The 60982-nt window shown below is 40.1% G+C and overlaps 3 protein-coding genes across 8 annotated transcripts in view; 2 read left to right on the forward strand and 1 right to left on the reverse strand.

The window, feature by feature from the left end:
• The window catches only part of Lamtor5 (late endosomal/lysosomal adaptor, MAPK and MTOR activator 5), a 5225-nt gene extending 2042 nt beyond the window's left edge, over positions 1-3183 (forward strand). Inside the window, exons 3-4 of the mRNA NM_026774.2 lie at positions 1010-1127; positions 2736-3183. Of these exons, the coding sequence (NP_081050.2) occupies positions 1010-1127; positions 2736-2796 (179 nt within the window). The 3' untranslated portion in view covers positions 2797-3183. The remainder of the gene's footprint in view (positions 1-1009; positions 1128-2735) is intronic.
• A 7147-nt stretch (positions 3184-10330) lies between these two features.
• Slc16a4 (solute carrier family 16 (monocarboxylic acid transporters), member 4) lies at positions 10331-31216 on the forward strand. 2 transcript variants are annotated; one of them, NM_001310705.1, is made up of 10 exons: positions 10331-10516; positions 11509-11626; positions 17046-17178; positions 17937-18080; positions 18221-18382; positions 19803-20321; positions 22162-22373; positions 23512-23605; positions 25143-25209; positions 26588-26818. In NM_001310705.1, exons 2-9 carry the CDS (start codon positions 11540-11542, stop codon positions 25196-25198), a joined length of 1407 nt encoding a protein of 468 aa, NP_001297634.1. In that variant the 5' UTR covers positions 10331-10516; positions 11509-11539; the 3' UTR covers positions 25199-25209; positions 26588-26818. The 2 variants fall into 2 exon arrangements, with proteins under 2 accessions (NP_001297634.1, NP_666248.1); NM_146136.2 differs by lacking the exons at positions 25143-25209; positions 26588-26818 and adding an exon at positions 30537-31216.
• Positions 24612-53561, reverse strand: Rbm15 (RNA binding motif protein 15). 5 transcript variants are annotated; one of them, XR_003954319.1, is made up of 4 exons: positions 49316-53561; positions 43853-45405; positions 38186-38316; positions 24612-36404 (listed from the first exon to the last, which is right to left on the reverse strand). XR_003954319.1 is itself a non-coding variant. In NM_001045807.1 (2 exons), the coding sequence occupies exons 1-2, from the start codon at positions 52179-52181 to the stop codon at positions 45383-45385; spliced, it is 2889 nt and encodes a 962-aa protein (NP_001039272.1). In that variant the 5' UTR covers positions 52182-52390; the 3' UTR covers positions 45211-45382. The 5 variants fall into 5 exon arrangements, 1 of the variants encoding a protein (NP_001039272.1); XR_003954318.1 differs by lacking the exon at positions 38186-38316; XR_001783686.2 differs by having other exon boundaries at positions 24612-38316.
• Between the last annotated feature and the right edge of the window lie 7421 nt (positions 53562-60982).

Genomic DNA, 60982 nt, shown 5'->3' on the forward strand with positions numbered 1-60982 from the left:
CAGAAACTAGTAAACCCAAGAATCCTTATAACTGATGCAGGTTTTTTAGAGCTCTGATCTTTTGCTGGTATGATACCTGACAAAAGTAATATAGTTATGTCTTATACAAAAAGCAGCCATTTGGAACAAAGGTAAATTTTTTTGAAGCATTTGCCAAGTTACTAATGAAAACTCTTTAAATGCAAATGTGGAGGAAAAAAAAAAACTAAGTAAAACCTTCAAGGTGCGAAGTTGCTATTTCCAATAGATTTCCGGGCTGCACTTTGGCCTACGGATTTTTTATGTAGTAATAGTCAATCCAGAATTTCTGCCAGGTTATATTGTCTACTACCTTAGTTTTAGGTGTAAGTAAACCCCTTTATTTCAGGGATCTATAATAAGCTTGGTGGTTACCTTTTGTGCCTAGAGCCTGATTTAGTTAATACAAGTCAAAGTAATAGTAAAGACTCGGGGGACATTTGAAAGGAGCCCAGCTAGCTTCTGCTAGCAGAAATAGTTGCTCACAGGTCTTCACATATGCTGGCAAGGTGATCTTACAACTGGACTTCTGAGTAATGGCTGCTTCTTTGAGATTGAGCATAGGAAGAGAAACTCAGATTTCCCATAAGGAATTAATTAGCATCAACAAGCCCCTTATCCATACTGAATGCTTTTTGTCACTCTCGCCTTTGAATTTCTTGGTTTCAGCAAGGTTCCTATAAAATAGTTACTACCATCAGATGACTTGAATTACAGCTTCCTTATATGCTTGAGAAGGTGTTTAGAGATAGTGAGGGGAATAACTCTGAAAACTACATGTCGTTTACGACTTTGCTGATTTAAGAACAATTGCCAGGCTTTCTCACTAATGGACTCAGCTGAGTACCAGGTGAGAGAGATCCTTTCTTGTCAGTACTTAACCTAAAGGCAAAAAGGCCGTGAGCGGAGTTTCTTTTTCACAAATAATTCTGGAGGAGATACTAAACTATAGGTTTATATTAATTTTTAGACACTTCTCACTATTCTCTAGGCCGTGGTACCCTGTCGGATGAGCACGCTGGAGTCATATCTGTTCTAGCCCAGCAGGCAGCTAGGCTAACCTCTGACCCCACCGACATCCCTGTGGTATGTTTAGAATCAGATAATGGGTGAGTACATACCAGCACACCCCTTTCTTTTTGTTCTGAAAAACTTGATTGGGCTTTCCCCTGCATTCAGTGGTAGTTCATTAGTCAATGCACCACAGAGCCATTGGACATCCAGGCCTCATGAGAACAGAACTTCATTAAAATAAGAACTATCAGTTTGCCACTCCAATAAAGGAAAAACAGTAAAAACACAAAAAATGATTAGCTGCATAGAATTCCCTAAAGTAAGGTCTTAAAGATATTCCTAGATAAAGATCTTTATTCAGATGCTAAGTGATAAAAGGAAGAAAACAAAACTGTGGGGCTGGAGAAATGCCAGTGCTTAAGAGCCACAGTCCCGAGGATGAGAGCTTATATACTAGTACCCCAGCACCCACACAACAAACACCTGCAACCTCAGCCCTCAGTCAGGGGCGAGGGGGTGGGCAGAGATGGGAGGATTGTTGGAGCTGGCTGTCCTCCAGTGTAGCAGAGAAAATGAGGCTCAGGCTCAGGGATAAGACCACACATCAAAGGATAGTTGCACAGTAATAGAGGACACCCAGCACCTTCTTCTGACCTCCGTGCCTATACATAGGTGTGTGTACATGCACACACCTGTATGTGCACACCTGCACAGAGATAGAGTATGTGAACCTTTAAAAATGCATACTTTGGTCAGTTTGGGGCAAGGGAAAAAGAAGATATTAATATCGATATATGTATAAATATATACAAATTAAAATTAGAACCAGGAGCCAGCAAGATGGCTAAGCAAATAGACGTGCTTGCTGCCAAGTCTGATGACTGGAACTCCATACCTGGAACCCACATGACTGAGGAGACAAACACCCTGACGTTGTCATGCAAGCAGTGGCACACATACAGACCCCCAAAATAAGTAACATAAATAAGAATTAAGAGCTGGGGAGGCGGCTCAGTGGTTGAAAGCACATGGCACTCTCCCAGAGGACCTGTGTCAGTTCCCAGCACCCACATTTGGAAGTTCACAACCACTTATAACTCCAACTCCAGAGGAACCAACACCACTCGCTGGCCTTCTCAGGCACCAGTGTGTATAATGACACACACGGACAGACACATACATATATTTTTTAAAAATCTAATCTAAAAATTAGGACCAGGAAGGAGGCTAGGCTAGTGATAGCATGTGCAAGGCTCTAGATTCTAACTCCAACAATACCACCAAAACCTCCAGGAAAAAATAAAAATCAGAATCATGTTGAGTAGTAGGGTTAAGGATTACTTTTTAAAAATTTTTTTTAATTAAAAGGATTAATTTCTTTATGTTATAATTAGATTTGCCCACAATCCTCAACTGTTCATGCCCATCTGTGCTATTTATTTATTCATGTTTCTTAGCGGAAGACTTGGCTCTTGGTTTGAGAATGTAGTCCCCTTTCTGGGTGGGAAGTATGGAGAGGCTATGGCACTAGGGGTTGGTGACGGACACCTGTCAACAGGGACTGTTCATATTTGGTTTTGTATGAGAATATAGATAAATATGCTGTCATCTAAACATAAATATATTTAAACTAAATAAATTTAATCTTACACTGAGACACATGCATTAAGAGTTTGCTGAATATTTTCTTTTTGGCTTTTCAGGAACATTATGATCCAGAAACACGATGGCATCACAGTGGCTGTGCACAAAATGGCCTCTTGACATCTGATGTCAGCTCTCCAGTGGCCTCTCACCGGGATTCAGTCATGCCTGTCTCAGCTCATTTGTAAAACTATTAAAGTTCCAGAAATAGGCCATTCAGTTAATGTCCAATGTGGACTCCCTTATTTATATGACAGCCAGTTACCAAGACATCAGTTAGAGAGGAGCAATTGTTTGGGCTTTTGTCACTCTGCTCTTTGGTGACAGTCACTGTAGTCCAGGATCACAGCCCATCATGGCCTAGAACTATGTAGCCCAGGCTGACTTCAAATGTATGGTCTTCCTGCTTTAAACACATACATCCTGGAATTAAAGCATTTGTCACTAAGGTTTAGGTCACTTTGTATATAGAACTTCATTATGGCCAATAAACCTGTTCTGAGGAAAGTTTGGTTCATTTCTGGTCTTTTAAAATTCCTACTTAATGCTCACTTTTCTTTTTTCAGTTATCAAATTGTGGGTTTTTTGGTTTTTTTTTTTTTTTTTTTTTCTCTAAAAGATCTCTATCCCAAACTACTTGTTTCTCTTTCGGTGTCTTAAAATGTCTGTGTTCTTATGCAAGGGAAGATGGATCAAATATTTCCCTCAACCTAAGTGACAAAGGACATATCATTGAGTCCTTAGTAAGACCAGAAACTTATTTCTCATTATAAAATAGGATAGGTACTCCTGGTTGTTGTGTGTAACCAAAGCCTAGGGGCTAGCATGGTCACCATCAGAACTTAAGAACTTAACTGACAGAAGGCGTGTGTGCTTTGCTTTGTTTGGTTGGTTGGTTGATTTTTCTGAGACAGGGTTTCTCTGTGTAGCCCTGGCTGTCCTGGAATTTGGTAGACCACGTTAGCCTCAAACTCAGAGATCTGCCTATCTCTGCCTCCCAAGTGCTAGGAATAAAGATGTGCGCCACCACTACCCGACATGGACAGACTACATTTTTACCATCATCCAGACCATCGAAGAAATAGGCATGTTGGATAAAAAAAATTTTTATCATTTGAGATTAATAGTGGTCTTCAGCCTTCAGTGATTCTCAAGAGATACTGCACAGCAGATGACAAGGACTGTGTGCATGCTGTGTGTGAATTCACAGTGTGTGTGTTGAGATCAGAAGACAGCTTGTGGGAGTTTATTTTCTCCTACCAGGGGTTCTGGGGACCCAGCTCAGGTTGTTAAGCTTATACAGCAAGCACTTTTACCCACTGAGCCATCTTGCCAGTCCCATTTTGTCTATTTATTTATTCTACTGCTCTTTGGCATTTTAATATTTCCCTATTTTTAAAAAAAGTCTTAGAGAAAGGTGCTATTTACAGAAAAAGGATTTCGAGTAAGACACTTGAAGGCCTTAAGCTGGTACCTAAGAATGGTGTTATATAATGTCCTACTTTAGGCATAATATATATACCACTGTCAAACCTGTTCCGAAAGCATGACTTTGTCTTACATTCCAAGCATATAGTTCCTCATTCACAGAAGGCATTAACTAAGCACTTACTGAATACACAAGGATAAGGGGTTTGTGGTATAAACTGGGCCTCCAAGAATAGAATGGACGCAGTGAGTAAAGGTTTCTAGCAAGAGGAAAGCAAAGACAGGGAAAACCAGAAAGAGTATGTGCATAACAGCAAACGCTTTGGTCTGTGAGGCAGGAGGTGAAATAGCTGGAAATGTGAATCCTAGACCTAGCTGGGTAGTGGTGGTGCACTTACTCAGCCATCAGCTGAGAACAGCCCAATAGTGGTGGCAGGGGGCAGGCCAGTTCTCCAGCCCCCAAGCCACCGTGCCTGGCTTTTACAATTCAAACTTTAGTGAGGTTTTTGTATGCTAGAGATATACTGAGCAATTTATATGGTTTGGTTCACTTAACCATCTGTATATTAAACTGGGATCAGTTTAGAAAAGAATGGGTTCTATAAAATACAAAAAGCAACAGCAAACAGGAGAATAGGAACAAAAATTGCATTTTCTAGTCTGTCATAGAACAGAAAGAGGGTGACTGATTTCGATTTCAGATAAATTGAACTTGACAGGGCATCCTGTTGGTGATCATGCTCAGTAACATGGTGTAGGTGCTCACTGTGCGCCAGGCTTAGTTTCAAACTTTCAGGTACCTCCCCTTGCATTGTGAACAAAATTTAAAGTTCCTTCCGTGACCTGAGAGATCCAGCTCTGGCCCCCTGCTTGTGCCACATGCCATGCTATATCTGCTTATCTCAGAACCTCTCTCTTTAGCAGTGAAGCATTTTCTCATCTACTCACAGTAGCCATTTGAAGTAGGAAAAAATATATCCAATTTATTCATAGAACAAGACTTGTGCTGGGAAGACTGAAAGGCTAGATGTCTTGTGGTCTTTCTATTACTGTGACAAAACACCTATGGCCAGGGGAACTTAGAAAAGGAAGCCTTTAATTGGATTTACAGTTTCAGAGGGTTAGAGTTCATGATGGTGTAGCAAAAGCATGCTGGTCAGGAACAGCTCAGAGATCGTATCTTGATCCAAAAGCAGGAAGCAGAGAAAGGCACACTGGGAATGCCATGAGTCTTTGGAAACCTTAAAGCCTACACCCAGTGCACATCCCTTCAAGCACTGCTACATCTCCTGATCCTTTGCAAACAGCTCGGCCAACTGGGGGCCAAGGAGTCAAGCTTCTGAGTCTGGCAGGACATTCTCTGTCAAACCACACACTGGAGATAGGTAATTTTCTAGTCTGCACAGAACTAAAGCTGAAGTATGGTTGCATGGGGTTTCCCAAACCCCTGCCCTGATTTGATGTATTAACTTGACTGGACTATGAGATGCCAAGATACTTGAGTTGGGCCATTTCAGAATGTGTCTGGCCAAGGCCATTTGAATCAGTATCTTTATGAGCTTCCTGTAACCCACTGAGCCCCTGAGTAAACTAAAAACTCTGTTCATTCACCCCATTTGTTTGATTCTTTGCCCTGGGGTTCTGGCCCTCCATTCTTAGATTGACTGAAACTTACACCTCAGTTTTGGTGACCTCATTTGAATGGAACCCTACCATTGGCTCCCAGTCTGCAGTTTGTTTATTGCAGATGTTGGTCTTCTTAGCTTCTATAATTATACAAATCAGTTATAGTAAACCTTACTGTCGCCACGTCTACTGCCAATTGTTTCTGGCTCTGGGGAACATTTTTTCTTGAGGAAGCCAGGCAAATTCCTCAACGTACTGGATAGTTTTATGTCAACTTGACACAAGCTGAGGCCATCTGAAAGGAGGGAACCCCAACTAAGAAAATGCCTCCACTTGGGAGAGACTGCCTCCTGTGGCCAGGCAGGAACCCAGTGGATCCACGGGGACACCAACCCACCCACAAATCTTTCTAGCCAAAAATTATCCTGTCTACAAGAAGTGCAGGGATCAGGGATGGAGCAGAGACTGAGGGAATGGCCAACCAGTAACCAGCCCAACTTGAGACCCATTCCATGGACAAGCAACAATCCCTGACACTATTAATGATATTCTGTTATGCTTGCAGACAGAAGTCTAGCATGGCTGTCCTCTGAGAGGCTCCACCCATCAGCTGACTCAAACAGATGCAAACACCCACAGCCAAACAGTGGATGGAGCTTGGGAACTCTTATGGAAGAATAAGAGGAAGGATTGCAGCCCCTAAGGGGATAGGAACCCCATAGGAAGACCAACAGAGTCAACTAACATGGACCCTTGGGGCTCTCAGAGACTGAACCACCAAACAAAGAACATCTATGGACTGGTCCCAGGCTTCCCTGCACATATGTATAGCAGATGTGCAGCTTGGTCATCATGTGAGTCCCAAATAACTGGAGCAGGGCTATCACAAAAGCTGTTGCCTGTATGTGGGAGATGGGCTGCCTTGTCTGGCCTCAGTGGGAGAGGAAGCACCTAGCCTCAGAGAGACTTGAAATGTCATGGTGGAGAGATACTGGAAGGGGGGACCCAATCAGAGGAGAAGGGGAGAGGGGATGGGGTTAGGATTGGGGGGGGGTCACTAGGAGGGGGCAGTGAGGGGGATGTAAAGTGAATAAGTTTTTTAAAAGAGAGAGAGAGAAAGAAAGAAAGAAAGAAAGAAAGAAAGAAAGAAAGAAAGAGAGAGAGAGAGAGAGAGAAGGGAGGAAGGAAGGAAGGAAGGAAGGAAGGAAGAAAGGGAGGGAGAGAGAGAGAGAAAAGAAAAGAAAAGAAAAGAAAAAAGAAAAGAAAAGAAAGGAAAAGAAAAGAAAAGAAAGGAAAGAAAAGAAAAGGAAAAGGAAATGCCTCCATAAGATATGACTGTAGGCAGGCCTGTAAGGGCATTTTCTTGTTTAGTGATAGGGAGGGTCCAGCTCACAGTGGGTGGTGTCATCCCTGAGGTGGTCTAGGGTTCTATAAGAAAGCAGGCTAAGCAAGACAGTAAGCAGTATCCCTCCGTGGCTTCCGCATTAGCTCCTTCCTCCAAGTTCCTGCCCTGTTTGAGTTCCTGTCCTGACTTCCTTTGAAGATGAATTGATATGGAAGTGTAAGCCAAATAAACCCTTTCCTCCCCAACTTGCTTTTTTTTTTTTTTTCCTCCAATTTTTTTTTATTAGGTATTTACCCCCAACTTGCTTTTTGGTCATAGTGTTTCCCTAACTAAGATACTCAGTTCTGATGATCCACTGGGACTCGAAAGATGCAACATTTTCCTGTAATCATGTTTATTATAGTAAAAGGAGAACTGACAAAGAGAAATGGTGTTTGGGACAAAACGAGAAAAGAAGCAGGGCAAAAAGTTCCAAGAACTCTCCTTCAGTCAAGTCCCATAGAATGCACTGAATTTCTCCAGCACCGAGTGGTGATAACATTTATGAAATATCTTCAGCTGCAGAAGTCATTATACACCCAGTGCCCAGAGGAGACTGATCACATGAGCATTTTCTACTAGCAAATGTCCAAGTTCCAGGTTCCCAGAAGGGAGTGTTTAGCATAAGTCAGATTGTTTGCTCCCTATAGGAACAGTAATAGTAGAAATTCCCCTGAAGGCTAAGTTCCCAAATGCTAGCCAGAAGTGGGAAGTGGAGGTAGGGGTTGAAACAGGGTTTTCTCTGCATAAACTTGGCTGTCCTGGAACTCACTCTGTAGACCAGGCTGGCCTTGAATGCAGAGATCTGTCTACCTTTGACTCCTGAGTGCTGGAATCAATGGCATGTGCCCCTATGCCCAGCTTTGTGAGCCGACCTTTTGTTTGTTAGTTTCTAGAGACAGTGTTTCTCTGTGTAACCCTGGGTATCCTGGAATTCACTGTGTAGTCCAGGCTGGCCTCAAACTCAAAGATCCACCTGCCTCTGCTTCCTGTGTGCTGCCCAGCTGGGAGCCAACTTTTTACAACTAAGGACTCAACCAGGACAAGGAAAGGTTCAGCTGGGTGACTTTCCTAACCTAGTAGTGTTGTGCTAAACTCTGAGTCCCAAGGGCTGAAGAGTATTCATAAGTTATCAGACAGCAGAACAATGGTAATAAGAAGTTATGGGGGGAGCCGGGCGTGGTGGCGCACGCCTTTGATCCCAGCACTTGGGAGGCAGAGGCAGGCAGATTTCTGAGTTCGAGGCCAGCTTGGTCTACAGAGTGAGTTCCAGGACAGCCAGAGCTACACAGAGAAACCCTGTCTCGAAAAACCAAAAAATAAAAAAGTTATGAGGGGGAGGGGCTGGAGAGATGGCTCAGCAGTTGAGAGCACTGACTGCTCTTCCAGAGGTCCTGAGTTCAATTCCCAGCATCCAAATGGAGCTCACAACCATCTGTAACGGGATCTGATGCCCTCTTCTGGTGTGTCTGAAGACAGTTACAGTGTACTCACATAAATAAAAATAAATATCTTTTTTAAAAAGAGAAATAATAGTAAATTCTTACCAAATAGCTTTAGGGACAGAAGCTAAAAACGGTTATAGGCTGAGATATTCATATGTTTAAAGACCCCGTAAATGCAACATTGAATCAGTAGTTACAGATGCTGAAATATTAACTAGTATCCCAGATAGCTTAACAAGTCTTTCCTCTTATTAACAAGAATGCATCACAGTTTTTTCTTTTTTGGGGGGAGGGAGTGGGAGTGGGGGCAGTGTCTGACTTTTTTTTTTTTTTTTTTTTTTGGTTTTTCAAGACAGGGTTTCTCTGTGTAGCCTTGACTGTCCTGGAACTCACTCTGTAGACCAGGCTGGCCTCGAACTCAGAAATTCACCTGCCTCTGCCTCCTGAGTGCTAGGATTAAAGGCGTGTGCCACTACCCCCGGCCTGGCAGGGTCTGACTTTAACCCCAATTTGCTCAAACTCAGCAATCCTCCTTACTTCTGCATTGTATGCTGAGACTGTAAGTGCGAGCTACCATACACTGCAGTAAGAAATATTCTTGATCCTAAACAATCTTGTAAAATAGTATTAATAACATTTTATAGCTTTCGAAACAAATTCAAAGAGGTTAGCTTGTTCAGGATTTCAAGACTTAAAATGCAACGTTGAGCTTCTATCCAAACCAGCATTACTCACTAGCCCTCAACGTTTCAAGAGTATCAATCCTGCCACCAAAGACCTTGAAAACAGTCCCATGGATGGTCACTAAAAACATTTCTGGAGTATATAATTATCTCTTCCTCTGTGTTTTGCCTTCTGCTGACTGTTTCTTTGATCTTTCCCACCAACACCCATATCTGCATCATGTTTCCATGGTTGCGTTCACGGAGCGTTCTCCCAAACTAAGCCATCCTTCTTTAAGAATTTTAATAAGAAAAATTAGAGATGGGCTTTAAGAGGATGAGAAGCCCATGTTTAAAAAACAGAACAAAGGTGCAGATTTCCAGATCAAACAAAGAAACCATACTTGGGCTTAAAATACACTCTGGATTAAAACCTGGAATGTTGGTGTAGGAGATCAAAGGCACTATTTTGTTGACTTTTTTTTTTTTTAATGTGGAAGGTGGAGCTAAGGAAGGAAATTGGACTGGAATGTTGAATTATTCGGGTAATTTTCTAGGACTCAGCCTTAATTATTCCCAAAATTCAGTAAGAAAAAGTTTCATTAAAATTACTGTAAGTATATATCTTCATGGAAAGTTAAAGTAATCGGGTTCAAAAAAGCGATTAAAATGGGGCCTGAAACCCCAAATTAATCATACTACTGAGTCAGAGGGCACAAAGGGGCACAGAGCAGCCTGGATTTACTAAGGACTGCAGTGGGTTTGCTAAGATGGACTAAACCCAGGTACCCACGTTAAGCAGGCACTCTATCATGGAGCACTATCTAGCATGGAGCACTATCTTCAGCTCCAGCACTGCCATTTGTGGTCCAGAAAGAGCTCCCCCGTCTCTGGAAGACTTTTATGCTTCTTTTATAAACTAGTCTCAGCCTCCCTGAGGAACTTTGGACAACTTTCAAAAATCTGGAGTCCCATCCCCCATCCCAGACTTGAGAAGATTTTCTCCTTGGTTTACCCAATGGCTTTTGGCCGGAGGTGAAAAAAGTGTACCTTGTGGGCTGGCTGGAAGGCTGGCCTGAGTTGTTCTCAAGTTACAGCCTTTCCTCCTCCTCCCTCAGGAAGTAAAGTCCACAGGCAGGAGCTGCTAAACCTCAGCGCTGCCCCCGCTTGACTACAGTGCCTGGTTGTTTCCACCAAGCAGCGGAATGGGAAGCCTTAGAAAGAGAGTAACGTTTTAGGGAAAATAATTTTTCACCTGAAATTTTCTTGTCTCTAGAGGATTCATTTGCTTAAAGGTAAGGTGAAGTGGAATTGAAATTGGGTGATGGGTTGGTCTTCTCAGGGACCTGGAATGACTAGAATCTCTCTGTCTAGAATTATCTAATAGAAATCTCTCCCCCTACACACACACACACACACACACATCTCACAACTGGCATCTTTCTGTCTAATCTAACAGACCTTACTTTTTTAGACACTAAACACACACACATGCGTCGCATACACACCTGGCTGCTTTCACAAGGACAGATGAGGATAACATCCATTCCTCAGAACACGTTCTTTCTCAATATGTGGGTATTTATTTACTCAACTCTGTCTGAAGTTAGCACACTATGACATTCTAATCTTGAATGCTTAGCATCTCTCTCCTAAGGTGGAGACTAGTCTCCTGCAGAATCATAAGTTCACCACCACAACCAAAATATTTAACCTATTTAGTACCCTCTATTTCAAATCACTCATATTTCCTAAGTGGGCTTCCCAATTTGTTTTTCTGATCTAGTATCCTCTAAAGAGATAAGTTACTTTGTTGGGCTATCTAGTTCTTTAAAATACCTAAGCTCCATAAAAAGGGGCTGTCTAAACCCAAGAGCCCCCTCCCATTTAACTTTTCTTTAGATTCAAGGGCTGGTTCACAGGAATGGATGGGTAACACATGGCTTCCTCTAAAACTGGCTTACAGCTGATGGAGATCCTGAGCACAAGTAGAGTGGCCATTCCCATCAGGGACTCGAGGTTATTAACATCAGGCAGACTTCACGTAACTAAGGGGGAACGGAAAAGTGAAAAGTTTCATACCATGGAACAAAATAAAATTTAATAGTTTAACATGCACACCTATAATCGCAGCCTTCAGGAAGTAAAGGAAGGACAGCCACAAGTTCTAGGCCAGGTGGAGCCACAAAGCAGGTCTTAAAACCAACCAAAAAGACAAACAAAATATCCCACTTACAGTTAGATTACTTTCTTGACTACTGAATCAACTGTTTTGCATCTGTTCCAGTGATCTCCGCATGTAGCCTACAGGAAGCATCATGGTGAAGAAGGAAAAAACGCCCTCCCCTTACACCAAACCCCTTGATGGAGGATGGGGGTGGATGGTCGTGCTTCATTTTTTCCTGGTAAGTGTTTCTTTCCCCTTTCCAAGTGCTGAACTGTACGAAGAAAAGCTCAAAGCAGTCTAACAAGATCGATGAAGGAATCTTGAGATTTGAGTAGACAGGAAGCCAGGAACTTGCCCAAACTGCTAAGATCAGAGGCCACCTTGGCTGAACCCAGAAGCTGAGCTGTTTGTTCCCCTGAGAGAAAGGAGAAGCCTTCCCATCCAGGCCTCTCCGCTGCCTCTTCATCATCTCTCAATCAGAGAATGCTCCAGGCATGGCTGGCAGTTCTACTTTGGCAGAATGGCAACTGGGATTTGGGGACATCGTATTTTCGACTAAGTAAGAGCTAGCACAGGTCATTCCTAGAAAGTACTCAGCTCTGCCAGGTGTGGGAGATGCTTAGAACTCCAGCACTGGGCAGGGTTGAAGGGATGCAAGGGAGGCAAGATGATTGCTGATAGTTCAAGACTAGCCAGTCATACATGTTAAGATTTTATCTTGAAACTAAGTGCCCACCCACTCAGCCTAACATGTACACAATACTTCAGACCACTCATGCTGTTTTTAGCTACTTGACACAAACCTGTATGCATCTGGAAAGTGGGAATGTCAACTGAGAAACTGCTTCCATTGGGCTGGCCTGTAGGCAAGTTTGTGAGGACATTTTCTTGGTGAATGATAGGTTTGGAGAGCCTAGTTCACTGGCACCCCAGGACAGGTGGTCCTGTGTTGTTTAGGAAAACAAACTGAGCAAGTCAGGGAAAACAAGCCAGTAAGCAGTATTCCTCCATAGCTTCTGCTTCAGATCTTGCTCTGACTTCGTTATGGTCTATAGCCTGTAAGCTGAAAGGAACCCTTTCCTTCCCAAGTATTTCATCATAGCAATAGAAAGCCAGCCACGGCAGTCCCCTTCATTAGTAGGGGTTGAGGATAGTTCAGTCTGCTGCCCCCCCCATAACTTAAACTCGAATTATACTCTGTATCTGACATGTATTGTAAGGAAAGACTTCTTACCCTCGCCTCCGAGACACTGTTGGAGTTGCTATCTAAAAAAAGTAGTGATGTACATTACCCGCATGTCTGTTCTAGAACACTGGTGGATCCCATCATAGCTGCGCCACAAATAACCCTGTGCATAGTGGTCCCAGCCCTATAACTCTTAAGCACCCCTAGATCATTTTCTTAATTTTGAGACACACTCACAAAGACACTTCTTTCTTCTTGACATTCCTGCCCTGCTTGGATTTACAGTAAGCAGCCCACATGATAGGAACACAAGTCCAGATGAGTGACAACATCAGTATGAAATTGAAGGTGGGAAAACATAATGCTTTACTCCTCCCTAATGATAGAAAAGAGGGATGGAGGGTAGAGGTCCTAAGCTAGACCTGTGTATTATAAAACTTACCAAATAAAGCACAATTTGTTGAATTCTGGCTTCATTACTGAAGAACAGAATTTCTTCTCCCCTTCCATAGAAACATTAATAATAGGGAAGCTAAAGATGCCTTAAGCCCGAGAGCCCTGCCTGGTTGGGCCTCCTCTCAAATGGTGTATGCTGTTGGTGTTGGAGTCTGGTTCTCCCACCCTTTTATGCATTATTTTCAATGGATAACAAGTTATTTGATTAGTTACTGCTAATTAAAAGTAGCTAATAATCAGGTTAATAATGTTACTTGGGCAACATGATGATGGTTATTGGAGCACATAAATATACCAAACTGTTAGCAATGAACTCAGCTCACTGCTCATAGGGATAATATACATCCTAACAGGGCAATGCATTTATTTCCATGTAAATTACAAGTGTGCTTTTCCGTAAGATTTAAGCTCCCTCAAAAGTGAAAAACTTCTCAGTATGCTTTGTGAGCTCCTCCACAAAAGCAGTTACACTGTAACTCACCATACTTTATATATATAACTGTTTCTGGGCTTAGTATGTGTCTTAGTTAGGGTTGTATGGCTGAGAACAGACATTATAATCAAAGCAACTTTTGTAAGGACAACATTTAATTGGGGCTGGCTTACAGGTTCAGAGGTTCACTCCAGTATCTTCAAGGCAGGAGCATAGAAGTGTCCAGGCAGGTATGGTGCAGGAAGAGCTGAGAGTTCTACATCTTCATCTGAAGGCTGCTAGGAAAAGACTGGCATCCAGGGAGCTAGGATGAGGGTCTTAAAGCCCACACCCATAATGACACACTTCCTTAAACAACCCACACCTACTCCAACAAGGCCACACCCCCATTCCCTGGGCCATGAATATTCAAACCATCACAGTATATCTTACCAAACTGTTCAGTGCGGTTAGGGAACCACATTTATACTGTTCATCAGTGTTGCGTTCACTATTGTATGCCTACTCTGAATATACAGCCTGAGACACAGTAGCCACTCATTAAATACCTTCTTTTTTTTTGACGGGGGTGGGGAGGACTAATTTATAGACACATTTATAAGCAGCAGCCAAGAGGATGGATGAAGTCAGAGGTGGAGAGAGGCTACTGAAAACATGTTAAGAACCACGTGTGCTGGCACAGTTACGTGTGATCCACCTGTAATTGCAGCAACTGGGAGGTGATGGCAGGAGGAACTCAAGTTCAAAGTCAGTTGGGGCTGCACTGTGAAATAATCTCGGAAAGACAACAGAGAGATTAAGACAATTGGTTGTTCTGAGGTTATGTAGTTTTAGTGAGGCAAGGTAACTGGAAAAGTACTTCAAATGGACCTGGACACTGGGTATCCATTGGACAAGCTGCAATACAGGCAAGAAAACGGGCCCTAGATTTAACCCAGTATCCAGAAGTAAGTGAAAATGCAGATCTGAGCATTTTGGGAGGACAGACCACTAAGGTGTGCAGAGGAATATGAGAGCAGGGAATCAGAGTCCAGAATCATTAGTTTATGTACTTTGATAAGTTTTGAATGATGGTCACTAGAGTTAAAGGAACAGAAGGAAAAATTCTGAACAGTTTGAATGGTGTAATCTTGGACAAAGTCTAAGGAACTTACAACCAAGAACGTGTTTGCTATAGTCTTTGTGCACCTGAAGTATATAGCAACCTGTGTCTCTAATATACACAGTTTAACTTTAAAGCTAAAGGGATAGGACAAAATTGGGGGAGATCATTGTAGGGACGAATGGAATCATCCACAGAGGAAACAAGAGCAGAGGAGTAGGCAGATGTTTAGGAATTATCAGGAACAATGATGTACGGCCACTGCTGAGGCCACATGATAGAAATGGCAACAATCTGACTTAGCAACAAGGAAGTCTTTGAGAATTTTGGTCAGAGCACTTAGGTTTTCAGTGGAATACTTCAATTAGAGGAAGAAGACAGAGCAGACTTTGAAGAAACTTATCTATGAAGGTCAGGATAAGCAAATAAGCTAAGATAACCTTACAGAGGACTGGAAATAAAAAGAGCTGTTATTAAATAAAATTAACCTTGACAACAGGCACTCTAATTTCAAAATGAGTATCGTGGCTGATCTAGATCACACACACACACACACACACACACACACACACACACACACACGAATGTGGGGGTGGGGAAAGGCGGTCCACTTTATCCTCTTATGGGTCCAAGAAAATGAACTGCTTTGCCAGGTGTTGTGGCCCACGCCTTTAATTCCAGGGGCACTTGGGAAGAGGAGGCAGGTGGATCTCTGAGTTTGAAGCCAGCCTGGTTAAACATACACACACCACATGGACACAGGAGATTGGGGGGGAGGGGTTAGTTCAAGGACATCCATGACTATACAGAGAAACTGTCTTGAAAAACAACAACAACAAAAAAGCAACAAAAAACTAAATGCTTTTAAGTTGGAAATTAGGGGTTGGACTATTCCTAGGTTTTTGTTTGATTTGGAGTTTAGGCAATTACAATGTCTGATGAAGCAGGACTGAGTCCTACCAACCTTAATCCAAGGCATTGGGATCAAGACTTATGTAGTCTGCCTGGTTAACTAAGGGAAAATACAGATACTGGGAAAGGTCTTTAGTATCTTTTTAAGGTAGAAATAGAAGTTAATTAGGAAGTTAAAAATTAGAGAGGGCTGGCTGGGCAGATGCTAGAGCTCTGCCTTTGTGTTCCTGATACTCAGTGAACAGACAACACAACCTGTTATTGAGCACCCATTTCACAGCTCTCAGAGACAGACATCAGGAAGAGAACAAGGAAAAGTTCCAATTGAAGACCAACAGCCAGCCAAATTCAAAAGATTAACAATAGAGGTACACCAGAAGTGGTGGCATATGTCATATGTCTTTAATCCCAGTACTTGGGAGGCAGACACAGACTTCAAGGCCATCCCTGGTCTTCACAGTGAGTTCTAGGGCTTCAAAGACAGATTGTTTCAAAAAAAAAAAAAAAAAAAGTAAAAGCATTCTCTACATACATAGCTCACGCACAGGCTAAAGGCTAAAGGCTTACAGAATGACCCCTTACATTAGTGGTTCTTGTTCACAAGAAGGTACACTGTATTTTGACCTGAAATAAGTCTAGAACATTTGGTAGTTACATTTAATGGTACAATTTATTATTTTTTTAAAAAGATTTATTTTATATGAATACACTGTAGCTGTCTTCAGACCCACCAGAAGAGGGCGTCAGATCTCATTACAGATGGTTGTGAGCCACCATGTGGCTGCTGGAAATTGAACTCAGGACCTTCAGAAAAGCAGTCAGTGCTCTTAACCGCTGAGCCGTCTCTCCAGCCCCCCAATTTTTTTTTAAAGAAAGTTATATTGTGGGTGCTAGATCTGAACCTGGGTATTCTGGAAGTGCAACAAGTGCTTGTAACTGCTAAGCTATCTTTCCAGCCCCAAGTTTCATTTCGTACTTGCTTTCAAGTGAGAATGAGAAAAACATTTAGGATTCTTTTTCTTAGGAAGCCTCCTAGGCAGTTGCCAATTCTCGACCTCTTGCCTCCAGATAAGAAATACTATTCTGAAATAAGACTAGAAATGACGATTAAAGCAGGGTAGGAGTGGCTAGAATCCTTTACAATTAGGAGTTGAGGAATGGTTATATACAAACAGGTCCGTCCCCCCCCCACCCCCCCTTAAGGCACCTGTAATAACTGCCAGAGACAGAATGTAAAAAGAGAGTAGTGGGGAGTCAAGTCAGCCTAGGATCTAAATCTCAGTGCCTGTACCACCACTGGCAACTTTTCTCTTAAACTTCAACTCTCACTATAAAACAACAGTGACATATCCTTTTCATAAGCTTGAAATGGGGACTAAATGAGATTATTTCCATGAATCTGTCCTGACACTTTAGAGAGGAATGAACTGCTTCTCCCACCCCCTACTATAACCAGAAACCACCAGTAAGACAAATGAGCAAGCACTGAGATGCTGGAGCAATAGAACCCCTGGTAACACTTCTAGCCCACTTTGCACCTAACAAGGACTCTGTATGTTTTGATTTAGGTAAATGTGTTTGTGATGGGAATGACCAAGACATTTGCAATTTTCTTTGTGGTTTTTCAAGAAGAGTTTGAAGGCACTTCAGAGCAAATTGGTTGGATTGGATCCATTATGTCATCACTCCGTTTCTCTGCAGGTATGGAGTAGGCAATAAGCTTGCTGTCTATGGAGAATGACCACAAAGGTCCATGACAACACCATCACTCCTTTAGGGCTGAAGTAATGTACATTCAAGTTCACCTATTAATATGCATTAATATCAATATGTAATATTGAAAGAGACATCAGTGTTTACGCTCTATTTAACTTGGTAATTAAGTTGGGAAAATTAAGGTTAAAAAGGAATTAAGGTCAGGTGTTGGTGGTGCTCGCCTTTAATCCCAGCACACGGGAGGCAGACGGTGGATCTCTGAGTTGGAGGCCAACCTGGCCTACAGAGCAAGTTCTAGAATGCCAAGGCTATACAGAAAAACATCCATCTTGAAAAAAGACAGGGAAAGGAAAAAGGAATTAAGAATCCAAGTATTTAATTAATGATTGATGTTTTTGCATGCCTTGTGGTTTTTTTGTTTTATGTCTGGTAAGGCTTTAAACCCAGAGAGCCAAGACTTCAACCTGCAAGTGAAACCATTCAGCTCTAACTATGTGATCATATTCAAAATAAACATTAAACCAATTTCTCCTTTAGTTCTAGTTGGTGTAATATGGAGATTAGCGATGCAAATTTGTACTAAACAGAGGCCACTAGTACAAACATGATTTTATTTCAATTTTGAATATACAATATCTTATACCAATTGTCTTGCTTTCCTCTGATCACTCAGTCAAAGAACACACAGGGCCTAAGGGATGTCTGAGGATATTAACTTAGCACTTTCCCTTTCTCCTCTGAAGGTCCCCTGGCTGCTATCATCTGTGACGTACTTGGAGAGAAAGCTACCTCCATTCTTGGGACGTTCCTTGTCTCTGGTGGCTATGTCATCAGCAGCTGGGCCACAGGCATTCCCTTTCTTTGTGTGACCATGGGGCTGCTACCTGGTGAGTTCACACTCAATAGTCCATAAAGGATGTAACAGGAAACTGTCCTGCTGCCCACAGATCTTAAATACATTATCTCATCTACATCATCTGATCTGATAACTAATGATCTAATTTCAAACTTTTTTTTTTTTTTAAAGGTTTGGGATCTGCTTTCTTGTACCAAGTAGCTGCTGTGGTAATTACCAAATATTTCAAAAAACGATTGGGCCTTTCTACAGCAATTGCCCGTTCTGGAATGGGGCTGACATTTTTGTTGGCACCCTTTACAAAATTCCTCATAGATCTTTATGACTGGACAGGTGAGTCAGTCTACATTTCTAAACTTTCAACACAAAAAACGTAATGTTTAGCCCTCCTTTTGAATACTAGAAGTGAAGCTTTAATAAATTCCTCTTCCTAGATCCAAGGTCACTATGTATGACACACTAGCAGGTCTAGAACTCATGACAACGCTGGGATTACAGGCCACCAGGCACCACCATGTAGCACTGAAGATGAGAGAGGGAAATAAACATATTTAATGGGAACACATGCCATTCCTTATAAGGAAGAAATCTTCCTATTTGCCAGCCCAACTCAAGAATTCTCTTTTCAGAATTCCATGCATGAGGTGCAACTAGAAATGCTGTGCAGTAAAAGCTTAGGAAAACAATGTTTTCTCTTTTTTTCCAATCTTTTCACTAAAGCATCCAAAGAAAACAAAACAAACAAACAAACAAACAAAAAAACAAAACAAAACTCTGCATTTAAAAACAAATCTAAGCATAAATGGACTATTTGTAAAAAGATTATGTTCCTACCAGACAATTTTTATATATATTATCAACTAGGAATTTTCACAAAGCCATTTCATAATTTTCTATCTTAAGTATTCTAGTGAAATGTATTTATGTCTATTTCTACCTTTATAGTAGTTTTGACTACTCTTCCCTATGTAGAGGACTATTCAGTAGTTCCACGGTAAATGGGAACCTCCAGCTGATACGCCTCTAGAAAAGCCGAGACAAGCTTGTTCTCTCCAGAAACACTAAGTCATGGCTTTGTTCTGGACATCCTAAAACCAACCAAGTACTCACATCAAAGGCAAGAAAGGCAAGACTAGCATGTCTTCAAGGGGGAAAAAAAGTCCGAATGGCTTTTTCTAACACGTTTTCCCCCATGATTCCTGACAGCTAGTTCTATATTCCCTACACCAAAATCCAGTCACAATATATTTAAAATACCTATTTAAAATGTAAATTTGTGCCATCAGATTATTACCCACTTCCCAATCCCCTAACTTGTCCTTTAGCAAAAAATAACCTCTTTTCAATTTCCTGGTTTTCCAATATCTAAAGTATTACATTTTTGCACCATGTATATTGTCAATAGACCTAAGTGGTTTCAGTTAAATTTGGGAGGCAGGGAAGGAGAGATGGCTAAGCAGTTAAAGGCATTTTGCTGTTCTTCCAGATGACTAGAATTCCATTCCCAGAATCCTTATCAGACATTTCACAACTGCCTGCAATCCCAGCTCAGGGGATGTGATTCTCTTCTGGCTTCAGTGGACCCCCCCCCCCCCAAACACACACACACACGTTTTTTAAGTAGCATGGGAGGCAAAGTAGTATTTTTTAATAATTATTTGACTATGGAGATTGGCCTCCTCCCAGCCTATGAATAGACAGTAGCATGAGCTGAAAGACTATTCTTATGTTCTAATTTCTCTCTTCCATTTAGGCGCTCTTATTTTATTTGGAGCAATTATATTGAACTTGGTGCCTTCCAGCATGCTCTTAAGACCCATCCACAGCCAATCAAACAACAATTCTGACATTGAAAACAAAGGTAGCATTTTGTCTGCAACTGAACCAGAGGCATCATACAAGACAGAGACATCGAAGTGCAAGGAGACACAGGAGCCTTTCATCAAAGACAGTACTATGAAGAAATCTGAACAACCTACCACAACCTTAACTGTCTTAGGAAATCAAAGCGAAGAGTTCAGCAATAGGCCTCACAGGAACAGGCCGTTACTTATGAGCAATGGCAAAAGTCACAAGAAAAAGTTTGTTTCATGGAACTGCAAACAAAAACTTTTAGATATCTCGCTCTTTAGAAACCCTTTCTTCTACATTTTTACCTGGTCTTTTCTCCTGAGCCAATTAGCATATTTCATTCCCACTTTCCACCTAGTAGCCAGAGCAAAAACACTTGGGATTGACGTAATGGATGCCTCCTACCTTGTGTCTGTAGCTGGTAAGAAAAATGAACTTAGCTTGATAAAAGTTTATTAAATTTTATTTTAAAACAGAAGCAAGGAAAAGGGAAGAAAGCAAGAGAGTGACTGTGAGTTTTCTGGGGTTAAACAGAGTAGTGTGTATTTCTCAGCAGATTTGGCAACTGCTATCTTTCAGGTTCTAGCGGACCCTAACTCACCTTACCCACCTTCAGGTGTCTCACACAGTAGACATCAATTGTTCCCTGGGAAGAAACTTAATTTCAAAGGCTGGTGCTAAGTGTCAACAGCTAATCTGGGAAGGAAAAGCTCAGCTAGAAAACATGGTATAATAACGTGAAGGATTGATTCTGAAGCTTAACTTCCCAGGCCAGGCTCTTGCTGTTTGTTTTTTGTTTTGGCTGTGTGACCTTGGGCAAGGCATTCTCCTCCAGGTCAGGATTTCCTTTTCCTATAGGATAGGCATAATACACTGCTTTCCCTCCCAACTGTCAGATTATGAATGTAATGTATATGTAATGTAGTGTAGTGCCAGGCTAGCATAATGTTCTACTGGTACTTAATGCTAAGCAATTTTCCTGTTGAGTTAGTCACTAATCCACAGGCTTGTGTTTAAAATAGAATGTATGTTAAAAACACAAAAACAATTATTCTATGTAATCACAAAATGTTGGATGGTCAAATACTTAAGTTGTAGATTCTCTCAACTGACCAGACAGGAAGTCTGAAACAAAGAATGAGATTGAATTGTTTTGCTCCAACTGGACAATTCTCAACATTCAACTTAACTTTTCTTCTACAGATTTCTTGGGGAGAAAGCCCTTACAAAGCTGAAGACACCTAGTTTCAAAGGTTCTCACTGAAGAAAGCTTCCGTCAAAAAATGCTGTTTCATAAGAGTAGCTTTGGTTAACCATTTTCTTTTACTGTCCGATAGAATCCATTTGGATCAGATTAAGGCTATACAAATTAGGCCAAATAGTGTAATACAGTCTCAGTGTGCATCCTAGGAGACTAATGGAGCAGTTTGTTTGAACCCCTAAAATTCAAACCAACTTGAGATCATACTGGCTTTCTCATACTTCACACCTGTGAAGTAGTACTGGACCACTAAGCCTTCTATCCCCAGCATTACTCATGGTTCTGTTTTTGAGACTTGGTCTCATCATGTGGCTCAATCTGTCTTAGAACTTACCATGCAGACCGGGGTGGCCTGGATGAAATTCACAAGATATCTACCTTTGCCTCCCAAGTGCTGGAATTAAAGGCACTCACCACCCCTGGCTTCATGATATTGACTTTTGGTATTTTTAACTGGTATTATGCCTTAGAATAGGGTAAACAGTAACAATGCTGAATAGAAAAAAAAAAAGTGCTTCTTAAACTTTACTCATTACACCATACCAAATGACATATATAAACGACTTATGTATTTTCAAATTAACTTTAACAACCATTGGAGGCCTTAAATTCCAAAGTTTCATAGAAGAGTCCCAGTGTCTATATTTTTAATATAAGATTTTATTTGATTTCTCTCATTTCACCATATGACTCCTCGGGACACTGAGGTTTCATATCCTCACTTGTTGGACCTCTTCAGACCATGGTCTTGTCAACAGGGATCCCACATACAATTAGAGAACATACATGACAACTTAATGGTTTCATATTCAGCTGGAAGCAGCATCCTGGTATTTTACTAGGTGTTTTAAAAAGTAAGGTACATATCCTATTTCACTATGAAACCATTTTTCCCTCCTATCCTCTGGCCTCAGGATGGCATCCTACTCCTTGGGCAAAGACACTTAGACACTGACATTCTTACAAAACAGATTGAGTGACTTTGTATTCACTGTTCCAGGTATCACTGAGACAGTCAGTCAGCTCATTTCTGGATGGATTGCTGATCAAAATTGGATCAAGAAGTATCAATACCACAAGTCTTACCTCATTCTGTGTGGTGTGACTAACCTGCTTGCTCCTTTAGCCACCACATTCCCACTCCTTATGGCCTATACCATCCTTTTTGCCATTTTTGCTGGTGGCTACCTGGCACTAATACTGCCAGTATTGGTGAGTAGACTCATTCCTTAGTAATAAATGACTCAGTACAGTAACAGCCTTCCTAAGAATTCAAATTTTATATTAACTTTATGATTTAAAAACTACACAAGACTTCAGAAATCTTGCAGTTAGTTATATACTGTCATTATTCATCTAACCATGTGAGGAACAGAAGCTAAGAGGACTAACCACACAGAACAGGATAAAGAGGAACACAGAGACCAGCAAGACTCCAACTCTCCTTGTGTTTACTCCTCTCCATGAGGCTCCAGGGGTCTCTAGGTCTTGCTAGGATACAAGTATATAAGTCTGCTAATAAGGATTGCATCTGTGTGCTGCCTTGAATCCTATGTACTTTAAGGACATTGTTTTAACAAGATCTCTATATTAAGCTCAAACTTAAATCCTGAACTCAAATGGAATTAAAATGGTTTTTAAGTTGTGTAGGAAAGTGCATGAGGCTTAGGCAAAAATCCCAGGTTCCCAAAGATGAAATCAGTTCCTGTGTTACCAGATTTCTTATAAACCCATGGTTGGTAATAAGCCACAGGTGGATTCAACATTAATATAAGCACAGATTGCAAAATACTATTTCCTAATTGAGAAGGAAGATCATTAAGGTTTGGGAGGTAAAAACACTCTTGAACTATATAAAAGGTTAATCTATCTAGACCAAACACCAATGTTCCCCCACTGATAAACTAAAAACACTTACTCTGCCTTGCCAATCCTAGCTCCCTAGTTGACATCTATTCCCTTCCCTAACACTGGGGATGAAAAGCCAACTAAGGGCTGGTGAGATGGCTCAGTGGGTAAGAGCACCCGACTGCTCTTCCAAAGGTCCGGAGTTCAAATCCCAGCAACCACATGGAGGCTCACAACCATCTGTAACAAGATCTGACGCCCTCTTCTGGAGTGTCTGAACATAGCTACAGTGTACTTACATATAATAAATAAATAAATCTTTAAAAAAAAAAAAAAAGAAAAGCCAACTAAATCATCCCAGGAGTCAAACTGTTCAGTTTGAGTGTGGTTTTCTGGTTTGGTTTGCTTTGCTTTTAATGATATTTGTCACCGCTTTGTAAACATAAGACACTGGAGAAGTTCATCCTTAAAACGGCTCACACTAAATTCTCATTCCCTACAGGTTGACCTATCTAAGAATTCTAGAGTACACAAGTTTTTGGGATATGCCAGTTTCTTTGCCGGGATAGCTGTACTTTCTGGACCACCAATAGCAGGTAACAACTAAGTCGCATTCTGAGCAAATTTCAATGAAGAAATTAGAAATCTAGGATCAATGGCAACAGTACAGGTTTAAATGCTATTTTTGACTTTACCATGTTCGCTCTACCCTGATCACCATACAGGAAAATACGAAGTTAATTCTATAAATATGTTTTACTTTACTGGAAATAACCAGTTTTACCTAAATGGTATTTTTTGCTTGCTGATTTAGTTAAAAATTTGACCTGCACAGAAAAAAAATTATTCACTGGTAAAGGCTTAAATGTTAAGATTCTCACAGATCCGAGTTCTCATCTATTGACCTTACTGACTGCTATAGTGTTTCCACTGTCCATAACTAGGAACTCATCTTAAAATTAACTTTTCTATATTTAAACCATTTATTTTGTTTTTGAAACAAGGTCTCATTTGCCCAAGTAGGCTTCAAACTTCCTCCTATTCACCGGAGGAACCTGAAGAACTTTCTGACTCTTCTGTTCCCACTGAGACTACACGTGTGAGATCATTACCTGGTATATGCAGTGGTGGGGAAGCAAATCAAACTCAGGGCACTCATGCTAGACAAATAATCTGCCAACTGAGGCCAGCATCGCTTTTGCTACTTTCAGACCATAACTGAAAACAGTGATTTTGCCCTATCGTTTAAAAAAACAAACAAACAAAATATGTATAGTGATGGTAAGTTTGTATTCTTATTTGTTTTTGAGGCAGGGTCTCATGTAGCCTAAACTGGCCTTAAACTCACTACCCTAGAAGATGCTCGCTTGAACTCTTTTGTTTGTTTGTTTGTTTTTGTTTTTCGAGACAGGGTTTCTCTGTGTAGCCCTGGCTGTCCTGGAACTCACTTTGTAGACCAGGCTGACCTCGAACTCAGAAATCCGCCTGCCTCTGTCTCCCAAGTGCTGGAACTACAGGCATGCCCCACCATTCTTGGTTTCTATTTCCTTTCCTTTCCTTTTGTTTTTCTAAATGAAAAAGAACAGACTACAACAGAGCAAATTAGAAAACAGAATCATTTTATTGTGATACTTTCATGTACACACCTAATGCATTATAAATTTGCTTTCGATAAATCAGAAAAAAAAAATCTTTATAGATTTTTCTTACCCAAAGTCTAGAATACTTAGAACTATATGTAAGGATAAATGGACCTCCTGTATCCACTAATCCTAAGAATTTACTTGGACAGTCATACATTTTCTAACAAGTCAAAGGTAGTGGTTAGGCTAGCATTAAGGCCTTCACTGATTTTTAGTCTAGGAGTCTGTTGTTCACAGCATCCCAAGTAAGATAATCATAATACACAATGGAAGCTATCTCACCAAGAGTGATGTTATGTGGCTAAGCACCTAGTTAAAGGGAGAGGTTTCGCGGAGTTCTCTGATTTCTCTAAATCATTCCTCTATGGCATGATAAAGACAACTTTATAAAGACCATTAGATCTCTTTCCAAGTTCTGACTTTAGCAGCAACTACCAAAGAAATACTACAAATGTTGGCTTTCAGATTAACTCAGTTCTTTGGAATGCAGATGTAACTCATGGGTGGACCACTTACCTAATGCACATGAAGCCCTTGAAAACCTAAACTAAAAACAGGTAACTTGATTATTAAGAGGTATGGGAAACTATGATTTTTACCTTTAAATCTAAATGTGTATTGGTAATCTTCAAAGCTGTAAGAGATTCTCATTTTTACTTACCCATATCTATTAACAAATGAAAAGCTGAAATTCCTATAAAAGAATATAGGCATATTTAAGTAGGAATCTGGCAAACAGTAAATCCTCAGTCAAAATGTTTGTTTAAAATGGTACCAATGAGTAAATAAACAATATACTTTTCTTTCCTGTATGGGAATGAAAAAGAAAAGAAAAGTTAGTTCTTTACAACATTTTAATAATTCTAGGAAAGAAAAAAAGCATAAGAAAACCATAGAAATCATGTAATTTTTAACAAAACTACACAATTAAAAAAATCTATAGCGATCACATGGGCAATATAATTATATAATTTATCATTATGACTATGACAAGAAATATAGCAGCAGCAAAATTCCTTAAGGCAAGAATTCAAAGGACAAGAAGCCAAAAGCCTCCCACTCCCCACATGTACTCCTCCCCACAACATTACCTTTTTCCTCTCCAACCAGATTCTTTCTATCCTTCTCTATAACTAGTATGAAATCCAATTTTATTTAATAATATGGCTCAAATCAGACCCAGCTTCCTAGCTGAGGGTGTTTAGCAGACTAAGAGTAGGTTAAAAGTCACAGTGCATTCAAACCTGCTAGGTTTATGCTGGTAGATAACATCCAGAATTCCACCTTAGCACCAAGATTTTAGCTTTGAAAGGCTGTGGGGAAATAGGAATTATTATTTGAAACCTTGCTATATTTCTAGTAAACTCTGGAATCTGCCTTCTTTTACATCCAATACTGAACATCTGATGAAATAGATATAACCCTAACTCATCTATTTCCTTAACTTGAAATGGGTATGGGACAATTCAAATGTTAATCAGTCATTTCATAAGACAAACCATTTTGGACAAACGCTAAGAAAACCTTTAAATTCTTTTTGGTTTTCTAAGACAAGGTCTCATTGTATAGTGCAGGCTGCCTAGAACTTGCTATGTAGTACAGAGTGACCCTGACACAAGATTCTCCTACTTTTTAAGTGCTAAGATTATAAGTCAAAGACGACAGAGAAACTGGTAATCTTTTACTAGCTCTGAGTATTACAGGAAAAGAAATCCAACCAAGGAGAGGTTTCAGTCCCTTTAACAGGAAAGCTATGTTATAAACTGGCAGGCTATTCCTATTTCCAGTCTAGCTTCAGTTCAAATACAATATTGAACAAAACTTCTGATCCCTTGCTCTACCATTTACCAAATTAACTTCAAAAGTTTTATCAGTTATGCTGACTTACAGAATTTCTTAGGAGAAAAGATAACTCAAGCTTCTGGTCTGTTATAGTTCCAGTGAGGAGACTAGAAGGAATGGAAGACAAGCGAGATGGCAGAGCAAAGTTCTCTGTCTGGACAAATAAAAGGGAATACACTAACGCTGGAGAATTTGTAAACTGTTCATTATCAGGTGGTTAATTTCCCTCCAACCACACCACCCAGCCAGCTTCACTCTGACTCAGCATTCCTAAGATTGATGAATATCTATGAAAACATCAAAAATAAATTTCAAATGGCTCTATTGTGGTTTAAAAGGTTTGCAAAAGCCAAGACTAGAGTGTCAAAATGCTAATCCTCTAATAAAACAGAGCACAAAGCCAATGCTTAAGTGGCCCTACTAAATCTTACTGTAAATTTCTATCTTGGGGCCTTCAGTGAGTTCCTATCTTAAAAAGGCCCCAAGATTTTAATTTGCTAACACACATTTCCCAAGATTTATTCATTTAATGGCATATACAGAACACATAAATATTTTACAACACAACCAAGAGATAAAACTGCTATACCCAACCAGTGGCCCTGAGAGACAAAAAGATGAGGGTCTTACCAGGCATAGTGGTATACACCTTTAATTCCAGTACTTGATAGGCAGAGCTAATAGATCTCTGTGAGACTGAGGTCACCCTGGTCTAGACAGCTAGCTCTAGGCCACCAACTGGGTCTATCTGGTGAGACCCACATCTCAAAATAAAGAAATAAAATCACTGTGTCCATACACCTTGGAAGTTTGCCACTATGCCTCCTACCCAACAGAGGAAGCTCTCATTAAACAGGCCAGTCTCAGAATTTTCAGTTTCATAGTTGAAGTACCAAGGAGCTTTGGGATAAGGACTTCCTGGGTATATTTCAAGTTGTAACATGTTGATAAATGGAAACCTAACAGCAAGCCTAACAGGATTCCTTTTTTCTTCTTTGTTTCTTTACTTTGTGAGTATATGTGTGTGAACATGTGTGCTGACAGAGAGCAGCCTATGGGGAGTCAGTTCTCTTCTTCCATCACAAGTCCCAGGGATATAAAGTTCAGGCTGCTAGGCTCTGTAGCAAGAGCCTACCTGTAAAGCCATCTCATCAGCCCCCTAAAAGAATTATTTGCTTAAACAAATTCTGAAACACATGGTAATGAATACTTCTGAGCATATTAAATTCCTTTTCCACAACTTAACTCATAAAATCTTATGCAAAGTTTATTGGTTGACTATCTTAAAATCCAAAATAATAAATCTTTGGTGGGGGAGTGCTATGTCATAGTGGCAAATTTTCCTACCATAAGTTTGATTCATGCACAAAAATATTAAAAATATTACATAAAATTATCTTTAGTGAGAGAGATGATGGCTCAGCAGTTAAGAGCATTTGTATATAGCCCTTGCAGAAGGTCAAGATCAGTTCTCAGAATCCATACAGTGCTTCACAACCATCTGTAACTCCAGTCCACAGGATCCAATACCCTTTTCTGATCTCTGAGGCACCAAGCATGTATGTGGTACACCTACATACATACACACATTTTACACCTGCATGCATGCATGCACACGTGTACACACACACACACACACAGGCAAAATATACAAACATAAAAAGATGAACACATTTTTAAAAATTATCTTTAGGCTGTGTATAAAAAGTACACAAAACATAAATGAATTTTCTGTTCAGACTTGGGTCCCATTCACACCTTATCAGCATGTGTTAAACACAATACTTGCAATACTAGGTATCTTCGATAACCCTTCTTAGCCATAACAATCAAGCTCAGATTTAGGGGCCTAAACTAGGGGCCACTTAGGCAAAAATTTTAGGCAAAAATTCAATCTTGAATAGTATTAAAACTTGGAGTAGTGAACCTTTGTCTACCATTAAAAATTAAAGATTTGGCTCTGGATCTCAATTAGAATTTTAAAGATATTAGCATCTCAATTAACAAGTATAAATAGGTAGAATATTCAAAGCAAATTATTTCATCCAACTTGAAATATGTCAAATGACTCCCTTTTCTGATAAAAATATTAAAATATTTTAAGCCCTAATGTTTCAGACATAACATTCTCTTTAAAAGGTGTGTGTAAAAGAAAAGCTTAGAAATGATTTGCTCTGAACTAACTGCCATCTGTGCTCCTGTCTACTAGCACTATCAACATCACTAGCAAGAACCCCCAGTTCTTTCCAATAATGCTAACATCTGATAACCATCAGAAAGTCACAGGACATATACACATACAGAGGAGGTAGTCCTGCTCCATCTTCCCTCCTTTCTAGAAAATTCCCTAGCTCAGATTAGTCACCTGTTTCTTAGGGAGTTATAGGTCATTCATGTTCATAGAACACAAAGACTTATCATCCTAGCTGACCTCACTCCACTCCTTCATTAGTCCCCAAGAAACTTAACTGAGAGGTCACTAATCAAATCAAGAATCAGTAAACAAATTCCTAAAGTTAGCTGAATTTAAAGGGCTATAATTTACATGCCAATTCATGTATTACATAAAATATAGGAAACATAAAACCACCATAAAAAGGGGCTGGAGTATAGCTAAGTAGTAAAGCATAGGTTTGCCATGTCTGTACATGAAGCCCTGGGTTCAATCAATACCCAGAGCCAACTAATAAAAAAATCATAGGGCTGGAGAGATGGCTCAGCAGTTAAGAGCACTGACTGCTCTTCCAGAGGTCCTGAGTTCAATTCCTAGCATCCACATGGTGGCTCACAACCATCTGTAATGGGATCTGATGCCCCCTTCTGGTGTGTCTGAAGACAGCAACAGTATACTCATAACTAATACATAAATTAAAACTTAAAAACAAAAACAAAACTTCAAACCCTGGAAGTCAGAGCTAAACAAGAAAATGAAGAAATGGCAATAAACAATTACACTAAATGGGAGTTGGGGGTGGGAAAAAAAAAAACCAAAAAAAAATAAAAAAAAACCAAAACAAAAAAAACCAACAATAACAACAAAACATAACCAAACAAAAAAACCCTGTAAGCAGAGAGTGTTTCCACCCCTCTCTTCACCAGTAATATCATCTGCAATCCCAGAACCAAACAAGCATACATATCATTATCTTTATAACACTAAGATGTTTTCAGAGTACAGACTTTTTGTTTGTTTGTTTGTTTTTTGAGACAGGGTTTCTCTGTGTAGCCCTGGCTGTCCTGGAACTCACTTTGTAGACCAGGCTGGCCTTGATCTCAGAAATCCACCCGCCTCTGCCTCCTGAGTGCTGGGATTAAAGGCGTTCACCACCAGGCCTGGCGAGTATAGACTTTTTATATGGACATTTAAATATTGATTTCTTGCTATCGCACAGTGAAACAAACACTTTTAAGAAGATGTTTTACTTAAGTTCTAATAGATGCCATTGACCAAAAGATTTCAAGGCTTCTCTTGTTCTTATTTTAAAGAGCATCCAGTTAGGAATATAGCTCAGAGGCAGTTTTTCAGGAAGAACTCCTTTGCTTTTTGGTTTAGCACATTTATCAAGCAGTTCTTTCTCATGTGATCACAGCCCCCACTCCTTTATAGAATTTACCAAATAGATATTTTAAGTGGTTACTATCTACTTTCCACTAAAACTATAAACTTTGAGGGCTCAGTAAAGGTTCAGTCTCTTTTTTTCTTTGAAACAAAACGACTTATTTACGGTTACTTTCCTTATAAGAAGGAACAGCAGTCTCTAATAATCACCATAAAGTGAAGTGCTGTGTCCCTAATTTTCTCCAGTTTCTTCTACCCTAAGACATGTTTTTGGAGACCACAATGACTTTTGTATTTAATAATGTAAGTTTCTATTCAGATAAAATGATCCAGTTTCAAGACAGGTGAGAAGCCCTATTTAAGTCCAATGGCTCACAATATGGACTGAGAACAGGAGACATTTTCCTTCAAAGTCTTAAGATTTGTTTGAGAGTAACAAAAGTAGGGATCACTTCATTAACAGAAATCATTCCTACCTTGCAGGCTGGATATATGATTACACACAGACTTACACAGGCTCTTTCTATTTCTCTGGCACCTGCTATATCCTCTCTTCAGTTTCCCTTTTTTTTGTACCACTGGCTGAAAGATGGAAACGCAAACAGTCTGACCTTCTGAGGACTACAATCAAGTAAGAGCCTAACAAACAAAAATCTAAACAAGCTACTGTAAGCAAAAGCTCAGAAGAAAAGTCTTTGTTAAGAAAGCAAGCCATAGAGTTTTTAAGATTCCTTCCTACTTTCTTAGCACTGCCAGGAATGTCAACTGGTGGAAGGAGTAATAAATGAGTAATAAAGGAGCAACAACTTAAATGTAATCAAACAGGCTACAAACTGAATCCATTGAAGCAGCTCCTTTACTATTAAATGAAAATCAGAATGTACTGTAATAAATCAATCCAATTTTTCATTTGTGCTATGGTAATTCTGTCACCAAAATATGTAACAATTATAAACTATTTTTTTCTTTTATTTAAATATAGTCATTGGTTAACTAGATCTCTGGAATCTGAATAAAGCCTTATTTAGTGACAAGAATAATACCCTCTCCAAAAAAGTTTATTGTTGTTTATTCATTATAAGTAATCTTGTTTTCTTATTACTTTGTCTTTTAGATTTCTATAGTGTACTGCTATCTAATAAAAATAAAATTTGCTAAAATAATCTTTATTTGATCGTTTGAATGGTATTACTGTCCATCTAAACAGTATTATCTTTCCAGTACATTAAATTATCTAAAATATTTACATTAAGCACCTACACGACTCTTCAGAGCTATAAGTTTCATATGGTAGTTGAAGAGGTGGTTTTAGGTGGAAATACATTTAAATAAAAAGAGGTGTGCCATTTATGGCTAATTAATAATGGTTCTTGCTCTAAGTATTTTCATGTGACTAGTGAACTCTTGGCTGTTTAAGGGGATAAAAAAGGGTTTTCTGAGTAGGACATGGTAGCATATACCAGAAATCCCAGCAGTCAGAAGACTGGCTTGATGCAGTTATATTATTTCAGAATATTCCAACTATTATTATTGCACTCCTACCCTTCTGTATTTAAAACATCTATTGGCTCCTTAATAAAGAAAAACCCTAAACTGAAAGCTTGAAATTGTTTCCAAGATGCACCATATTTGATACTTTCCAAGTAAGCCTTTGTGCAAACTTTACTATCTGCTGCAATTCCTGCAATTCTTTGACCTGGCACATGCCTACATACCAGTACAATCCAACACAACCCATACAGTACTCAAATGAACATCATGCCCAACATGTGGAATCTCACCTAATGTCCTTTATTTACAGTGCTGGAGACTGAACCATTATCACCACAGGCAAGCACACTATCACTAAGCTACATCCCCAGCTCCCTGCCTAATGCTAAACTGGGCACAAATTGAGCTCAACAATTTTCTCTACTGGTCTTGTTGATACAAGATGATGTGTCCAAGGCCTGCTTTAAACTAAGTAACCAAATGAGTCTTAAATCTCACCTATCTCAAAGACAGTAAGTTGCTCTTATTTAAAAGGCAGTTTTTACATTTCAATTTTTTTACCTATGTTAAATAAGGTATATACACAAACGAACACACACACACCAAGGTGGCCTCAAATTCACAATCCTGCTTCAACATCCTAAAATTATAGGTGTATACCATCACAACCAGCCACAGGTTTTTACATTTAAGAAAAAGTGTCTAATATTCTTTTTTTTTTAATTTAACACATGCCAAAACATAAATAAAAATAAGAATATGGGGCATATTATAGAGATGAGAGGACCCAGATTCTGGCAGGCACCCACTTACATGCTCTCACATACAATCTGTAGCTCCAAACGTAGGGATCCTATGCCTTTTTCCAGCCTCTATGAGCACCAGGCATGCACAAGGTACACAGACACATGCAGAAAAAACACCCATGCACATAAAATAAAAATAGTCTGAAACAAAAATATGACACCTCCCCCCACTTTTACAAGCAGGGAACAGTAATAAATCTCAGCTCTACTATTTTCTACCATATGATCTCCTAAGTTGTTCAACATATCTGAGCCCCAACTTTCTCCTCTGCAAAATGAGGATACCACTGCCTGCCTGCCTGCCTGCCTGCCTGCCTGCCTGCCTACCTATGGATTATAGTATGAGGATAAGATGAAAATAAACTTTGCAAGCAAAATATCCTTCATAAACAGTAATCACTACTTTCTTTTCTGCTGCCTTCTATGTTAAAACGATAAGCCAATAGGAACCGGTCTGAATTTCCCCTTCCATTTGAAGCAGCAATTATTTTCAAAAGACTTCAACAATCTGGACTCTTTCTGAACTTCAAAACTGTCTATTAAGTAAGACCACGTAAAGAATTCCTCACTGGGCTGGAGAGATGGCTCAGTAGTTAAGAGCACTGACTGCTTTTCCAAAGGTCCTGAGTTCAATTCTCAGCAACCACCTAGTGGCGCACAACCAACTAGGGGATCACAACCACCTATAATGGGATCTTCTGTGGTGTCAGCCCCAGTGTACTCATATACATAACATACGTAACATAAACAAATCTCTCTATAAAAAGAATTCCACATTGACTTAACTCAGACAGGCTTTATCAATCTCATACACTAAAATTTTTCATCCTACCAAGTAGTAACACGGCCCTGAACTTCAGAACCTCCTACCTCTACCCTCTTGGCACTGGGACTACAAGTATGTGCTATCAAGCTTGGTGGGCTTTCTCAATGTAACCCTGGCTGTCCTTGAAATTATTCTGTAGAGCAGGCTAGCCTTGAACTCACAGAGATCCACCTGCCTCTGCCTCCAGTGCTGGGATTAAGGGTGTGAAACACCACTGCCCAGCAAGCAGCCTAGCCTAATCTTTATCTTCACACAACTTTCAAAAGCACTGTCTACAGTGCCCATTTTCCAAATGAATATGAAAACCAAATAAATACAATATTAAGTAAGTAGAAGTCACAGCTCAAATAACATAAAAACCACCCATTCCTTTAGATTATTCTTTCCTTCTTGGTACCAACAAACTATAAAAATTAACTTCATTGAAACGGCAATAGGTTTGTTTTGGCTCAAAGCTAACCTAAAATTAGACTAGAATGAACCCACTCCTCAGAATAAAACCACAGCCTTTACTGAGATTGTCTGCTACAGTGTATCAGCAATGCAGCTTCCACAAGATTTCACCCAGGTTGCCTCACATTTAGCACCTGTTCCTAATATAGACACAAAAACAACAATAACAAATTAATCAAGATAACCAAGTTATGCGCAATCAGCTTTTAGAACAGTTTAAAATGAAAGTTTTATTAAGCGTGTGGGGGGAGAGCGGGCGTCAGGGACAACTAAGCTTTGCCAGGAATCACTAAGAAATACAGGCCAAGTTAATTATTTGAGATGACGCTTTAGGGCTGGAGCATTAGCTGCTCTTCCAGAGAACTTAAGGACTTAAGTTCAATTCCCAGAACCCACATGGAAGTTTACAATCATCTGTAACTCCAGTCTCAGAGAAGCTGGCCTCTCTTCTGACTTAGGCACTAGGCACAGTGTGGTACACAGAAATACATGCAGACAGGCAGACAGACAGAAGGACAGACACTCATACACAGAAAAACAAATTGAAAACAAAACAGAAAAGCAAATCTATGGTGTTCCCTGGAATTTCTGTACTCTGACACAGGAGGATCTTTGAGTCCCAGCCCAGCCTGAGTACTACACAATGAGGCTCCAACACATTGAATCACTCCAGCAAATGCCATTACACTATGAACGTTTCAAGCAGAGAACAATGAGCAGTGACATCTTAGTAGTAGTGTGGTGATACACTTGTTGCCCACAACCTCAGCATTCAGAAGGGTGAGGCAGAACTGTCAACAACTGGAGACTAGCCTAGATTTTACAAGTAACATCTTGTCTAGAAAACAAAACAAAACCCAAGGACTACAGTACAAAACCCTCAACTTTAGTGAGGACCTTTAAGGAATGCAGAGAGTGAAGCAGAATCAGGGAGACTGGGCTGGTCAGAAGTGAGGGGATTCCCTAGATTTTTTGGGGGGGGGGGTGGGGGGGTTCGAGACAGGGTTTCTCTGTGTATCTCTGGCTGTCCTGGAACTCACTCTGTAGACCAGGCTGGCCGCGAACTCAGAAATCCGCCTGCCTTTGCCTCCCGAGTGCTGGGATTAAAGGCGTGCGCCACCACGCCCGGCTGATTCCTTAGATTTTTAAAGATTTATTTTGCATCTATGAATGTTCTGTGACATGTATGTTTGCTCACCATATTCATACAATGCCCATGGAGGCCAAAGAGGACATCTGATCCTTAAGACTAGAGTTACAATGGTGTGAGCTGCTACGATGGATGCTAGGAATGGAGCCTAGATCCTCTGGAAGAACAGCCAATGCTCTTAACCACATCCAGTCTGCTGAGATCCTAGAGTTTTCATTTTAAAAGGAGGGCAACTGACTATTCCTAAGAAATAGATGTGTCTGGATGCTTGACAGCAAACAGTACACCAAACTTTCTAGATTTCCAAATTCTTGCTTCCCCCTAATAATCACAAATTCAATTGTTTCTGCCTTATACAAGCCCCAGCTAGCATAACAAAAATGGTGAAAATCATAAAAAATTTTAATAGTTCACTTTCAGGCATGAACTAAAGACCTGTAAAAATCTTTTAAAATGAGTTTACTTTTCCCACTGACAACCTCCAACTTTGTTCAGATAGGATTTCATTATGTAGTATAAGCGGACCTCAGTCTCACAGTCCCCCAACCTTATCCTCCAACTATTGGGATTACCAACATGTGTACCATGCTTGATCAACTTTTACAGCATACACTATTTCCACAAGTGACATATCTAGATGGAAATAAAGTCAAGGACTGCTTTGGTCTGCATAACTTTTACATTCTTTTAGTGGGAAAAAGATAATTTTAGTCCTTTAATAGTATATAATATTATCCTCTAATATCACTTTTTAAAGTGAGAGTTCAGAATGTCCTCTCTATCTCAGAGCTAGTCACATTTTAATGTTATTTAGATGCACCAACCTGTAAATCATAGGAGTTTGTACTATCAAGAAAACCAACATGATGTCTAAATTCTACAGCTGTCTAGCAAAGCCCTCTGGAGCCACAACCACAGGAATGACAACTTATCAATTGGCGGGTATCTTAAAATATACAAATAACAGGCTCTGCCTAGTAGAGAACAAATGCACATGTCCCAAGAGGCACTCATCCTACTTAGCTAAGAGAGAGGAGGCTAAGAACTTGTCAGTAGAGCAGAACTTGTTTTGCAATGGAAAAAAAGAACTGAACCTCTACAAAGAGACACAATCCATATAGACTTTTACAATGCCCCTACACATATTTTATATGCCACTTTTCACTTATCAGAAAGGTATAACACAATAGGGTAAAAGTCAATACTGTGACTCCCTTGAATTAAAAAAAGAAACTGAAAGTGACCATTCGACCTAGTTCATTCTTTTAAGAAATATGAAGTCAGAGTCACTAGAAAACTAAATCCATATTTAAACCCTCATTATGTTTAATGACTTGATGTCAGTTTCTCTCAAGTGAAAATTAGTAGTTTCTTTTTGAGAACACTTTACTACTCACTCTTATGTGGAAACTGATACCAGGCCATAGTTAGTAAGATATGGGTTTATAATATGGAATTAAAAGAAACTTACCCTTTCCCTCTGTGCAGCTCTGACTTCCAACCCAGTTTCTATAGAAACAGGAGGGCAATGCCAGTGCCAGAAGTCTGGCACTTAGAACTCATCTTTTAGTTGCTGAGTAATAAAGTCATATCCAAAAGTCAGTTATAGGTTTTGTCAGTAGTCCCTAAAAAGAAACCCAGGAAGAAAAAAAGATGTTTAACTAATTACTGTACTTAGAAGGCTACCTTTAAACCAGGCAATTCAAACAGTAAGGAAAGGGATTCAATATTCTTTCTCTCTGTAAATATATACAGATGTACACACACACACACACACACACACACACACACACACACACACACACACATACATTCAGCTTAGTCATACATAAAGGAAAGTAAGCAAAACAAAGGTGTCTCAAAAACAAACCAAAACCAAACAAAACCAAAACCAAAAAACAAAAGCCCTGATCTATACTCTCCACTGAAAACAAGTCTCGCGTTTCTGAGGATAAATCAGCCTATAATATCATAAATGAATCTTTGCGAGGTTCCCAGAGATGCTGACACTGCTGAGGTTGATGAAAATTCCCTTAAATCACACACAACAAATTTAAAAGTAAAAAATATAGTCTATGAAAATAATCTGATTGTAATTTTTCAATGGATATCAAAGTGACTACTTGGCAAATATACTTCAGAACCCTTTATCATTACGAATCTATACGTTAAAAATACCATTCTTGCACCTAAACTGGTATAATGTAAATTAAGATTATCCTCTGAATATTTGTTTTCTCATTGTGTGATTTGGTACTATAGACTGAGTCTTGTTTCTATGTGAAAAAAATTAGCCTGTGAAGTATATAAAGACAACGTAATTAGGAACCACTCCTCAGTCATACCCATATCCACCTTCCCAAACTTCTAGGTTGGAGGAATGCTCAGTGATAGAATACTTGCTGCCCATGTAGGCCTTAGGTTCACCCAGAACACAAAGAAAAAAGAAACCACAAAATGAAACCCAAAACACTAAATTACAGGGTGTTAACATGTGTGTGTGTGTGTGTGTGTGTGTGTGTGTGTATGTGTGTGTGTATGTATGTATGTATGTATGTGTGTTGGTTTTGTCCTAGTTTTGTTGTTTTCCTGAAACAAAGCAAAATAAATGCTTCACATTTCATTTTTACCAGTGCAACTTTGGAACTTATACACAAGGAGTAAGATTATAATTATTAATTTTATCACAGAACACTGTATCTAGACCAAAAGCAGTTTCTTTCTTTCTTTCTTTCTTCCTTTCTTCCTTTCTTTCTTTCTTTCTTTCTTTCTTTCCTTTCTTTCCTTCTTTCTTTCTTTCTTTCTTTCTTTCTTTCTTTCTTTCTTTCTTTCTTTCTTTCTTTCTTTTTGGTTTTTTGAGACAGGGTTTCTCTCTATAGCCCTGGCTGTCCTGGAACTCACTTTGTAGGCCAGACTGGCCTTGAACTCAGAAATCCGCCTGCCTCTGCCTCCCAAGTGCTAGGATTAAAGGCATGCTCCACCACGCCCAGCTTCAAAAGCAGTTTAAGTGTTTTGTGTGTGTGTACATACTGTCAGGGTTCAAACCCAATGGCTCGAAAACCCAGGCAAGCATCTGCCAAACCTTAATGTACATATGAATTATCTGAAGATTGCCACCACATCCACCAGATCTGAGATGAAGCTCTACAATTCTGCATTCCTAACACCTTTCAGGTGATACTAATGTAATGCTATTCGCCTGGGACCATGTTTTTAGCAACAGGGATCCAATATGTTCAGCAATATACATATTGTACTGAATCAAAATTGTACTGGTTTTGTTGTCATTGTTTTTGTTTTCTAACAATTCTTAAAAGATTGTATATTTCTGAGTATGCATAAGCTTTTGTCTCTAGAGCAGTGGCTCTTTACACTGGCAGCACAGTAGAATTACTTGGGCACTTACAAAGGAAAAACAATTCCTGAGGCTTTGCAGAGTCACTTCATCCATCGCAATTCAATCAATCTGAAGAACAACCTTAACTATTGGAATTAAAATTCCCAAAGTTCCTCAAGGAGCCAGGGTTGAGACCTCTGCTAGAGAATGCAGAAAAATCCCAATTAAGGAGTACAGTTTAGTGATGTGTTTCTATAAACAAAGATATGATGGCATATCCCAAGCATTTGACACAAAGAAGTTCCAGGTCACCTTTTAGCTATATGGAGAGTTCTAGGCCTATCTGGGCTACAAGACACTTTGCCTAAAGACAAACAAAAGTGTATAATAAACTTTAAGATACTCATCTTGGGAGACAAGTAAAACTATTAATATTCAATTTCTATATACTAAAATATAATTATATGGAATATTGATTTTTTAAAAATATTCATTAAAATGTTACAAAAATACATAGCACCTCAGTATTAAATTTTGATGACAGTTCTACTGTTGACATAAGTGCACTAACAGGCTCAATATTAAAAAAATGTTATTAAGTCCTTTTCCTGGGTAAAAAAGTAATCCACTAGTCACCTGAAAATTCACACAATAAACTTAAACAATTTATACAATCTAAAAAAATCTGTTTTGCATAGATAATAACCATTTAATGGAAAGTCTTTGCTTTTAAAGACAGTCTTATTTTCATATCTTGGATGGCCTGGAACTTGGTAGGAGCAGACTACCTTCAAAATCAGGCATTCCTCTGCCTCTGCCCTGCCTCTGGAGTGCAAGGACAATAAAGGCATGTGCTACCACGAGCAACTAGACCCTTAAAATTCTAGGATAAACATTTAGTTTGACACCACTAGAAAAAATTATGAAATACAAAAAGCATATTTCAGAAACTATGTGTGAATATAATGGAAATTGCTATATTAATTTAATAAAATACAAATACTATGAAGCAGAAGATGACATACCAGAAGGAAGACCATTCTGAAAGCTCAGGGTGGTCAACAATTAAAAGCCTAAAGAAATAAAATCTGAATAACTACAAAAAACACTAAATGAGCCGGGCGTGGTAGTGCACGCCTTTAATCCCAGCACTCAGGAGGCAGAGGCAGGCGGATTTCTGAGTTCTAAGCCAGCCTGATCTACAGAGTGAGTTCCAGGACAGCCAGGGCTATACAGAGAAACCCTGTCTCGAAAAACAAAAAACAAACAAACAAACAAACAAAAAAAACACTAAATGAAACTTCAACCGTACAACACATACTAAAGCAGCCGGAAGCCTGTTCCTGTATCTACAAAATAAACATTAAAACACACTGCAGAAGAGCATCTCGATGGCTCAGTGGGTAAGGATACTTGCTGTAGCCCGGAGACCCAAGTTGAGCCACAGGATTGATTCCACATGAAGGTAGACAAGGAAAAACAACTCCATAAAGTCATCCAGCCTTCACATGTACCTACACACACATACCACATACTTTTTAATGTGTATGGATGTCTGTGTGTACGTTTGTGAACCACATGCCTGGTGCCTAAGATGTCCTGGAACTGGAGTTATAGATAGCTGTGAGCTACCATGAGGGTACTAGGAATAAAGCTGGGTCCTCTGGAAGAGCAACCAGTGCTTTTAACTTCTGAGCCTTCTCTTCAGCTCCAATTAAAAAAAAAAAAAAGTAAACCCAGAAAGAATATATTCATGATCTTTATAGAAACGCTAATTTCCCTTGGCCCATTAAGGCATGCTTGTGTGTGTGTGCACTTGCAGACACACGGAGGGGGGGGCACACGTGCACACACACCCACACGCAAATGCTTTCAAGATAGGCCAGCCATATTATTCATATTAACACCTGATATCTCAAGGATACCTCTCTAAGTTCCTTGTCATGTTTCACTTAGTCAAAACATGCAACTTTTCTGGTGTCGAGTTAGCAATTTTTTTCTCTGACACCTGTGTGTGTGTGTGTGTGTGTGTGTGTGTGTGTGTGTGTGTGTGTGTGTGTGTGTAGTGCCTGGGGATCAAACCAGGGCCTTATGCACCCTATGGAAAGTGCTCAGACACTGGACTACATACCCAATTCTTCAATTAACTAGTGGTCCTTCTTTGTTGGTAAGGCAAATTAAATACTAAGCAAGAATTAGTACCTTGAAGAAATAACAGATTATAAAACTGCTACTTAAATGACAAATCTTTCCTGTTTCATTTTGAGACTGGATTCTGCCATGTAATACTGCAGACTGGCCTTGAACTTTATTCTGCCTCCCAAGTGTTGAGACAGTAGGCATGCATGCGTCACAGCATGCAGCACTTAGGTAGCAACTTTAAATGAAGAGTATTTACAGTTTTGTTCTGTTTGCTGCAACAATTTTAAGCTTAACTTCTGGGGATCTCCGCTTCTCAGCCCTGAAACATAACCTTTTTGATCTCCTACCTATACTTCAATTCAAGTCACCTTCTTTTCTCATTCCTCAAACATATTACCTTGGTTTATACCTCTGCACTCTATGCTCTCAGGTCAGTGTTATTTAACTAATAGCCAACAACCACAGAACACAGCAGTTATCTGAGAAGCTTGTAAAGGAACAAACTCCCAGACCATGCTGGTCCTTAACAAATTTCAAAGTAGCTAGAATGGAGGAACAAAGAGCCTACTTTTTAAATACTGCAAATGTTAATACAATATCATTTGCAATTAAACACCCACACATTTTTCTCAAGTTTACAGCTTTAATCCTATCTATGGCTTCCACAAAAAAACACAAACCAACCAACCAACCAGTGAGGCAAATTAATGAGCTTCCACAAAAAAACACAAACCAACCAACCAACCAGTGAGGCAAATTAATGAGCATGAGAGCCATCTAGCCAGGACAAAGGCTTGGCTAGAATCCTGGGTCCAAAGTGTCAGATTAGAATGTAGAAAAGTTAAATAAGGCAATGTGTAGACTTTGCAGGATGCTTGGCATTTAGTAATTAGTAAATGGTTGCTATCAATGATCTATCTTCACTCCCATCTCCTCAAATTTGCTTGCCCTTTGGAATTTCCTATCCTGGTTGACCCAATCAATCACCTTTTCCAGGACTTAGTCTGTGCATCTTTTCCATTCACTAAGTTGCTATATTATTTATTATTCATGTGTTTGTCTAACCTGTCCATCAAATTCCCTCCACCATTCCTTACCCTCTGCTAATAAACTTTTGTTAAGCCTTTCTTATCCATCCCAACTTGAGAAACCTATTCATATAGCCATATCCATTGTTTATCTATGAAAGAAAAATAAAACATTAGCAACTAACCTATTACACCTTTCCTATTACCGTAAACTGCTAAACGTTTCCCTAGTGCTTATTAACCTTGTTATATCCAGTTCCTTAAGTGTATAGCTCTTAAGTAGTATACACCATTGTTATACAGTGGTAGAAACTACCTGATACTTCTATTTCCTACTCTCAGAATCTTGGTTCCTAATACATAGTCAATATTCAAACTGTTAAAAACTCATGGATATTACAATCAACTGAATTGAAGCATGGTAAATACTTTAAGTCTTTAAGTTCAGAACTTTTTTCCCCCAAGACCTGGCCATTCAATAAGTCCAAGTTAGTATTAAGGTGCTGTAAAGCCTGATGTGTCACATGCTATAAACTCATCACTCGGAGAAGCAGAGGCAGGAAGATCTTGAGTTTGAAACAAACTCAAAAAGACTTGTAACCAACTTACTTAAGCTATTTCATAGCAATATACAAAATCTAGGTTGTTTTACTTAAGGTAAATACTTCTTTCCAATTTTAACCATTGCTAAGCTTTTAAAAATGAATTCAATTCAGAGGTCTCCAGGAAGAATATGCTACATCTAGATTATACTAAAGACACTGGGAAACCATACAAATAAATTCAAAGGGTAGCCTCCACATTTTAAAATCAGAACATTCCATCAGTTAATTATCCTTCAATGCAGCTAAGAACACTAAATTTCATGAATACCAGTTTCAGAATAGTTGTTACACTGTGTACCTTCATTTGGCATATGGTTTTATATAATACATTTTAAAAATGCTGATTTTTAAAGTCAGGCGTGGTGGCACATGCCTTTAATCCCAGCACTCCGGAGGCAGAGGCAGGCGGATTTCTGAGTCGAGGCCAGCCTGGTCTACAAAGTGAGTTCCAGGACAGCCAGGACTACACAAAGAAACCCTGTCTCGAAAAAAAACAAAAAACAAAAATGCTGATTTTAAAGTTTTCCCTCATTGTTGAGATGAAGCCTGAGACCTCAGAAAGTTAAGCAGCACAACATAATTCTCCAGGTAAAATATTTGCCTACTGAGTTGGAGATGGCTCAGCAGTTAAGAGCACCAACTGCTTTCCCAAAGGTCCTGAATTCAATTCCCAGCAACCACATGGTGGCTCACAACCATCTGTAATCTTCAGATGTTTCAGCAATAGCTTACTCATATACATAAAATAAATGTATGTATACTCATATACATAAAATAAATATATTAAAAAATATTTGCCTACTAATTGGTAAATTACTTGACTAGCAAGAGAGAAAATATAATGAAATTACCAACAGGTAAGAACTGCTTGGAGATGCAAGGAGAGCTCAATAAGCAAAGCCTTACGTGAACTACCTCATAAGCAAACTTGGCTTAAAAACACTTTAACATGGGCTGTAGAGATGGCTCAGGGGATAAGAGCACTGACTGCTCTTCCAGAGGGCCTGAGTTCAATTCCCAGCAACCATGGGTGGCTCACAACCATCTGTAATGGGATCCAATACCGTCTTCTGGTATGTCTGAAGACAGCAACACTGTACTCACATACATGAAATAAATGCATCTTTTAAAAACCTTAACACACCAAGAACCTGAAAAGTTCTGGTTTTCTCATTTTGTCCCTCTCACTTATCAGTGACACATAAGCAGCTGTGAGGCGAAATCATCCAAGGGGCCCAAACAAACCTATGGGGGAAAGTAGCCAGTACAGACTAGCTGCTAGAGTCACCAGATTCCCTAAATCTTATGGAAGTGATAAACAGTTCTAAAATATCCAAACCCATCTAAAACAAAGTGAGGAAGTTGTATGATATACAAAGAAAGCTGTACTTGCTTACTTGATTAATGTGCAGGAAGGATGCTCAGGCTATTAGGATAACTGAACAAATGAAAGCGGTAAGACCAAAGTCAGAAAACACTGCCCATTCATTTCCCTCAAGTTGCAGTTGCCTAAATTTCACAATTAATCTCTGAGGGACAGCAAGATAAATGTAAGGCCATTTTGGATAAAATATTTATCATTTCCAATAGTAAAAGAAAAAAACCTTGTGTTTGATAGCCATAAGTCCTCTAGCACCATTAAATCACCACGAAAGGTGAACACTAAGGTTAACGACAAATGTCAAAAACTTTAATAAGACAGCAAGGCTCAAGTCTGTAATCAAATGCTGACACTTTGGCTCCCACATTAAAATATTTTTTTTCAGGTAACAAAATATACTCTAAAATAAAGCACAGAAGAATTACCAAGAACAAAGCTGCAGAATTTTGTAAATACCTAAGTGAGGGGAGGGAGCTTAACACCAGCAATGTCTACAGACTTCCAAGAGAGAAACATAACGAAAGCATTACGTGCCCTCACCCTAGTAATTATATTTTTGACCTCTAAAAAACCCTCTTACCTGTTTACAAGTTTAAACAGCTGTTTACCACTGGAACACCACCTTGTAGAGTATAATCGTGGCATCCTTGGTTGATAATCACCTGTTGCCTATCATCCCGCATGGAGACAAGACAGCACTAGGGCTCTTCCATCCGAGGTTAAAATTCAAAACAAGCCCAACAAGCCTGCATGTCAAGGTGGTCTTCGTCTGCAACTATTAGTTTTAAAACTGGCAAACAACCATGGTGTCTGAAGCCAAAGGTGCAGAATTGCTGGCTTCCTCTTGAACTCCAGCGTTGTCACTGTGCACCGAAGTATCCTGCTGCAAACAGGGGAGTTTTTCTCCTGCTCTGGGAACAGGCTTCCAAAGCTCAAGAGCCCCTGTACAGGATAATGCAGGAACTAAAGGCAAACAAAATCCTCCTTAAGGATGCCTCCATTTTTTTCCTCACAATCTGTACTACCAACCGAAGTGACTGGGCCTGAGTGTGCGTTCGAACCTATGAAACCGTCACGGTGCATGCACATCCAAGGCATGTGGAACCACAGGTCAAATAAGGCACAGATACCAAGTAACGGTTCTAATTACAAATGCTAGCTCTCAGGAACTCTTCATCCATTCAGAACTAAACCCATCACTGCATAACTCTGGTAAGAAGCCCCTGGAGACGGAGGAGCTCCTCAAATGTGTCAGGAAAGGCTTTATTAACATCATCATTAACATTTAAAAGGCAACCGGAGCATTTCTCCTTCTTTTGGCAATTTGGTGCAAATGTTAAAAGTGCAAGATAATGCAATTTCAAACTTTTCTTCAAATTAAAAAATGAAACTAAAGCCAAACGTGATGGGTGAACAAAATAAATCAAAACTTAAATTTCAGGAACTCCGGCTCTTCAAACCAGCAAAGCCCCCGACTCGTGCACTGTGTTGAGGCTTAGAGTGCTTGCCCCGGCTTCTTGCATGCCAGCAAACAGCACCCTCATCGTGTTGAGGACCGAGAAGCAAAGGATCCCCTTCACTGCAAACAAAGGGGGTCACTGTAACACTATGATCCTTCAGAATTGACACACCGTGATAGTCAAAAGGAAACTGATGATCTCCCTGCTTCTTGCTCAAGACATACAAAATCTGAGCAGCAGCAAGTACCCCCTCCGCTGCAAACAAAGGGGTCAAGGTTTGCCGTCAATTCACTTCCAGGCAGAAAAACATTTTCCTCAAAAGAAACAATTTATTTAGAATAAAACAAAAGCAGCTCAACTGTGAGCCCATGTTTGAGTGACAGCTACTTTTAAGCTGTGTGAGCCATAAAAAGGGTTTTTCTTTACTTTTCCAGAAATCTTGTGTACACAGCACAAAGCAAAGAGGTCATTTTTCCACTTAAAACACCGGCATTGGCATCACAATAGCAGATACACAATGTTAAGCTGCCATTTTAGTAAAATGCACAAAATACTAAACAGATTAGCTTTCTTCCATCAGAGGCCCATGTAAACTCCACATAAGCCACTTCTCTTCAAAAAGGTCCATTAGAGCTTTGAATTCCGTATCTTCATCCGCTGTTCACCAGTTTTGCTTGCGGGAGGGGGAAAAAAAGGTTATTCAGTACAAACGTTTACAGTATTAAAAATATATATATTTCCCCTATGCCATTATAGATGAACATAGTATTAACAAGACCTTCCTGGATAGTCCACTTTAACTTCAAAAAGCACCAATAATATCCACTGGCACAAACCTTGAAATAAATTTACTATATGAACACACAAATAACAAATAAAACAATAGGGTTTGACTTTTTAAAAGACTGTTATCAAGGATTAGAGGACTGAAAATATTGTTTATCCTAAAAAAAAAAAAAAAAAAAAAAAAAAAAAAAAAACCTGACTAATGCATGGCCAAATGTTCAGGAAAATGCAGGTTTATAATTAATACCTTCTAAATATAACTAAAAAAGTGGAACAGAAAGATGGAGTTTAGACAAACTTTTAACCCCTCTACGCTTATTTTTGTTATTTATATGGAGTAATAAGGACTACTCCATTACTAGGTAGTCAGGGGTTAAAACTACAAAGCCATTTACAAACCACCTTTACCTATGTTACCATAGACAGCAGGTGTTACTGTTAAGAAAACACACAATTTGCTTAACAGTCAGAAAATACTTCAGGACTCATACTTTTCAATTCTGTTCAAGGTATACACATAAGAACTCTTCATCAAGCTTAACCACGTACTGTAGTTGCCTGAAATCATTTCCCACTGTTAAGGGCATCACCCCAATCAGAAAATTAACAAGGCTAACTCTGGTTCTTGTTCTCATACCTTACTTCTATTTCAAAACCAGACTTTGTAACAAAGACAAGAGGGGAAAAAAGTTCAGAAATTGTCTCTATTTTTTTTTTCACTTAAGTCATTAAGGCCCTCTTCAATAGAAGATCTCATAATTCCATTTCAACAGAAGTTTTGATAAATGGTTCTTATGTGGATACAAACTGCAGTTCAAGCTGTGCCTGCAAAATGGGCAATTTTATCAGCTAAAAAGAGCTAACTTAATAAAAAAAAAAAAGATTAAAGAAAAAGTCAGTGAACATCTGCCCATAACATAATTTTTAAATAAACTATGACTCTGAAAAACACCTTTTACTGCTATGTATCAAATGATCTAAGTGAGTCAGTCAGTCACAAAAAGGTTACCACCTTCAAGATATAACAAAAGCTTATAGAAGCCAGAGGATGTACAATTTAATAGGTTAATTCTGAAAGGAAAACTACCTTTAGTTTGATGGTGTACAAGTACACATTAAAAATTTAGGTTTCTGTATGAAAAATTCTTTACAGGAAACACTAGTCCACAATTAAGTAGAACCATTTGCTAGAAGCTAAATGATTGCTTAACTTTCAATAAACTTTGAAGCTGTGATCATGTCTTAATCTTATTTTTACCAGTATATTTAACGCATAAATAGCATACTTAAGAAATTTTCTTTCTATTCATTTTAATTGAGTTTCTGAAAAGATAAAAAGCAGTTACACTAAAGTACTAAATTAAAAAAATTTTTAAAAAGAAGAAAAAAAAGCGGGGGGGGGGGGGGGGGGCTGTTAAAATGAACATTCAGGGAGGCCAGCGGAGGATTTTGGATCCCAAGGGACTAGGTGCTGGGAACCAAACCTGGGTCCTCTGGAGAGCAGCCAGCATGTTGTATGCAGACATACATGCAGGCAAAACACCCATATGCATAAAATAAAATTTTAACAATTTTAAAAGAATATCCAATGTGGGATTCTGATGGCTAATAAGATTGGAAACATAGACTTTGCTGTCAATCAAATTCTGAAGGTTTAAGTGGCTAATTGACAAATATTATGAACCTGCACAAGCGTAGGCAACACAAATAAGATGGCACTTTGTTGGTAAGCACCAAACTAATTTACATAATACATACATTTGGGAATGGCATCAAGCCACTGTTTCAAAAATACTGAAGCACTAATTGATCAGATCTAATAAAATGTAGCAGTGTCAGATAAGGGTTCAAATAAACATGGAGCAAACCATCACAACACATTTGATTAACAGTAAAATTAGATTTCACAGACCATTCTCTAACAGCAAAATCATTTGCCCAACTATCTTATTAAAAAAAATACTAAAAAGTAATGGCTAGCGAAATTATTTAAACTGGAAAAATCTACCTAGATAACTAAAAACTGTACTTAAACTCCATGTACACAGACTACACTTGCATCAGTTTCTAAATAGATGTCTTATTTCAAGCCAAATGTTGCATTTTTGGAGGCAAAAGACACCCAGTCATAGTTGGAGGATTTCAGTATTTTACACCTTTGTGCTCAGAAACCTATACATTCTTTTTCTCAAAAAATTCCAAATTAAAATAAAAATCATAAATACATAGTGAAAAACAAAAAGTATGATGTAGTGATAAGGTTTTCATACTGACATGCTTTATATACAGTCCTAATGAAAAACTAAAATTATGTGACTTTTTCTGGGTTATTACTGATGCTATTTCAAACGAGCTTTGATAACAGAAAGAAAACAGTTGGGCTCTGCAAGGCTTTGAGTAAGTCACATTCACAGAATAGAAAAATGACCATGATCCAAAAACTCAAGTTCCTAATCGTAACTAAATATTGGGCCCTGTTGAAGTCCTCAGTACTTAAATTGAGGAAGAAAATCATATTTAATAATGGCCTTAGAAATCACAAGTGGTAGCAGAAGAGCACATAAAACAAAACAAAAAACCCATTATTATAAAATAACAAAAGCCCTTATTAAAAACCAGATGTCAAATCCTCAGCTCTTTATTTTTGTGGAGAGAGGACTTGGGGGACGGGGAGGGAACCTGTGCAGGTAAATTACAAATACATGAAAAAATCAAAATTAAAAAAAAAAAAGTTTTCTAACACTGAAATCTCAAACCTCTACATCCAGGCAACAGTCAAAAATATCAAACATTAAATTTCAAAGATATTCAAAACACTGTCACCAATGTAATGCCACTATTCTTGTTTAAACATAAACAAAAACAAAAAAAAAACCTGAAGGCATTTTCTTCAAATATACTGAGAGCATTTTACAATCACCGTTTAAAAACTTCTGTAATTCAGATGTCTGATTAATGTCTACTAGGGGAAATAAAAGGGTTACTTATAAGCCTGCAGGCAACTCTTACTGAAACCAGAAATTTCTTAAGTGGATACAGAAACCTTCATTTTTGGTTTTGAAGTATGCACAATAAAACTGTATTAGCTACACCTCTCAAGTCAGTAAGAACACTATCGTGCACCTAACTTACCAACAAATTCTCATTTTAAAAGCATTTACTCATTTCTTGCATACCAGTTTAAGATGTAAATGGTTTATAACACAAGCCTCAACTTTTACCCGTTACTGCTACAAACATGGGATACAAAACTCAAAAACTAATATGTTAAAGCAAACTTTCTGGGAATAAACTGTATATTTAAAGAAATACTCAAACACCTGATTAAAGTAATTGGACTTTGCAACACCTGATCAAATTTTTGTCACACAATGCTTCTAGTTTAAATTTTCTATGCACCAATCAAATCATTTTCAGTACAGAGTAAATATTATCAGAAGGTACTTTTCTCCAAATTATAATTTTAAAAATTGGGGGTTTTATCATTTTGAGGATTTAAAAAAAAAGAAACCCTCAAAATTGAAAAAGGAAAAAAAAAACCTAAAGAAAAATTATGAGGGTAAGAACTCCTAATTAAAGCAACCTATCTTCCCGCTACCTCAGGGCATCCCTTTCACTTAGTAACTAACTGCCCTAATATCTATTTTAAGGTTTACAAAAATATATATATATAAAAAAAAAATCAACTAAACTAATTGAAAGAAATTTTCATCTGATGCTATATCCCATTACACATCACAAAACAAGGAACCATGTCAAGTAGTAAATACAAGTTACACATGGACTTTAGGACGCACCACGGACAATGATCATGACCAGGTAATCTTCTTCAGATTTGGCCAGTGCCTTGGCAGGGGAATCCAGGAACTGCTGAGAGAACTCACAAGGTGGGAAGGCATGAAGAACCCCGGTGTTTTCCTTGTCTTTATTGCCTCCCACAGGGAGGCTGATCACCCCAGCTGCCTGCTTTTGCTTTAAATAGGACACAAGGTTCCTAAGTGGCCTCTGAGTAGAGGCGGCAGTGTCTGATGTGGCTGAGGAAGAGGAAGATCGGCTGTCAGAACTTCCAGGTACAGCCAGGAGAATGGCATAACCATTAGGCCCTGCCACTTTGATGCGTCGAGTTACTTCATCCAACTTGGGTTGGTCCAAACGGAGCCGCTGAGTGATCTTGAGTTGGGCCACTTTGCCTCCAGTTGAGCCCTCCACAAGTAGACTGCTAGCAACTTGGAGGTCACCCTGCAACAGATGCATGTTGGAAGGGAAGTTGCTGTTCTTCAGTAGAAGCATGCCCTGCCAAGCCAAACAGAGTTTGGGAGAGGATGCTGCCACAGGAGCTGTCCCTCCATCCTGTTTCTGGGAAGGTGGCTTCTGCTTTGATGAAGAAGTGCTGGCACTGGGTGCATTGCCATCAGATCGGTCTTCCTTTTTCAGAGGGTTTTTTCCCTCTGTGGGAGCAGCTGTCCGATGCTTCCTATCCCGTTCAGCTGATGCAGAGTTTTTACGGTCTCGCTTGTCGCTCTGGCTCTTCTCCAAACTGCCCCGTCTATCTCTGACTGGGGAAGACCTTTCCAAGAGGAGAAGACGAGATGATCGATCATTGTCACTGTTGTAGCGATCTCTGTTACTGCTCAGTTCTGGACTTCGGTCAGGAGAAGGAGTGCAGTGACGCTGTTTTCGAGGCCGTTCACTCTCAGGTGATCTATCAAGATGCCGTCCTCCACTTTCCTCAGGCAGCCTTCGCTTCCTTGGCTGGTCCCTGCTGCTGGGCAAGTCCCGATCACCTCTGTCCCTGTCCAGTGACCAGCCATCCCTCCTTCGATCCAAGCTATCTAGTGGCTCATAAGCAGTGACAGCACTAGTTGCAGCCCGAGCACTGCGTTCTCGAACCGGTGGTGGGGGTGGCACCCAGTCAGAATCAGTATAAAGGTCCCTATCACGATCTCTGTATAGTAAGGGTGGTGTCCTGTCCCGAGCACTCCTCAAAGGGTCAGGTGCTCTATGTCCAAAAGTATCCGTCACTAGTTCATAGTGGGTCAAGGGCAGAGGCTGAAGATATTGCTGCTGGTAACGATGTTCTGTGTCTGCAAAGTCTACCCTGAGGCGACGATCTGGGCCACCAAGTGGGAATCCACGCATATGGGTCCAGGCAGCATGAGCTGCATCCAAACTTTCATACTGTATATATGCCCAACTGTCACCTTTACGGTAGTCTATGGTTCGAATGGTGCCAAATCGGTCAAATTCTCGTGCCAGGGCAGCAAGAGGCACCCAGGGTCCCAGACCACCCACCCAAAGTCGGGTAGTGGGTGTGGCTTTACCATAACCAATCTTGATTGGATTCCGAATTATAATTTTGCCAGACATTGCAAGTTTGGCCCTGTGAGACATGTCTAGATTCTCAAATTTGAGAAAGCCATAGGTACTGGTCTGGCCTCGAGAAGGCCTCTTAATGTCCACTTCTGTGATGACTCCAAAACGATCAAAAGCCCTTCTGAGATCATTTTCCGTCACAGTGATATCTAAGTTGCCCAAGAAAAGTGTCCGGTTGGCACGCTGATCGTCCTCAGGTGATATCTCATCCACTTCTCGGAAAGGAGCCGCACCTGCTCCAGCTCCCACCCTCGGCTCCAGGCTGTAGGCCGGGCGCACCCGGTCATAGAACGGATAGTCTCGTTCTCTTTCCAGCTCTCGGGGCAATGGTGGCGGGGGTGGAGGAGGCAGGCGGCCCAGGGCCAACTGCTGCAACCGGTAGTCTCTGTATCCCAGAGCAGCACCTCCAGGGGAAAGCGACCTCTGACCTCCCCCTCCTCCAGGGGCGTGCCGGTGGCTACCGACTGAGGTCCCGACCACGCTGGATGACGGGGCGTAAGCATCTTTGTCTAACGGGGAGCGGCTGCGGCGCCGGCTCACGTACACGGCTTCTATCTTCAGAGGCCGGTCATAGAGCACCAGGCGGCCTCTGGCATGCTTGGCCGCCCTCGCGTCCTCTGGCCTCCGGAAGTTCACAAAGGCTACCCGCTCATCCCCGCTGCCAGAACCTGAGAGGTGACTGATTTTGACACTTACATCACCGAAGCGTTTGAACTCGTGAAACAGCCCGTCCTCCACCGCCTCGTCGCTCAGCTGGGACCCCAGCTCGCTGATCTTCAGGGTCTTGTACTCCACGCCGTCCCCGCCGCCGGGCGCGGAGGAGGCGGCCCCGGAGGAACGTGACTCCCCGCCTCCACCCCGGGAGCTGCTGCGCGACTCGCCCCCGCCTGAGGAATTTTTGGTGCTCGGGGAGCTGTAACTGTGCAAGCGGCTACTGGAGCTGCCCCCGCCGGTCTCGTACTCGCGGCTGCCGCCCCGGCTGCTGGACTTGTCCAGATGAAGGCTCCGCCGCGACCCGCCGCTGTCCGTCTTCCCGCTGCTGCTCCCATTGCTGCCGCCGGAGCCCCCTAACTTCTTGCTCCGCTCCCCACGAGAACTGGAGTCCTCACCGCCACGGGAGCGCTTGGGCTTGACCGGCGAGCGCTCCTTTCCTTTCATTGTTGAGGGTCGCCGGAGGTCGTCTCTGCGGAGCTGACTAACCCGCCACCCCGCGCTCGTTTCACACAGCGGACTCGCACGCCGCCATCTTGGACTCCGCCGCGGCAAAGGCTCCCGCCCCGCAGACCTCATTGGTCAATTAATTCACTCTTCAGCCTTCTCATTGGAAAAACTATTTGTCCGTCTTTACATCTCCCCGCGCTCCGGGAAGGCGCCCGCCCCGACGCTGTTATTGGGTTCCCAACGCCCTAATCCCAGTACCTCATTGGTTATATTCGTTGTCTATCTTAACGGTTCCTCGCGCCAGGCTGTAGCTCCGCCCCTCGCACTTCATGGTCACCTGACCCAAAGCCTAGAAGCGTTGATTGGACAAAAACTCTGCCCTGTAACGGTACTTCTAGCACGGCGAACGCAGCGATCCCACCTTCTCTTCCCTTTCATTGGTTTGTGGCCACGTCTTTTAAATCACTATCGGGAAGTCTGGACATCAGTTCAGGCGTTTTTTCCTGAGAATTTGGCTCTCTCCGATCTCGCGAGAGACAAAGAGCTCGCTCGCTCACTCGCTCACTCGCTCGCTCTCTTTCGACCCCAGTCTTCCAACTTCTCCGGCGGCTGAAGAAAGTTTAAATCTGATTGGATGTTGACGAGGAACATGATTGGATAAAAGCGCTGTCCATCACTCACTTAAAGGAGTAGGCCCATAAACTGAGGCGTCTGAAGGTGAAAGACTAAGACCACGCGCTTGCTGTGCGACGTCACTTTGCTGTCGCGAGATGGTGACAGTGAGTCAGGCCCGCCTCCCCGCGCTTTCGGCGTTCTCTTAAACATTTGTTAGGTCCTTACGGCGTACTTGCCTGTGCTTCGGTCCTTCGAGTCTGGAACTTGCGGGCTCCTCACTGTCCTGTCTGGGCGGGACAATGGGCTCGGTGGTCCTTCCGGCTGCTGGCCCTCACTCGATCCGCCTAGGCAGCTGTCCCGGACAGTCCAGCCGACACCATCTTAGTTAGCTGCCTGAAAAAGCCCCACCCCCGTGCGCGAGAAAACGCCTGCCCCGGTCTGTGCGGCCCGCTGGGGCGGTGAGTTCAGGGTTCACAGAGCCTCGGGTCACGCTGACGCCCTGGGCGGTACCGAGTCACTGCCCGCCCGCGGACACAGGGAACAGCGCCGCGGAGCCCTGGCCAGTCTCAGTGGCCGCCTTAGGGCCCGCAGTGTCCTGCAAGCCCACTTACTGGTCCGACCTGCAGGACCACTTGCAGATTTTTGCTTCCTGCTTTATGTTGTGAATCCCTGTAAGGTTTGCATTTATAAAAGATGTGTGAGACATAATATAGCTGTGCTTTGCTTTAATGTGTCACACTTCTCACTGTGCGGACACTACATTTATCTCGTTTCTAGGACTCCAGCACTCCGATTAATCCATAGTAGGACCCAGTAACATGGCCACCTTGCTCCCTCCTATATCCACTTCCTTTGACTCCTTTAACCGTGATTCCCGTCTAAACGCCTCCCGTCTCCCACCTCTGCGACCCCATGCACCTGAATCTCTTAAGCTTATGTAATACTGGTGATCATGAGATTAGATGCGTAGTCTATCCCACTAGCGTTTACCTCCTGGTGAGAGGAAATAGGCTTTTTGCAGTCTTCCCAAAAATGTACCTAGGAGAGATGAGAAAGATTTTGGTATTTACATCTTCTAAGACTGAGTAGAGAATGTGTTTTAAAACAGGACATTTTACAAGGTGATAAGAATGCCCTTCCCCAAAACTTGAATTCTAAATTTATAAGCTACTTGAAGATTAGATACAGCAACCTGATTAGCCCTATTTCAACCGTTTTGTTTTGTTGGTATATAACCCTGAAATTGGTGAACAGTTGGGCCAAACTCTCTTGGTCACAGCAAAAAGATTTGAAAGAAGCTCAATATGTAAGTTATAAACCGCAAAATACTATAAAGCATAGACATATTTGTATATTAAAAGTAGCTGTTATGTGGCTTTTGGAACACCTGTATCCCAGCTGCTCTTGCGGATAGGATCACAATTGCTTTCTTCATTAGCTAGAGTAACTTGGTAACTTGGTGAGATTCTGTCTTAAAACCACCCCTACACAAAAGTCTGGAGACATAGCTCAGGACCCTTGGACACCTATGTGAAGCTCTAGGTTCAATTCCTAGTACTGGGAAAAAAAATTCTTTTAAAGATTTATTTAGCAGTGCATGATGGTGTACCCCTTTAATCCTACCACTTGAAAGTCAGAAGCAGGCAGATCTCTGTAAATTCAAGACCAGAGTTGTCTATATAGTGAATACTAGGCCAGCCAAGACTGTATAACGAGACTTTGTCATAAAAATATTTATGTGAATGTCTGTATGTATGGTAGTGTTCTAATATCCAGAGAAGCCAGAGAGGGTGATAGAGCCCCTGAAGCTGGAGTTACAGGGTTGTGAGTCACCAATCTGGGCCCCTGGGAAACAAACTGTAGTCCTCTGTAAGAGCAGCAAGTACTCTTCAACGCCTGAGCCATCTCTCCAGGCCTGCAAAAATAATGTTTAAAAGATGTTTAAATAATGTTAACATAAAATGCCATCAGTCAGAGAAAAAATGTGTATAATAAACTACCAGTTGTGGTTTTAAAAATCGTGGATTACATATATATGCTTACACTTTTATTGAAATTGTTACAGAGATTGCTCTTAGGGGCAGGGATTAGCAAGAGAAATTTTCCTTGTAGGATTTTAGTTTAAAAATGTACAATAGTAGGGTATTTCCTGAAGACCACCTCATGTCCTGAACACAGAGTCTCAGCAATTATAAGATCATGTCCGTCTTATTTTTCTTTAAGTCTATAATCCTATTCACATTCTCCCCTGCTCCATTATTCTGTTCCAGGCATGCCTGATACATTTTTGCCTCAGATGTGGAATCTATCATTCCTACAAGAACATTCCTGTTCTCTTTAGTGGAAAATGATACTGAAAAATAAAAACTTGGATATTGGGAGATAAAGTAGTTGTACACACAATCTCTAAAAAAGCATAAAGAACTTTTCAGAGGTGTGTTCATCTATTTTAAGATTATATGAATACTAAAAAAACAGGAATTGAAGTTAAACCTTAACCTGATTACTCAGTGGAATAGTCAATCCAGAAAAACTTGGAGTGACTGTTTTCAGCCTAAATTGATTAACGCAGGTGATTCACTGATGCAGAGGCAAGATAAGGACCAGTCAGTGTAGTTTCTCAGACCTAATGGCAGGAGCTTGAGGGAAGCAAACTGAGAACTAGAAACTAGAACTGAGAAAAAAAAGAACTGAAGGAGATGGAAAAAGGACAAACAGCTTAGTGGCTTGTCCTTTGAGAGCATCGGGGAGCTTCAGAGAAGCTGCTTTTGCCACTTCAGACAGTGTGAGGAAGGCTTCCAAGGGAACTGGTGTGCTTCCTGGAGCCAAGAAGACTGATAAGTTTAATGCTAACAGTAAAGGCCATCACCTTTTGACAACAAGGGTCAAAAATAAGTTTGTTACATATGTTTGTCCATGACAACAAAATGAGGTCCTAAGCATTAAAAGTATAGTCATTTATATATTCTGCTTGTATTTGACTTCAAACAAATGCTCATTGAAATAGAAAGCAAGCATTGAGAAGACTTGCTGTGATTGATTTATTTTGATGTCATTTCCTTTGTGTTCTTTGAAGCACTAAGCTGTGTAAGTGAGGTTTTAGCAACTTGTATTTACACATGTTCCTTGAAGAGGGCTGAGAAAGGATAAAAATGACCCATGGTTTAAAGGGCAAAGACCTGAAACTCTTCTTTGGGTGTTGTCAATAAAATTGTTGAAAAGCAATCCAAGCTTTCCTCTTGTCTCCAAGTGATCAGTGGTCAGATCCAGGAGGGCAACTGTCCTCAGTGAGGAGAATCATAGTGTTTATGAAAGAAAAAGCAAAAGTATATGCACAACTTTAAAAATATCAGTATAATTTCAATGTTCTTTCCCTCTTTATTCTTCCTGGGTTTTATTGTGTATATATATCCTCACAATTATAGTTGCAATATGAATTTATTGTAGACATTGAGATCTGTTTAATTTCCTGGTATATGAAAACAAGCCTAAAACTCGAGACTGAACATTTTCCCCTTCCATAGTAGTAGATTAAAATTTTCTGTCTCATCTCCTGAAGTAAAATGAGTGGTCTCTTGGGAGCAAGGTTTGTTTTCTCAGATACCAAGAAAAGTACGTATTTTATCTATGAGCAATCAATCATGTTGGGATCTAGTTTGCATTATAAAGTGATGAACTTGTGGTTTGTGGAAAGTTTTAAAGACAGATTTTTATATGGCAGGCTGGGGCAGAAGGATGGTTAAAAATTTGAAGCTAAGCCAGGTGTGGTGGCGCACACCTTTAATCCCAGCACTTGGGAGGCAGAGGCAGGTGGATTTCTGAGTTCGAGGCCAGCCTGGTCTACAAAGTGAGTTCCAGGACAGCCAGGGCTATACAGAGAAACCCTGTCTCAAAAAAAAATTTTTTTTGAAGCTAGCCTAGGTTATATATTGAGTTCCACCTCAGGCTGGGCTACAGAGAAAAACCTTGTCTCAAAATATATATGTAATTGCTGGCATACAGCTTACCCATATAAGATCTAAACGTCAGGGAGTCTTAGTATACTTACAAAGCTTTGCATATATATTCTTTTACTATTGTTGTAAAAAAAACTGCTATAACTTTTTTATGATTAAACTCTATTGTAATTGTATTTTTATATATAAATACTTAATAAGGTAGTGATGAAGAGCATAAACCAGCCAATTTGGATTAATGCCAGCTATGCTGTGGGCCTCAGAGTTACTATCAATCCCTCTGGACTTTAGCTTTACTATCTATCAATTAGAGATTATTGAAAAATCTAAATGGAATCTTCTCACTGAAGTTAAATAGGTCAGAATATGTAAAGAGCTTATAAACAGTATTAGGCACATGGTAAGTGCTATATGAATATGTTGTGTGACACTTACTGGAAAGACATGAACAAATGTCTACTTACCTTGGATAGGGAACCAATTACAAAGCAAAGTACAGATACCACCCAAATCTAATTTGGTGAATCAGTGAGTTTTATTGGAATTCCTTACAAAAATATGGATGGAGAGTTAACCATAGGAAGAGAAATGACTCAAAGATAACTGATAAAAGCCCAGCCCAGTACACTACACAATAATTGGAGAATATTCTTTCCAGGTAGCTAGGTTAGCTTAAGCTTCTAGGCAGCTCAGCTGGTTTCTTCTTCCAGACATCTTGTTTTGGTTTCTATTATGAGTAGTGAAGTGATGAAGATAATCTTATTCTCTACAGTGGGCTGGGTAGATGAAGGATGGGGACTACATGGTGGAATTACTGGGTTAAAGAGTATATTGAATCAAGTGTGATGGCACATGACTGTAATCCCAGCACTCACTAAGGAGAATCAGGCATACCTATATGAGTTCAAGTCTAGCCTGGTCTACATAGTAAGTTACAGGCTAGTCTGGGCTACATAATAAAACCTTGGAGTCTGAGGCAATAGGCTTTTCCCCTCCCTCTGGCAGATATAGGCCAGATTAGACCAGATTAAAAGTAGATAAGGCAGGTTTATTAGAAAACAGCTCTCCAGTGGGTTCATCAATCTCGCAGGTGAAGGCCAGTGAAGTCACAAGCCTAGGCTAAAGGGGGAAGGTTTTATAACACTAGGCGAAGATTGTGTCTCTACATGGTCAAACACTGAGCCCCTGGGTGGGCTGCAGGAAATGTTCAGATGAGGAGTGATGAAATTTAGCCTGAGGTTTTCTCTGTGTGTGCGGGGTTGGGTCTGGAGGGCAGATAGGGTTTCCCAGCTTGTGCAGGGGATGTTCAGGGCATGTGCAGGGGTTCCAGCCTAAATGGAGTGTGTGTGTGTGGAGGGGAGGGAATGAAGAGTCAGATAGAGAATATTGAATGTTACGTTTCACAACACAATGTCAAATTGATTTTTTTTAAATTGTATTTCTATATTCATTGGTGATTTGACTGCATGTATGTCTGTGTGAGGGTGTCAGATCCCTTGGAACAAGAGTTGCAGACTGTGGTGAACTGCCATGTAGGTGCTGGGAATTGAACCCAGGCCCTCTGGAAGGAAGAGCAGCCAGTACTCTTAACCCTTGAGCCATCTCTCTAGTCCTGTCAAATTGAGTTTTAAAATAATCTCAATCTTATTGCTCCACACTACTGTCATTATAACTTAAAATTTTTATTTTATGTGTATGGCTGTTTTATCTGCATGTATGCCCATGCAACAAATGCATGTAGTGTCCATGGTAGCCAGAAAAAGGTACTCTCACTTGTGAACTGTTATGTGGGTGTAGGAACTGAACCCAGGTCTTCTGGAAGAGCAGCCAGTACTTTAAATGACTGAGCCATCCCTCCAGCCTCTATATCTTGCTGTTGTTGTTTTGTTTTATTTTGTTTTTTTGTTTTTTGAGACAGGGTTTCTCTGTATAGCCCTGACTTCCTGCAGTTAAACTCACCTCCCAAGTACTGGGATGAAAGGCATGCACTACCACTGCCCAGCTCTATATCATTTTTTTTTTTTTTTTTTTTTTTTTTTTTGGTTTTTCGAGACAGGGTTTCTCTGTATAGTCTTGGCTGTCCTGGAACTCACTTTGTAGACCAGGCTGGCCTCGAACTCAGAAATCCGCCTGTCTCTGCCTCCCAAGTGCTGGGATTAAAGGCGTGCGCCACCACCGCCTGGCTCTATTTCATTTTTTAACCAAACAAATGAATATATAATTATTTCTCTCAATGGTTTTCGTGTTTATTTCCATAACTACTACTAGATATTCAGTCTATTCTCACTTAACTGTGTTCAGTTTACCTACATATATTTCTTCATCTACATGTATTTCATATCTTTTGCTCATCTGTTAAATTATATCTTACATGTATTGAAGTTTTCATATATTCTTGATTCTGATTCTTTGCTGGGTACATGTATAGCAAATATATTTTTATATTTATGCCTTTTCATTTAGCTTAAGCTGACTTTTATTTATTGTTTGTTTGTTTGTTTGTTTTTGAGACTGGGTTTCTTTGTGTAGCTCTGGCTATCCTGGAACTCATTCTGTAAACCTGGCTGGCCTCAAACTCAGAGATTCCCCTGCCTCTACTTCTTGAATGTTGGAATTAAAGATGTGTGCTACCACCACCCCCAGGCTATTAAATTTATATTTAATAAATTAATTCATGATTGAGTGTATCAACCTTTTATAATTACCACAGTTTATATCTTATTTTAAAAATCCTCATCACTTCCCCTGTACTGTCACTGCTATTTGCTTAAGTTCTGTTCTTTCTTATAAATTTTATAATCAATTCATTAAATGTTATGAACAGTTGTCTATAATTGCTGTTTCACTAACTCTATGAATTAATTTAGAAAAATATAATACATTTTGAAAAGCTTTCTTCATTTCAGCACATAGGTCTAACTATCTTTTCATTAAGCTTATTTCATTTTCTTCATCAAATTTTTTATTTTACAAATATTCTTATGTGTCTTTTTCATTATTGTTAGTATTAAAGTTAAAGTTCATTGACATTCTGGAAAAGGAATACAAAACTATGAAAAGCTTAGGCTTCAGCTAAGAGAGCCTTGCATCTCAGACAACCAATCATTAGTATGTTCTATGTGCTATTCCAATGAAAATATAGGGAGGAAATTGTATGACATGATCTCCATCCAGAATTTGATCTGGTAGGCCAAACCCAGGTATACTTAAAATTACTGAGAGTTTAATTCTTTGTTGCTGTTTGTCTTAAGACAATCTCTTGGGTTGGAAAGATGGCTCAGTGGTTAAGAGCACTGACTGCTCTTCCAGAGTTCCTGAGCTCAATTCCCAGCAGCTACATGGTGGCTCACAACCATCTGTAACCATATGACAGTGTACTCATACTCATTAAATAAATAAACTTTTTTTTTTGGAAAAAGACAATCTCTTACTTTTTAGTCTAGGCTGGTCACTGATTTATGATCACCTTACCAGCATCTCCCTAGTGCTGAGAATATAGGAATATTACTATATTTTAATACACCTGGTTCTAAAATATACAAGTTTAAGCCTGTTCTAAAATATTAGAAATAATACAAATTTAAGCAAGCTCACTGTAAATGATCAGAGAATTAAAACGTCATAACAAATTAGGTAGCCAGGAGACTTACATATATTTATTCTAACAGTTCAGTCTATGCAGAATGCACCAAATAGAATTCTGAGTAAGTAATGCTGTTTTTTGTTGTTGTTGTTGTTGTTGTTGTTTTTAAGGTTCTAGCCTTAAGTTTTTCACTGTGTAACTCTGGCATTAAAGCTTTTGTGTGGGTATGTACACAATAAGAATGTGATCAATTGTTAGGGGTGAATTGTAAGATGTGTTGGAAGATCTCAGAAGCTCAGCAGCAGGACGAAAAAATAATACCCAGGGGCTTAATCATCATTGTGATTCTGGATAGAGTTGACTCTTATTTCAAATCTCTTTAGGTTTAGAGAAGGAATTCTTCCATGTAGTTGAAGTTAGTAGAAGGAATTCTTCCATATAGATGAAGTTAGTAGTACCTCTATGGTTCCTTCCAGCTTGGAAATTCCCAGATCCAGGAAATAAACGTGCAGTCACATGGGTAAAGGCTGGGCCCCAGAAAACATGGTTAATCAGGGGTATTAGGCTAGAAAGTTCTTGAGCTCTCTTTGGATCAAAATGGCAGATACTCTAGGGTCTGGAGCAAGTGTTTCTGCACAGTACTTTGTTTAGATGAACTGAGAGGGGAGCAGATCACTTCCTTTCCATCCAGTCTTTCAGGAACAGAGGGAGCTTTCTGGGGGAAGTAGGTGGGTATCTGTGAATTAACACATAGCTATTAGTTCTGTGTGGGCTTG

Source organism: Mus musculus, chromosome 3 (assembly GCF_000001635.26).
Source record: "Mus musculus strain C57BL/6J chromosome 3, GRCm38.p6 C57BL/6J".
In the NCBI taxonomy this organism is placed as follows: domain Eukaryota; kingdom Metazoa; phylum Chordata; class Mammalia; order Rodentia; family Muridae; genus Mus; species Mus musculus.

Bases quoted from the DNA above. Each gene is read 5' to 3' on its own strand.
- Rbm15 (NM_001045807.1), bottom strand. From the start codon at position 52,181: ATGAGGTCTGCGGGGCGGGAGCCTTTGCCGCGGCGGAGTCCAAGATGG. The intron at 45,406-49,315 runs GTGCGTCCTAAA...CCCTCCCGCAAG, and splicing joins GGTCATGATCATTGTCCGTG to CAAAACTGGTGAACAGCGGA.
- Slc16a4 (NM_146136.2), top strand. From the start codon at position 11,540: ATGGTGAAGAAGGAAAAAACGCCCTCCCCTTACACCAAACCCCTTGAT. The intron at 11,627-17,045 runs GTAAGTGTTTCT...GTTTTGATTTAG, and splicing joins TCGTGCTTCATTTTTTCCTG to GTAAATGTGTTTGTGATGGG. The intron at 17,179-17,936 runs GTATGGAGTAGG...TCTCCTCTGAAG, and splicing joins ATCACTCCGTTTCTCTGCAG to GTCCCCTGGCTGCTATCATC.